General features: G+C 41.3%; 1 protein-coding gene across 3 annotated transcripts; it reads left to right on the top strand.

The window, feature by feature from the left end:
• Positions 1-33,632: 33,632 nt before the first annotated feature.
• On the top strand, positions 33,633-65,069 carry LOC147613871 (heterogeneous nuclear ribonucleoprotein Q-like). Of its 3 annotated transcripts, none has more exons than XM_086781849.1 (9): positions 33,633-33,766; positions 33,892-34,650; positions 35,285-35,401; positions 35,519-35,659; positions 63,165-63,341; positions 63,459-63,666; positions 63,781-63,965; positions 64,111-64,196; positions 64,393-65,069. In XM_086781849.1, exons 2-9 carry the CDS (start codon positions 33,952-33,954, stop codon positions 64,520-64,522), a joined length of 1,743 nt encoding a protein of 580 aa, XP_086637975.1. In that variant the 5' UTR covers positions 33,633-33,766; positions 33,892-33,951; the 3' UTR covers positions 64,523-65,069. The 3 variants fall into 3 exon arrangements, with proteins under 3 accessions (XP_086637975.1, XP_086637976.1, XP_086637977.1); XM_086781850.1 differs by having other exon boundaries at positions 33,642-33,704; positions 33,833-34,650; XM_086781851.1 differs by having other exon boundaries at positions 33,672-33,704.
• Positions 65,070-70,665: the final 5,596 nt, after the last annotated feature.

Below are 70,665 nucleotides of genomic sequence, written 5' to 3'. Positions count from 1 at the left end.
CTTTCACATACACATTCGCATCCATTCTTTCACATACACATTCGCATCCATTCTTCACATATACATTCACATCCATTCTTCACATACATAACCACATCCATTCTTTCACATACACATTCGCATCCATTCTTCACATATACATTCACATCCATTCTTCACATATATAACCACATCCATTCTTTCACATACACATTCGCATCCATTCTTCACATATACATTCACATCCATTCTTCACTTATACATTCACATCCATTTTCATCACATATCATCCACTCATATCCCATATCATTCATTTACATCCTGATTCACATGACATCACATCTCATCCATTCATTCACATCTATCTGATTCACATCACATCTCATCACATCTATTCAATCACATCTCATCACCTCTATTCACATCACATCCATCCATCCATTCATTCACACCTATCTGATTCTCATCACATCTCATTACATCTATTCACCTCACATCTCATCACCTCTATTCACATCACATCCATCCATTCATTCACGCCTATCTGATTCTCATTACATCTCATTACATCTATTCACCTCACATCTCATCACCTCTATTCACATCCATCCATCAATTCATTCACACCTATCTGATTCTCATCACATCTCATTACATCTATTCACCTCACATCTCATCACCTCTATTCATTTCACATCCATCCATCCATTCATTCATGCCTATCTGATTCTTATCACATCTCATTACATCTATTCACCTCACATCCCATCACCTCTATTCACATCACATCCATCCATCCATTCATTCACGCCTATTTGATTCTCATCACATCTCATTACATCTATTCACCTCACATCTCATCACCTCTATTCACATCACATCACATCCATCCATTCATTCACACCTATCTGATTCTCATCACATCTCATTACATCTATTCATAGATGTAAAAATTTAAACATAAAATTTAAGAGAATTCTAATTTTGATATAAAGATTCTTTATGCATCTATTTATGCATAAAAATCAACTTCAGTGGGAATAACACTTTTATAAAAAATCCTTTTATGCATGTATTTATGCATAAAATCAACTTTAATGAGAATAACACTTTTGAAATAAAAATAAATCCTTTATGCATCTTTTTATACATAAAATCAATTTTAATGAGAATAACACTTTTGAAATAAAAATAAATCCTTTATGCATCTTTCTATGCATAAAATCAATTTTAATGAGAATAACACTTTTGAAATAAAAATAAATCCTTTATGCATCTTTCTATGCATAAAATCAATTTTAATGAAAATAACACTTTTATAATAAAAAAATTTTCATTATGTATCTTTCTATGCATAGAAATTAAATTTAATGAAAATAACACTTTTATAACAAAACAATTTCCAGTATGCAACTTTCTATCTATAAAAACCAATTTTAATAATTAATATCAGTGATATCCATGCATATTCATAGGCGAATATATACATGGAGTAATTAGAATATTTCTTTTAGAATGCACAAACGGTGGAAATTACTCTTTTGGAATAACATAAAAACAAACTTTCTTTTCCACAAAATTTTAGAAAATTTTACCATAACCTCCTTTGTATGGCTGACCATTTCTCATTTTTCTCATTCTGATTTCAACTTAAATTAACCCAATCTAGATGTATATGACTCTAATCTACTCAATTTTCAGAAATCAAGAGAGTAAATAATAAGAAAAGTTTAATTAATCATTTAACTAATCTTTCTAGGAATAAAAAAGACTGAATTGTAAAGAAGAGAAGGGGGTGGCCTTTTCATCAAGGCATAGCATTAGAATTTACTTCAATCAACTATAAAACAGAAAATCAAGAAAACCATAGATTTAAAATTAAAAAGTAAGAAAATTTAGCTTACATGGAGTTGTAAGCTTTCGTTTGGCTTGAGGGATTGAGGATTCTACTCTTGTTTGAAGCAAGAGTGGCCACCAATTACTTTGGAGAGGATTAAGCCAAAAATAATTGAATTATCAAGAAATTCAATGTAAATGGCTCAGGACAGGAGCAGAGTAACAGTGCTTGCATAAACACCATTAAGGGTTCTACTCTTGTTTGAAGCAAGAGTGGCCACCAATTACTTGGAGAGGATTAAGCCAAAAACAATTGACTTATCAAGAAATTCAATGTAAATGGCTCAGGACAAAAAGGGGAGAGGCTTCTATTGCATAAACAACATTAAGCTTTCACAAAAAGGGGAGAGGCTTCTATTTATAGAAAAAAGTGAGCCTCTAACCAAGCAAACTGATTCTAGAATTTTCCAGATCAGTTTGGTCAATTTTTGACCATTTTTGGTTCAGTTTATCTTACTTTTTGGATCTAGTTGAAATAGGAGAGAGGAGAGATGAAAATATCTCATTATTTTTTAGTTTAAAACTCTTCCACACATGTGAAATGGGTGCCTCCTTCACAAGGGGAGATCCCCATACTGAGGTGTAAAAAATGCATTATTTCCTCTAAATATCTCTTAATTTTTAACTAATAAACCTTGTACTCAGTCAACTCTTTATCTTATGTGAGCATTTACTCATTTTAGGGGGTTTTTCTTTAATTCTTCAATTTATCTCCTCCCTACATTTGGATTAATCTTATTGGTCCATAGGAACCTTAATTAAACCATAATCCAAAAATTTCTGAAAACCTGGACCCTTAGGCTAAGGTTCTTTTTACCTATTTTCAATTAATTCCAATTGCACATTGGAAAGTTCTTTTTGAATTTCTGTTTTAGGGGAAACCATTTTAGACACTAGGAGGATTTTTATATCCAAAAATATCTCAATTTTGAATTACCTCCCTCTAGACATTTTCTCTCTCCAGGCCAAAATAGGGTAAAACAAGATCTTTCTTTTATTTCAGAGGGGAATAATTATAAGATCAGAAGGGGAGATTCTTAGACCTGCACACCTCAAAAGCTGGAAGGAGGAATCTTACATTAGGTGACATATTGAGTGGTTCGTTGAAGATTTATGAGAATGCATTGTATGATCCATTTTCACGTTCGATTTGGAAGACATATGATTGTCTCTTGTTTGACTGCTTAGATGATGTGGATCAGGTCTTCTAGTCGCCACCATGAATCCACTTGAGGCATTCTTTGTAGGATTCTTATAGGTAGCCCTTGTAAAAGCCTCTTGCATAGTTTGCTTGCCTTCCTTGTGACCACCATGACAAGCCTCTTGCATAGCTTTCTTGCCTTCCTTATGACCACTGCTTGCTCTCATGCATACCACCAATATCATCTTCATGCTGTTGCTCAAGTTGGTCTTCAATAGCCTCAATCTTGGTAGTCATGAATTCAAACCTCGTATTCAAGGTATCGTTGATGAATCCAACCTCTCCATAAGTGGCTTGAAATCAAGTGTTTCCACAAGTAATTGCAAGAGGGCATCATTTGAAATGGCTTGTGCACCTTGAGATGTATGCTTATGAGTGTCTCCCATATTTGCCTCCTCTTCAATTTGCTTTGAAGCTTGCCCCATTGATGGAGAAGTGTTTTTATGTGTGCTTGTCACCATCAATTGCGCTTCTAACTTCTCCATTGCATCAATGTTGCCATGCTCCACTAACTCCTCCCCTTCCATGTCTTCAGTGAGACCAATGAGAGCTTCCGAGAATAACCTTTTGGCTTGTCGGCCATAATGGACTGTTTTGAGAAAATTACCAAAAAGTTGAGCTAGGGTTATCTGATTTGAACAAACTAAGGCTCTATGTAAGGGTAATGAGATGAAGAATAAGCCTATGTGATTGTAAGTTCAGTCTGGGCCCTAATACTCTTTGTTTTGGGTTTTTATGAAATAGGATTTTACAAAAAATGGGCCGTATCTCCTTACTCAAGAATCCAATTTGGGCAATCTTTAGCTTGTTAAGATCCTTTTGAGGATTACTACACATCCACAAGTTCAGTCCATAAGATCACTTTTGGTTTACAAATTGCCAAAACAGGGCTCTGCCCCGTGAAGCCCCAAGATCAAATTTTCTTCCAACACATAACCACCACAAAAAACTTGCAAGTAAGAGGGTTGTTTCAATATACATTGTATGTTCAAAGTACCCCAAACATGGCATGTTCAAGTCTTGTGTAAAGGGAATTCTTTCAGGATGAGCCGTGAATGTTGGTTGGCCTAACAAATCCCATAACTCAAGGGTCATGAGATTGTATTCTCATGTTGGATAAAGCTATGCTTGAGCTGTGGTGATTTTATTAGAAAGTTCCAATCCAACCAGAATCCTAGGATTCTTTTCAGTAAGATATGTTGGAAGTTCCATCTCCTCCAAGGTCTCTTCCTCCCGTTAATAGCAATTGTACATTGCTTGCAAGAGTTTTCAAGGTGACTGTTTGCATGGATTTATCAATTCAATACAACAATTCACGTATCCAAGTTCCACCAAGGATGACATCATACTCAAGGGAATCTAGGGTAACATGGAATGTAAATTCCATATCTCCATCGATTTTTTGAGTAGCATAGCTAAAGTAACCGAGAACTTCAATGTTTTGTCCATTGGCTCCTCTTGCAAGACTATTGTTTGTAGGGATGAGTTTAGGTTGTCCCAATGACACCAAGTGTCTATTGTCATGATGTTATGACTAGCTCGAGGGCTAATCAGCACGCGTTTACGCTTAGCATCATTGCATGTTGAGAAATCCAACCATATCATGATAGAATCCTCAAGAGGAACCATGGATGTTTCAGTTTTTGTTTCAGCTTCAAGTCCCGTTCTCGGTTTCATATTCCCATTCACTTTCGTCCTCTTTTTGGCTCTCAACTTTTTTAAGAGTACCCAATGTGTACAATGGCACACTTGGTCTTCTCACAATTCTAACTGAGTTATGTTTAGAAACTTGTGAATCCTCACAGTCTTGTCCTATGTAGCTCTTTATGTCTTGGTATAACTCATGTTAAGCCCTTAAAGGTGTAAGTGCTGATGCTATGCTGGCTTCACCATAAGAGAAGAGCATTCCTCCAAACGAGGTTTTAAGAGACTAATTTAATTTTGTAAGGGATTCATCAAATCCCTCACATGCTTTCTCAACTGCATAATTCGTGCATTCTGTCTCTAGTGACTCTTCTGTAGAGAGAGTATGTCTTCCTCTTGAAAGGGAAAGCGGTATTCCTCTAGGTTTTGTATTTTGGTTGCTTTTTTTGGATTGGCATTATGAGGTTCAATCATAACCAGTGATCCTATAAGACACTCAACCATGCTAAGCATGCTCTCTTAAGCTTGCTTTTTGCGTTCTGCATATGTCATACGATCATGATTTTCAATTTGGGGTGGTTGGGCAGGTTCTAGTTTCTTGATTGGTCTCTGTGAGGTGCACTGAGTGAAGAATCAGGACTTGGTTCATCCTCACTTAGCAACATACTAGAACTTGTTTCATCTCTTGACTTTCTTTGGATCGTTAGGTTTTCATTATGTTTGCCCATGATGCAACGAGATCGAATTTTCTTTTGGGCTTTTGTATCATGTGTCGCACATATAGATTTTGTGGTTTGTGTTATAGCCCTTAAGGTGGATGCTTCTACATTATGTGTAGCTTTTAGCTCTTTTGGGATTATGTCCCCTTTTGGGTTTATGTCCTCCACAAGCTCCTTTCCACTGTCCTTTAATTCAAACTTGGTTTTGATAGTTTGTTGTCCCTTGTTTTTCTTGGGTTTAGAAGGTTTTGTTTCCTTTGTTAGTTTCTGCTTTAAGGCATATTCTTCTATCCATTTTGAAGTGTTATCTTTTGCATTCGTTTTTATTGTTTCTCGTGCCTTGGCTTGTAAGCGTGTAAGCACATTCAAGGGTTACCATGGATAATTGCATGGTTTGTACACTTAAGATGTTAAGAGTTGTATTTTGTGAGACAAGTTGCATTGAAGTAACTCGTTCTTGGGCAATATTGGAAATTGTGATCAATGCCACATTGTTCACACATGGGTTGCAAAGTGTCAGTGACTATGGGTATGGAAGTATTCCAAACTGTGAAGGCAGCCACCTTCTTGTGAGGTCCACCACAATAAAAACACTGAAGTGCTCAATTAACTGCTTCTTGCGTTGTTTCTACCTTGTGGTCTGTTTCTGCTTGGTGCATGGGAGATGGGGGTTTTGAGTCAATTGTTGATGAATTGGGACACTTTATATTATCATGACCAAAGAATTTACAATATATGCAGTACATAAACATAGGTGCCTTATATGCACAATGGGGATTGGGATGGTCGTAGTGATTACAATTAACACAAGGCATTTCACTCCTCACTTGTAGAGGCATTAAGGATGGTTGGTTTTAAAGGATTTGTTAGATATCCGTAACGCCGACGCCCATGACTCTGCATGGGCGTCCTCTCCCACTGAACCCCAGATATGGCCATCCGGTCTGCCGGTCGGTCACAGGCATTACAGCCTACGTGACATTACCCCCCCCTTAAGAAGAGTTTTTGTCCTAGAAAACAAACTGGGGAAACCTTTTGGAAATTGCACTACGGCGTTCCCAGGCCCGCTACCTCCTCATCCCTATCTGTCCATTTAACAAGTACCTCCTGGTACACTTTATGTCGGGTTTGTTTGTCACGATACTATAGAATCTTTTCACGAAATAAAGTGTACCTCCTGGTACACTTTATGTCGGGTTTGTTTGTCACGATACTATAGAATCTTTTCAGGTTCATGTGGTACCTTTGGTGGCTCTATCAAGTCCACCAAAATCTCTAGAGAAACTGCGTTCTCTAACCCGTGAACTGATTTCTTCAGTTTACTGACATGGAAGACAGGATGGACTTGAGAACTCTCCGGTAACTCAAGTTTATATGCTACGTCCCCAATCTTCTTAAGGATTTTAAAAGGACCACAGTATCTCGGAGAAAGTTTATTACACTTTCCCGTTTTCATGGTTTCTGACTACGCAGGAACCTTGAGGAATACAAAGTCACCTTCTTCAAAGGTCACCTTTCTTCGTTCTTTTTCGCATAAGTTTTAGCGCAATCTTGAGCGCTACGAATGCTCTCACATGCGGCTCTGAGCATATCATTCATATCTTCAAGGAAATCCTTGACAGATTGAATCTTCTCCTTTTCTAGGCCTACAACCATCGGAGATCTCGGCTGGAATCCATACATTAACATGAATGGTGTAAATCCAATCGCTGAGTGTTTGGAGCTGTTATATGCAAACTCCAATAAGGGCAAGTACTCTTCCCAATTAGATTGCTTCTTACTAACATAAGAACGCAACATATCCTCTAGAATTTGGTTAACTCTTTCAGTTTGACCATCAGACTCCGGATGATCTGTCGTACTCATACTCAGAGTAGTATCCAGCTTTTTGAAGACTTCCCTCCAAAAATGACTGTTGAACTTTGTATCTCTATCCGACACTATATCTGTGGGCAAGCCATATAGCTTGTAGAGATGTTCAATAAAGAGTTTTGCCAACTCTAGCGTTTTTATAGTTTTCTTCGTGGTAATAAACTTTGCCATTTTTGTTAACCTGTCCACTACCACCCACATCGAGTCATTCCCTCGACTCGTCTTGGGTAAACCGGTAATGAAATCCATGGAAATGCTTTCCCATTTCCCTTGAGGAATCTCCAGCGGATGGAGTAGTCATCCAACCTTAAGACGTTCATGTTTATTCACCTGGCACTTACTTCATTTCAGCACATAAGTCTGGACGTCCTTAAACAAACTAGGCCAATAAAACTGTCTTTTTACTAGTGCATAGGTCTTCTGAATCCCAAGATGACCCGCACTTGGATTATCATGACTTTCTTTAAGAATTTGGGCCCGAAAGTTACCAATAGTTGGTACACATATTCTACCCTTGTAGAGTAAGTACCCATCGTCAATGGAGTAATTAGCATATTTCTCCCCCCGACGAAGTTTATCACTCCCCTTTGAAGCCATGGCAGTCAAAGGTGATGAAGGGCCTACGTCAGAACTCTCCGGCTCCAAACTATACCCAGAAGACACAGCTAGTCTCTCCAGACTAACTCTCGCTTCCCTTCTCGTTGCACCTTCGGCCAGTCTCTCTGGACTAGCAATACGTGCCAACGAGGGAGGTGGTCGCGTCTATGAAGAAGTGCGTACGTGTACAGCGCGCCAAACCTCTGTAAAAGATAGATCGTGCTCACATAAACCATGTAAGGACTCCAAGAAATCATTCTTGAAGACTGTGAAACTAAGTTCATTAATCTGTGGCATGCGACTAAGTGCATCTGCCACCACGTTATACTTACCTTTCTAGTAACGTATCTGAAGGTCAAACTCCTATAGAATCTCCGCCCATCGAGCTTTTCTACCCTTCAGTTCATTTTGACTTGAAAGCCATTTCAGACTTTCATGGTCCATTCGGACCTCAAAAGTAGCACCATATAAATAGTGTCTCCACTTTTTCAGTGCATGAACTATCGCTAGTAACTCTCGCTCATAAGCCGAGTAGTTACGCTGCGCACGATCTAACTTTTTACTCTCAAATGCAATTGGGCGTCCCCTTTGCATAAGTACGGCCCCAATGGCCTCATTACTAGCGTCTGTTTCCAAAACAAACGGCTCATTTGGATCGACAATAGTCAAAACAGGTGCAGCTGCTACGGTCACCTTAAGCTTATCAAAGCTTTTCTGTTGGGGCTTCCCCCCAACTAATGTTTTTTGTTTTTGATCGTAACTGGTCAGTCAACGAGACTACGATCTTCGCGTAGTCCTTCACATACTGTCGGTAGAACCCCGACATGCCAAGAAAAATCTGCAGTTCCTCGAAATTCTTTGGCGCTGGCCATTTAAGAATAGCCTCTACTTTTTTTGGCTCCATCCGCGTACCATCGGCGGATATAATATGGCCAACGTAGTGAATTTCTGTTTCAAAAAATTCACATTTGCTTTTCTTTGCAAATAATTTGTGCTCTCGCAACAACTCGAACACTAGATGCAAATGCTCTATGTGTTCTTTCTGTGTCTTACTGTACACAAGAATATCATCTAGGAAAACTACTACGAATTTTCCCAGATATGGACGTAAAATACTGTCCATCAGCATCATAAATGTCGCTGGAGCATTGGTTAGCCCAAATGGCATAACCAAAAACTCAAAATGCCCGGAACGGGTCCTAAATGCTGTCTTCACAACATCTTCTGCTCTTATTCTAACTTGATGATACCCAGATCTCAGGTCTATTTTTGTAAAGTATCTCGATCCATAGAGTTGATCAAACAACTCATCCATGCATGGCATTGGATACTTGTTCTTAATCGTTATCTGATTAACAGCCCTATAGTCTATGCACATCCGCATAGATCCGTCTTTCTTCTTTACCAGAAGAATAGGCGATGCCCATGGACTTGAACTAGGCCGAATAAAGCCTTTGTTCAAATATTCTGTCAATTGTTTTTCCACCTCGTGTGCCTCGGAGTGGCTTAATCTATAAGTAGGTTTGCTTATAGGTTTTGATCCTGGCATAACTTCGATGCCATGGTCTACTTCTCTAGATGGTGGTAAACCATCTGGTAAATCATCAAGAAAAACATCATGAAATTCCTCTAATAAATTCATTAAAGTATCTATGTACTTTTTCTTTAATGTCTCATTCACCTTGGATTTTTTCTTGTTTGAATCACATGCATGCCAAACAAGGTTTTCAAACAGTGGGTCTCGTCCAAGGTTATTTTGTTTTCCTTGTTTGTCTATGCAAACATCATTTATCGTTTTATCTACGGAAACAGAATTCAAAAGAGGGTAACAAGCATATACCTCTGCTATCTGGTCTCTGCGGACCGCTGTACACAACTCCATGGAGGAAATAAGTGGTGTGGTAGGGACAGTACGGTCGCTCTGGAGGGTGATGACTCTACCTCCGTGCTTAAAACATAGCGTATTATGTAAGTAATTCCGAGCTAGACTAGGGCCCAAGCCATACAGCCACACCCTGCCTAGATATACGTCTGCTCTGGCTAAGTGCATAACCTGAAAGTCAAGTGGAGCCTCGTAGTCCTACATAGATAATGGGACCCCCAATACTACGGTATTCCATACCGTTTTGTTATATCCGTTGGCTAGGCCAACAGTATACTCATGATCACTCCGGGTCTCAGTTAATCCCAACTTCTTGACTAACGAGTAGTTCAAGAAGATGTGGCTAGCTCCATCATCAATAAAAACTGTGACTCTACGGCCACCTATGGTGCCATACATGCGCACCATGTCATGCGGACCTATAGTAGGCTGCCACATTGCTGGTGTCACTGAACAAGCGTGATTCTCATCACAATGACAGACTGTCACCTCTCTGAACTCTTCGGAACTGAGAGGGAGTCTCTGCACTGTATGCAACTGCCTAGAAGATTTACCATCTTTTTTGGGCTCGTTGCCACTCGTGCTAGCTTTAGGCTTTGGACACTCAGCCTTCGTGTGCCCTACTTCATTGCAATTAAAGCAGCGATTTTCCTTTCACGCTTTAATATACTGCTCTTTCTTTTGGATTTCGGTGTCTCTTTTTTTTCTGGATGGTCGCGGTTTTTTAGACCAATGACCACCCTGTCCTTCCTGGTCCGTCCTATCCCCATGTTTCTCACTGTGGAACCCTTTTCTTTTGAGGCCTGACCTCCTCCTTTCACTACCCTCGGCCCTGCTAGAACCACCACGCGTACTACGGCGCTTGATGTCATCAAATATCTGTGCATATTGAATTGCCTCTGCTAAGTCTTTAGGCTGTAAGGGCTCTATGTACTCAAGGTAATCATCTTTGAGGCCTCTCTTAAAGCCTCGCAATGTCTGGAATGCATCGATTCCCTTTAGCTTGAGTACCATCTCCTTGTAGTTTAAGCTAAAGGGAATGCATCGATTCCCTTTAGCTTGAGTACCATCTCCTTGAGTAAGGGATTTGTTCTCCATCGAGCACTTGTCCCATAGCTCCCAGCTTCTCTCTGCCTCATTAACAGGCAAAAATTCTTTTCGAAACATCGTTTCAAATTTCGTCCAAGTGGCAGGGCGAGTTGCAGCGCGTGCAAATCTGACCACTTCGCTAGAAACATATTGACTAAGTCCTTGTTTCTCTCCTTTTCCTCACCACCAAAACTAGGCAGCTTTAAGTCTTTTAATAACAATGAAGCTGTCGCTACAGACGGCCCCGCAGAGCCGCATCGGCCTGTACTCCTGCAACCACTGGCGAGGCTACGCTCACCCGTGCTGTAGGAGCTCGGCTACCACGAGGAGTCGGAGTACTAGCCGAGGCGGCTCTGTCAGTGCATATAACCGTGTGGAGATGCTCTATAGCATCATGACTAAATCAGCCTGGACTTTACCCATAGTGTTCAGTTTAGCATTAAGATATTTAAACAGTCCGGACATCAGCAGGGTCCAATAGGTCATAATCATCGTCGTCGTACTCCAAGAGGTCCTCCTCGGTCCCCTCGGCGACGTCAGTGTTCATGTTCTCTGGCTCATCGGCCAGAAAGGGGTCATCAGCCAATGCGACCACTGTAGGCTCGCTGGGTCCTAGGGCGGGGTCAATAGACGAGGAGGGCACTGGTGGATCACGCGTGATCGACGAGCGCACTCCGGACCGAACAACGGTCGGGCGTGTACGGCCTTACAATTCGGTCGGGGTCAAACCCGCGAGACTGAGGACAAGAGACTGGAAAACCCTAGAGAAGTAGAAGGCGGTGGGGACACACTATGCCTAGCAGACATCTTTAATTCTTGCAAAAAAAATAATGCGAGAACTCGAAAATTACTAAAAAAAGACGCTAATAAAATGAGCAGTGGTGGAGAGAAAATAGTCACCCCCCTTTACGGTCGCCTGTCGATTTGTGTTGCGCTGCGAGCCTTTACAAGGACGCTACTCCGGGATTCTCCGATCCGAGAGAAAAAAATAATGCCTGCAACTCATAACAAAAATTAAAATGATCGCGAGGCTGTGCCTTGCCGAGATTATTTCTTGCGGGGATTATCCCTCCTCCCCAACCAAGAGAGAGGGTTTGTTTGAATTGAGTTTCATTTTTAATTTCATTAAAAATGAATAATGAAATATATATTTAAAAAAAATTTCTTTTTTTTTCTTTTTTTTCTCCTTTCGCTGGTGGCCGCTGATGGCTGGCCGGCCCCCTGGCTTGGCTAACGTTGTGGCTACTTTGGCCGCCGCCGCCCCTGGCTAGCCGCCGCTAGCCAGCCTGGCTGGCCTGACCGCTTGGCTGGCCGCCTAGGCCTGGCTCCTGGCCTGGCCGACCACGCAGGCCGACTTCAACGCAAACCAATGCTCACGCAAGGCTTAGATGGCGACCCTTCAATTACTCACTGGTTTTCGAGTTGTTGCCAACGTATTCTTCCAGCATCTCAAGCTAGGCATCAACGCCATAGACCCTTCGCGTTGACTCTTCGCTTTTCCAAGGCAAACGAGTCTGTGTCTTCATTTTTCCAAGGCAAGCCCCCCCCTTCGCACAACAACGCTACACCGTAGACAGTGAGGTCGTGGGCTGCTGTTCGCCCCCCACACATCGTAGACAACCGTTGCCTAACCAGGTGACTTGTCTACCAAACGAAAAATATACTCGCAGATAAGCTTCAATATAGGAAAAAAAAAAACGAGAAGCTTACCTCCAATTTGCTTGCTATGTGTGACGGGGAGAGAGAGAGAGAGAGAGAGTTCTTCCCTTCCAAAAAAAAAATGATTTGGTCGCCTCCCTCCACACACTCCATTGTGGAGATAAGGGTGAGAAGATGAATGGTTGAAAACCATCGAGTGGGCTCCGGTCCCCCGTTCACACGCAGACTCTCACGATCCCCTCGAACCACGCTCTGATACCAGTGTTAGATATCCGTAATGCCGCTACGGGCATTACCACGAGAGGGGACGGCCTCTGGCTCACCACCCAGCCATAGAGGAAGAATGAGGATTGTCCCTCATCCCCCAGGCTATATAGTGTGTGGCCTGCCGTCCACACTAGCCTGGCCGTCCATGAGGTGTGGCCTGCCGTCCACACTAGCCTGGCCGCCCATGACTCCGCATGGGCGTCCTCTCCCACTGAACCCCGGACATGGCCATCCGGTCTGCCGTCAGTCACTCAATCTCACAGGCGTTACAGCCTACGTGACAGGATTTTATCCCCTCTTAGAGATGTTGATTGAAAGCTTTTAAGCCGGGCTGCATAGAATTCAGGGAATGACAATTCCGAGATCGATCATTCTTTTATTATTACTTCACTTGGTTTAGATGAGGATTATCTCGTAGCATGATCATCTTCCATTATGTTATCATATAAATGTATTGCTTCTTTACAATATTGATCAAATGTTTCGAGATTGAATACAATGATCAAGTTGTGTAAGTTGTTATTCTTTAAGCCCAGCATGAAACATCTCTTGAATTGAGAATTGTTTAATTTCTCCCATAACTCACATCGTGAGTCCAAGAGTTTTATCCAAAGGATAAAGTCTCTAATGGTTTCATTTGGTTCACGCTCAATTGAATAGAGTGCTTTCGCTACGCTCCACTGATCACCTTGTCTTGAAAAGCCATATATAAAGGCTGACTTCAAGGTTATGAAGTTTGTCTTGATTGCCGGCATCAATGTGATGAACCATCGACTAGCTTTTCCCTCTAAGCATAGGTTCAAGGCATTGGTGGGGTAGTTTAGATTTCCAAAGGTTTCACATCTCTGGTCAAACATTTGAATGAATTAAACATGATCAGTTGTTCTGTCATAGTTGCCCATAATTTTGGAGATCTGTACGGCCATATTTTTGTACGAGAGTCACTGAGGCCATATTTTTGTACAAGAGTCACTGAGGCCATATTGTGAGTGCTCTTGATGGTAGGGACTCTCTGAGTCCCCGAGCTACCCCCTTTCTAGACTAGTTAGAATGTCCAAGGTGTGGGCATCCAGGGGTTGGAAAGGGTTGGTACCTATAGGATTTGTGGAAATGTTAGGTAAAGGACCAAAGCCTGGTGGGATTGAAGTGACAGGGAGTGCAAAACCCGATGACACTCTTGTTGTTGGCATGGCAAACGGTATTGGGAGGTGCATTTGGGGCATAGATCTCAATGGCTTGAAGATGTCAACCATTGGGGGTTTAGTGAGGGTGTCGGCCCATGTAGTCCCTTTATCGTTGCCATGTTTGATTACCTAATTGCTCCTTAAGGAGCAAGCACATGTGTGTTTTTTTTTCTTTTTATATTTTCTCACAGCCCCGTTTACAGCCTCAAGAGGCTTGTAGTACTCTTCGTTGGGTCAAACAAGTATCTGTGTCACCTAATTAGTTTATATGCTACACGCATGTGTACCTCTTAGGGATATTTTTTTTGAAAAAAGTGCATGCTAATAACTTCCTAGATGGAAGAGGAGGTCCTTAAATCTATTTTCTATCACTGTCTCAAGACGAAATTCTTTTCCAGTGATTTTTTCCCATGTTTTGTAGCCCATTTCTGAAGGTGTTCCAAAAAGAATTTGGAAAAACTCAGTATGAGAGAGTTGTAGTATTTTTGGAGTACTACAACTTTGTCTCTCTAAGTCGTTCGTGATTTTGTTGTTTAGACCCTCAAAAAGTAGTCCTAATATGGTTCAGAGTTGTTTTTGCATTGTTTTTTGCGATTTTTGGTTCTTTTCAAGCAGACTTCATGGATTTTATCAAATTTGATATATTTATTTGGACTGTTTCATGCCGTGAGATACTTAGTGTTTCATTGCCGTGAAATGCTTAGGGTTTCACGTCGTGAAACGAACTTTTTGGAGAAATTAAATTTGGTTTTTTTTGCTTGCGCGAGAACTGTTTCATGCCGTGAAACACTTAAGGGTTCAAGTCATAAACCGATTTTTGATTGATTGATTTTTTTTTGTGCACACCCTAGGGCGTGAGAGTGTAGAAAATGGTTCACGCATGAACTATTGTTTTGATTTATTTATTTTTGGGTGCAGACCCCTAGGCCGTGAACCCTTAGGGTGTGAGAGTGCAGAAAATGGTTCACGCGTGAACCATTGCTTCGAATTTTTTTTTTTGCACGGACCCCTAGGGCGTGAGTGTAGAAAATGGTTCACGCGTGAATTATTTTTCTGATTTTTTTTTTAGTCTAGTGGGAAATTCGAATTTCCTTGTTTGGGAGGGATATTTTTTGAATTTTAAATTAAGGAGATATGGGCATTTTCCTAAAAAGGTAAGTGGGAATATAGAAAAAGTCAACCTTTTTATGACACCACCTTACACCCTTCATTAAATGATCCCCAAAATGGACAATTTGACAACTCATGGGCATCTACTCATTGAATGCCCATTAGCTTTAATGAGTTATGTAAAAAATGATTAAGAATTAATCAAAGATTAATCTTTTCACTAATCTTTCCTTCTTTTATACTAATCAAGGCTCTAATTAATCCCTAATCCTTAATTAAGCTACTATCAAAACACTCAAAAACACTAATTTCAACTACTTACATCAATTTGGACCCGATTAACACATTTTCTAAATTTTTTGCCTCTCGAACAAGATTAATCACCCTTAATGATAAAAACCAGTCAGTTAAGAGAAATTAGTCGAATTCATGAATTTTTTTATGGTTTGAGAAATTTTTTAATGGCTTAAGCTACTCTTAATGCTTGTTAATACTCTAATGCAAACAATGTCAACAAAAAATTCACAAATTAAGCTAAAAGTAATGATTTTAGTTTTATGTTTAACTCTAAAGAGAGTTAACATTCACTAAAAATTGCATTCTATTGCATTGGTTAATGCAATGGATGCAAACTAAGCCTAATACAAACTATGTACAAGCCCTAAGAACATTAAAAACCACATTAACAACAACAAAAACAACAAATTAAGCTAAAAATTAAGCAAAAAGCATTCTTTACAAAAACCAAAAAGAGAGCTATTCTACATCAAATCACACACAAATCACCATCAAATCCACGTATTTTTCATGGGAAACCATAATAAAGACAATGGGTAATGGGTAGATTAGAGAAAAAACAATAGAAAAAGCTAAGGGATGGCTCCGCGGTAGTAGTGCCAAAAATATTATCGCTCACCCTAACCCCCCTTGAAACACATCCGATAAGAGATTACTTGGTAAACCGCAACTGTCGTGTTCCAATGGCCGAGCTTGTAACCCTTGAGGTCTCCAAGCTCTACAACTCCTTGAGAAGTAATTCCACCGCACCTCCTAACGAGCGTTGTCACACCGCTGCATTGTACTATGGGTACTCGTCCCTCCTCTCACCTCATTTCACTCACACACTCACTAGCATGCATTAGGGAGAGAGATTAGCAAGAGCAAGGCTCAATTGCACAATGGGAGAGTCTATTGTATTATGAGATAAATTCACTTATATACATGGCCATAAGTGTTCACACTCACTGAAACTGTGGTCGACCAGGCACTTTAGGCTTATAAGAGGCCTAATGCTATTACAATGACTACTCTCGTAATATATCCATGGAGTACATCGCTTGGGACACCATCCTAACTTACTACCACACGCTCTTGAAGCGAAAATTGCCTTAAGTATTTTATCACACCATACGAGTACCCATCCAAGTTATAGATTTGGACACCATTGCTTCATATCTTGAATATATGGCCCTTTGGTGTATCTACCATGACTCTTTGATGTAAGATAATGATGGTAATTTTTGCTAACCCTAGGAATGAGTTAACAAAGAGGGAGGAAATACGAGTAAGGAAGGTGCTTGCATCCTTTCATACACCAACAACAGGTCACATGCATGCCTTCACAAGAAATAATAAGCAAAGTGGCTTGAAGTCTCATGATTGGCATAAGTTCTTATAATTAATTATGGCAAATTTCAAGCATTAAGTTCTTATAATTAATTATGGCAAATTTCAAGCATTAATTGAGTCAAAGTTGTTAATGATGGTTTATGGATGGTATTACTATGTAGTTTGTGCTTCTTATTGCAATTAAAGATTACGTAACACGAGACATTTGGAGTGCAATTTATGTGATCAATGGATTAGTTCGATGTATTTCTTTGAAGGAAGTAGACTTGGAATCCATTAAGTAGGCAAGAATTAACTTATTAGAAGGAGTGTTCTTAATTTAGAAGCACTTTCCAAAAAGTATTTTTACTGTCCAAATGCACCTTTTAGTACACGTAGTACATGAGGTTGTAAATAGTAGGTATAGTGCATAGTCAATGTAGTCATTGGATGTTCTTTCTAGAGAGATTTATGAAGACTTTGAAGAAATTTACGAGGCAAAGAGCAAGTCTTGAAGGGAGCATGGCTGAAGGTTGGTTAGTGCAAGAATCAGTGGTGCCTCTATACCAGCTGTACATCGCCTACATTGAAGATTATACTAGTTATACCTACCCATATGGTTCTATTATGGTAAGAGACAGAGAGGTATTTATGGTGTTGAATATTTGCAATTTTTCTATAAGAGTTGGAAGGCCTCGTCATTGGGGAAGATTAGTACCCCTTTATAGGTATATTGGCTTCTACATATATACTTTATATGTTCATGGATTCTCGAGCATGAGATGGACAAGTCTATTATACATTTGTTTATGGTTATATACATGGATAATACGAAAAGAAACCCTATTATGGGTGAGCCCTCAAAGCTTATACACATCTCAAATACTTCTTTTGGTAATAAAATTATCCAAGGGGGGTTTGGCCCATTCCGACCCCAGTGTAGCATCATATATGCAAGCATCTATTTTCAACTTTCAATGCATGTTTCTAGTTTATAACAAAACTGACTGAACTAGAGCTAACAAAGGAAAGTAGCATTAGTGAGAGACAAGGGAAAGTATAAAGCTGAGGAAGAATCTATGCCATCCTCTATCATTAATCAAGTAACCAGTTTTATCTAGTGGGTTGGAAGAGGAAATGCATAGCTTAAGAAGAGACTTAGAAGATCTCCAACAATAATATCCTTCCACAAGCAGATAACGAGTGGCTCTCATAATTGGAGGACGAGATACTCAAATATTAGAGACATTCCAAATTGGATGTGGAACAAACTCATGTTAAGGGTCAAGGAAAACCAATCAAAAAGCTAGTGATATGAAACACAAATATTTTTTGACATGAAAAACCAAAAGATAGTCACAACATGAATTTCTTGAGTTTTTCATGCCCAAGCAAATGGTTCACATAGGCCAGAAACACATACCTAACAAGTCACTAGGACTTTAGGACATAGAAAAATCACCTTTAAGGTTAGAAAATCAAAAGATGCTTTGACGTGAAAAACTAGGAGATATTCATAATCATGAGATTCTTTAGTTTTTCACACCCAAAGAAATTAATTCAAGGACAATAGAGATCATACAACATGATTCATAATGACATGAGGATATTCATAACCATGAGATTCTTTAGTTTTTCACATCGGAAGAAATTAATTCAAGGATAACAGAAATCATACAACATGATTCATGATGGCATTTAGAATATGAGCTCAAATCGGATAAAAACAAAAGATTTTTGAAGTGAAAAACTAGGAGATACTCACGCGGCTGTTAGTTTCTTAGCGTTTTCATGCCAACAAAAATCATGCAAAAAGTGTCAAATTAACATGAGTAGTCACAACCTTAACTCAAATTCCCAAAAATCAAAAGATTTTTTGACATGAAAAACCAAGAGATATTCATGGCTATGAGTTTCTTGAGTTTTTAATGCCCAAAAAGTAAATCAAAATGGTGACAAAGGAACTCCAGATGATATGAAAAAACTTTGCATCAACTTAAAAGTGAAATAAAATTTAACGTGAAAATCTAAAATTTTCATGACTATTTTTTCGTGAAACCTAGTTTGACCCCACTGATAGTTTGACACATGTTGCAAGGCCTATTAATAGCTTAGTTGCCCCATACTTGGCACTCAAACCTTTTATTTAAGCCCTTGTGTCCTTTTTAACCCCTTATTTTTCAAATCATTTTTTGCATGTTGCTCTTCGTCAATCGGACACCCGTACGTGCATTTATTAAGGTTTAAATTTTACCATATTTTAACTGAAATTTGCCCCCTCAGGTGTTACCCAACTTGTGCCTCTATTTCCCTATGTGTCTATGGTTGCCGCTAGGTGTACCCAATCCACGTTATCCGACTCAGTCATACCCTGTAGGACATCCATATAAGGAGAATCTTTCCCATCATCAGCCTCTTTTTTGCATGTATAGCAATACCTTAATGGGGCGGAGTGAATAGTGGTATCCGATCGATTATCAATGATAAGCTTGCTTCCTAAAGGATGTGCACGACCATTCTCGAGATCAACTCGAATGACAGAATCCTGGAATTGTAGGTAGACATGGTTTTTCAACCAGTCATGCACCATTTGTGCTTCCCTCATGAAAGGACGTCCTAAGATCATTTGATATGACATAGGATGCTTAGAGAAATCCATTACAATGAAGGTATGTCGTACCTTGTATCCCAGAACCTTGATCTTAAGGTCCCTTAACATTCCAATAGGTTTAGCAATAGTTCCGTTTGCCATCTTAACCACTATGTTTGTAACTTTCAGGTGAGGTCTCCCCATAGATTCCCAACAGTTTTTAGTCACAATGCTCACTCCAGCACCACCATCAAGGATTCCCTTTAGAGTTAATCCCTTGGTAGTAATGGGAAGGGTTGCATTAGATTCGTCACCTTCAAAGTACTGTCCCAACTTGTTAACAGGTATTTCAACGACCAAATCTTCATCTAAGTTGGGTTGTAGATCCCAATGCTCCCCTTCATCTTGAAGCGTGTTGGGTCTATCCATATTTACAAATTGTGGTAGCCCTGCCTTTAGTTCTCCATTGAGAAATGCCCGAAGAGCTAAGAATAGCTCAGGATCTCCGTATAATTTGGATATGATCGTGGTTTTGATTTCAGAGGACATGAAATCCATTAGCTTAGACATATTCAACGGTACTTTTCGAGACATCGCCCCTTGACTAGGGATTGGTGAAGATGGAATCACTTCCTCTTCGATGGGGTCAAGCATTCCCTCACTAAACATTCTTTCAAGCAAAAAGGGTGTTTGCCCACTTCCTGATGTCCTATCCTCACTTTCTTCCCGAATGATACTAGGTATAGCTAACGGTTTATGGTTCCTGTGAGGCTGAACTTGCATAGGAAACACTATGTCTGGAATTTTGATTTTTCTCAGGTTTGGCTCCAGTTCTCTTTTTGTTTCTTCCACCAAACCCCTTAAGTGTTGCACTTGTTCAATCTCCTCAACTAGGTTTGGGTAAGTTCCAATCTTTTTCTTGAGGGTTTTTGGCCCACGTGGCTTGTCTTGGGGAGTCTCAGTCAGTTTGGGTGGTCGAGAGGGCATTAACTGACTTGGTTGTGGGGCCGAGAAAGTTTCCTTCTGTTTCCCCTTATTTATGTACTCGCTTGATTCTCCTTCATTGAGCTCCCGAGTGGGTTCCTCCCTTAAGGTAGTGGCTTTGGTCCCCATGGTTTCTATTGAATCAGAATCATCTTCAGGATCATTCATATACACGGGGTTGTGTCCTGTCCCTATGTTAGTCTTTGAACTAGGCTTGGAGCTCGTGGCATTAAGCGATCTCTTCCGTCGTGTTTTCTTTTTCTTTGCCTGAGCGATTGATGCAGTATCCCTCTCTTCAAGAATGTAGTTTTGATTTTGAAGCATTGACTGTGTAACTACATTCACGGGTACAACGGGTGTGGTTCCTCGTGCTTGGTTGGTGACCTCAACCAAATTCAATGGCGTAATCTTGGGTGCATTAGGATTATGTGGACATTGAGCGATCAAATGATCTATGCCACAACGATTACATGTAAGTACCGGCATTCCCGATGTGCTCCCTTGATTTGGTTGCATTTGAGTAGCGATCTTCTGTAGCCTATTAGGACACTCCGCTACACGATGCGGTCCACCACAATCGTAGCATTGAAGAGGTGGTCTCCTTGCCAAGGTATTAAGGTTTTGCCCTCTTGTGGCGAGAGCAGCCGCTTGATATACAGGCTTGACTTGCCCGAAATGATCCTCCATGTAGTACTGGGGAGTCATTTCAAACGTATCAATCCCGTATGGAGCAGTGGGGTCTATCTCCTCTTCATAATCCCCACATGCACTATGTGACTCACAACCCATCTGGTTTATAGGAGTAATCCTTGGATGTGGAGGTTGTGGTCCTAGCACTAGCGGTGGTAACGGCACAGATTGGACTACATTCGGATTCCTTGGAACTATGTGTTGGGACAGTTGCTCGACAGGAATTTATGTCAATTACTTTTCATCACCTCCATTGTTGCTTCCTACTTGCTTCTATACACCTTGCCTAGTAGCAAGGTAGGGGTTCTCACCCCATGATGTGTTCATCCTATTTTACATTATGTTGGTCGCCTTGTGATGAATGTTGTGTGCCCCATCTCCAGTCGACCCTAAGCTTCACTGCTATTAGGTTCATATCATCTATCATCCATCCTCATGTATATGTTGTGTGTCTTTCTCTTCTCTGCATCATGATACTTATCACTCACAAAGCTTGCATCATGTCCTTCTCAAAGAGAACTAAAGGGAAACCCTAAAAATAGTCACTTTGCTGAAAACCCTCCCCAATATATTCTTATCAAATTTTAGCCCACGAAACATGCATGAAACCATTAAACTACCTACAAAGGTCTCTTATCAAATATTAGATGGCCATGAAAAACCAATCTAGTTATTCATTCCCATGAAATGCCATACTAGTTTTTTATGCCAACATGACTACTTTCAAACAGGGGGCATATGCCCCAAATCAACTATCGAGGTTAGGAATTATCTATATAGGGACACTTTCTTGACTTGACCCCGTTGAACTTGTTTCTATGGTCCCTTCATCCAAACCATCCTGGATCAGGACCATTGAGTCATCCTTTCTACCCTTTTTGGTCGTCTCCTCCCCTTTTTTGAGGTAAGAATCAACGATTGGAGAACATCCACCTTGTCTTTGCTCATTTGGTGGGTTTGGGCACATGTTAACACATTTAATGGTGTTGTAATATGTATAAATCATACACTAATCAAGCTAAGAGTTGTTGAAGGAGTGGGGGAAGTTGACGCTTCCTCGCTTCTTTGTACATGTAGACACTGGAGCTTTGATATTCTGGTGCTTACTCTGCTCTACTGAGTAGAATTCCTCATAGTTATTATGTTCACATCTCTTCTCTTCCATTATATAGAGGTTTAAAACATGAGCATTAGTATTGCTCCTTGCATAATAGAGAAGTTAGACACAATATTCTATGGCTCCTTATAAAATCATGATTAAACTCAGACACACAGATATTCACTTTCTTCCGATAGTTCTTCGATCAAAACTTGCTTGATTGGAGTAATCTTTGGTGGAGGTGGTTGTACAGGTGGTGGTAAAGGTACGTTGAGTACCCCCTATAAATTTATTGTGTATGTACCCTTATCCTAGCTACGGTGTAGGTCCCGTATTTCCATGTTGGGGGGTTGGTGGTGCTGGTACAGGGTAGAGTTAGTCTAGTTTTACTCACTTTTGTGCTAGCGGTTGAGCACCATATCTGCACATTAATGTTTCATGATATCCCAATCTTCTACAATGTGCGTAACATAGCGATGAACTAGGTCGCAGATATGGGCATTCACTGCTCGTATATGATTTTTTTTCCATATTGAACAACAGACTAACTCCCTTCTTAGATAAAGGTGATAATTTCTAGGAGGTTCCCTTACCTTTTTTAGTTTGAACTTTTCTAGAATTGCCAATGTGAGTTCATCGATAGTCATGTTTTTAACCTACCCGTCCTAGAGTGGCTTGGTACTTAAGAAGGCGTAGTTGAAGATGGAGCCTTGTTTTCTTGAGGCTGTGGTAAACTAACATGTTGTTTTCAAATTCTATGGCCAATTTGCAACATACATCTAGATAAGAGCAAACAGTCATGCATCCTAGGGGCTCATACTCCATTATGGAAGCACAACAATAGCTGATCATCTTTGTTGAGCCTCTCTTGAAGCTTACATTGAGAGTTTAGGTGCTTAAGCTGAGAGACATAATCCCTCGTTGACTCAATCTCTTGTTGCTTGATGTTGTAGAGTTATGTCACTAGGCTCCATTTATCATTCGCTTGCTACTACTTGATGTTGTAGAGCTCTGCCACCACTAGGCTCCACTTATCATTGCTTTTAGCAAAGCTTGGCACGAAAACATTCTTAAGCCAAGTAAAATTAAATTTATCTTTAGACTTAAACATCCTATACCATTGGTGTGCCTTCCCACCTAATACAAGGGAAAAAGAATGGATCTTTGTAAGCTCGTTTTAATATGTCCACAATTTTCACAAATTGACTCAAGGATTTCCACGTACTGAATGGGATCCCCATCTTTGTTAAAGGTTTGTATTAGTTTAGCTATATGATATGGATTCATGGGATTATGCCTTAGGGTATGTTAAAACCCTAAGATCTCTCTAGATAATTGTTATGCATAAACATGCATAAATCAGGCATAAACTCATCTACCCGACCACCCTCGAGCCCAAGGGATGCACACATGAATTATAATGAAATACATCATACCTTTACCTTGATGTCCCATACCATCAAGAGGTATAACTCCAATCCAGTAGCATGTAGCTATAGTGTGAAATGGAAGGTGAGTAGTTATGATCCTCTACACAAGAGAACATAACATAACCTAGCCTCAAGATAACACCAAGAGACCACAGCCTAAGCCCCCCCCTTGAGTGTACCCCATGCGCTTATTATATAGGAGGGCCCTGAAGTGACTCTTGACTCTCCATCTCCCATGTGTGACCCTTGGATGCCTGACCCTAACCTTAACCCTTAAGGTTAGTCCTAACCCATGCTCCACTAAAGCTTGTTCCCATGCTCCCATGGTCACAAGCCTGGGTTAGCCTCCTAGTATATGCACACATAATGTGCATATAACATACTTCCCCTTTCTCAAAAACATTGCACTCTTGCAATGAAAAGAAGGAGAACTGCACTGAACAATATCAACCGACTCCCAAGTCGAATCCTCTATTTCCCTATCTTTTCACCTAATTTTAACCTCAAGGATTAATCAACTACAAAGTTTTCTTTCCCTGAATTCAAGTACCTTATCAGGTTCATGTGAAACATAGGATAATTCTTTGACTTCAACGAGTTCTTGAGGAGTAATTAGGTTATCCTCACCTCCCAGTTTCCCTTTCAATCTATTGATACGAAAGACTAGATAAACTCTAACATGTGGAGGTAGTTTAAGTTCATACGCAACTGTGCCAATCTGATGTATAAATCGAAATGGACCACAATATCTAGGAGGCAAATTTGAGCATTTTCCTTCTGACAAAGTATGAAAATCTTTAGGAACTTTTAAATAAACCAACACTCTTGGTTCAAAAGACCAAGTTGAGCGTCCTCTATCAGCATAGAACCGTGCCCTATCCTAAGCACTCCTGATAGAATCCCGAGCTTCGATCAGCATTTCCTGAATATCACGCGCAAGAAATCCCTCGATGCATCAAGCTCGATGTCCTTTAAGACTGACATCAATAGGTGCCCTGGGTTGATACCCATACATAAGCATGAACGGACTAAAACCAATAACCGTATGTTTAAAACTGTTATAGGTAAATTCCATCATTGAAAAATATTTTTCCCAAATTGATTCTTTTCCAGAGACTATGCACGAAGCATATCCTTTACAATTTGATTCATACGCTCTGTTTGCCCATCAGACTGCGGGGATGATCAAAGGAACTCATACTCAAAGTAGTTTCCTCGTTGTAAACCATTCGAAATAAAGTAGGAAAACATGACATTATAACAGCAGGAACTAGGTATCCATCGGTGACCTGACATACCCACATCTGCACATGGTATTATCGGCATCCCGAGTTACCCATATCAACATAGAGAGTCATCTTGATGATCAGATATGTACATGTAAACCATCAGGTGGACTATATAAATCACCTAAAGTACGGAACTAGAGAAATAAATGCCAACAAAGGAAGAATCCAAATTTCCTTAATCCAATCACAACAAGATAAACTACGTTGAACTCTAAAGAAAGAGATTTCAACAAGTGAATATGCCGACGAGATTACCCTCATCAAAACATGCAAGCTATATATAAAAGAAGTTTATCTAAAGAATTCCCACACAACAACTAAATGAATTCATAAAATGAAATTATCTTTGAATGTTGAGGTCAACATGCTAAGTGATGTTAGCAAAGCAACAATCTTAAGCCTAAATTATCCCATAAGATAATATATGTGACGGTGGCTAGCGTCCCATACCACCCAGATACCACCCATACATACCTTACCAATTTGAAACTCCCTAGTATGTCGTCTAGGAAATATGAATAAAATCCTGTATAAAAGGAATAAGATGGACTTATTCTAGACTTTCACATACTAAAACCTGTCTCTATACACCTGATGCTACATCAAGGAATAACTCTTTCTGAGTACATCATTAGAAAAGAATTTTGAATTATTGGTGCCTTTCTAATGAAAACTACCCAATAAACTCAATAAAGTTGGGGTAGAAAAATAACAGTTCACCTAGATATATAAGCAACTAGGTATCTAAGTTGGAATATGTACAAAAGTACAAGAAACATAGTCAAAAATTATGTGCAAAAAACGAAGGCAAATACTACCTTCAAAGCACATGATATTATCCAAAAGATCAAAAGATCCTTATAAAACCATGGATAAAAGCATAGAAGCTCCTCAAATCCATGAAAACCATAGTTGATCATAAAATCAATGCATACCATCTAATGAACATTAACCATGCCAAAAGAAGCATTAAAATTGGTGGCCAACTCATCAATCTGGAGTATATGAACATGGTGTTGTTCAAGAAAAACTCCAAAGTAAGCAAGTGAAACATGTGTGTAACACTCATTAAAAAAAACCCTAGATACAAGTGATTTAGGCATAACCTGATGAGTCCAAATAAAACTTGAAAAACATCCAATAAAATCCACCAAAACAAACCGATCAACTGACCCATGGTAGAATTTATCTTAGGCTTAGAAAATTAAGCATAGACCACACTTAAACAAGTGCAAAATAAATTATCATGAAAAAGTGTCAAAGGTGAGACACACTTTGAACGCAGATTCTAGCCATCAAAAGTATGGAACATGTCCAAAAAGAATGGCTAAACAATGGAAAAAAATCATGAAAACATCGTTTAGAATAAATCCAAACAGAAATATCTACTAATACGAGGTATAATTATATTAATAATATACGAATAACCCGCATCTATTTAATGTCAGCACGTGAAAACGTACTTCAACATTAAATAACCCTCAAAAATATTAAATTCTTGAGAAAAAGAATTATCATGATTTTTTTCCTAATTTTATAGGGCCTCAAAATACGATAATTTTGAATTCCACCAAACCTATCTTATGGCATTCCAAACCTATATTTTTCCAGAAAATTTTCAGCAAATAGATTTGCTAAAATACCATTGATATTTTTAAAAATACCAATTTTTAAGATTTTTAAAAATAATTTCTAGAATATTCCTAAATTTTCCTGAGAATCCCATCGTTCATGAAATTTCCAATTCCACTCAACAATTCTCAAATCCAATGAAAATTTATAATTTAAATGGATTTTTTAATTTTATGGGTTAAAAAATATATTTTTAAAGGAATTTGAATGGTCACGGGTGCCTGAAAGGACACACCACATGTCAAACACCAACCCCACATTTTCCAAAAAATTAAAATAACCTTTGTCTAATTTTCAACTAATTTCTTGGAATTTTTTGAAATTTTTAATTTACCCCGAACGCATTTAGAATATGAACGGTCAAAAAATTTTGGAATCCCAATGGTTTTTGCGGAATACGGAAAGCCAACAGTTTCGGGAAAATGAAAAGACAAAAAAATCGGAATGTGAAAGGTCAAAAGTTTTTGGAATCCGAAAGGTCAAAAGATTTTTCGAAATTCGAAAAGCCAAAAGGTTTCATGGGAATGCAAAAAGCCAAGAGGTTTCAAGAAAATAAATTCAAAAAATTTTAGAGAATTTTTATCTCAAATTTCATTATTTTTTTTCTGGCTTTTTTCGAAGCTTTTTTGAAAGGCTTTCAAAAGCTTTTTTTTAAAGAAAAACCCTTTTTTAAAAAATCAAAATCTTGAAATAAAGCTTTAATCCTTAAGCTTTTTTAAAAAAATAAGGGAGAGGGGAGCGATTTTCGCCCGCAGGGTGCGTTGTAGCCTCCCCCCCGCATGCGTATTTTGAAACTAAGAGAGAGGGAGTCCTCTCCCCTCTCTCCTCTCCTTCTCCATTCAATTCTCTCTCCACTCCCTCCTTCTCTGTTAACAGAGAGGAGGATTAAAGATCAATTAATCTTTTGATTAAAGATCAATTAATTTTTAATTACAATTTAATTAAACCAAGCTTAATCATAATTAAAATTTAATTATGATTAGTGTTTAATAAAATTGTGCCTATATAAGAGGTGTTCACAACATGGGCGAGAGGAAATTCGAAGAGAAATTCAGATTTGAGAGACGAAGAGGATCCCACGCAGACCAGGGAGAGCATTCCATGCATCAACATGCTGTCCCTACTGCATTTCAGCAGAAAATCCGTGACGAAAAACCCGTAAAAATGCATTTAAAAATACATTTTTAACCATAAAAATGCTCTAAAAATTTCTTAAAAATTAGAAAAAATTTCCTAAAAATTATAGAAATTCAGGAAATCCATTCTACCAAAAATATCCACGATAAAATATGTGGTATTTTGGTAAAAATTTCCATTAATGCTACAGAAAATAGAAAAAAATAGCATTAAACTCACGGAATTCCCCTGCAACGTCGATTTGTCCATTGAATAGAAGAAACACGCATTCCAACCGCCATATCGATGATCCACGTGCAAAATCACCAACACATATCAACAAAATAACTTTTTTATTTAGTGAATATTAAAATTTACTTCAAAAAATGCTAAAAATTAATAAGAAAGAAAAAATAATAATAATTAACTAGAGATTGCTCTGATACCGCTATTAAAACCCTAAGATCTCTCTAGATAATTGTTATGCATAAACATGTATAAATCAGGCATAAACTCATCCACCCGGCCACTTCCGAGTCCAAGGGATGCACACATGAATTATAATGAAATACATCATACCTTTACGTTGATGTCCCATACCATCAAGAGGTATAACTCCAATCCAATAGCATGTACCTATAGTGTGAAATGGTAGGTGAGTAGTTATGATCCTCTACACAAGAGAGCATAACATAACCTAGCCTCAAGCTAACATCAAGAGAGCATAGCCTAAGCCTCAAGATAGCATAGCCTTGATCTCCAAGCCCCCAAGCCTCCCTTGAGTACGCCCCATGTCCCTATTATATAGGAGGGCCCTCAAGTGACTCTTGACTCTCCATTTCCCATGTGTATGTGTGACCCTTGGATGCCTGACCCTAACCTTAACCCTTAAGGTTAGTCCTAACCCATGCTCCACTAGAGCTTGTTCCTATGCTCACAAGCCTACTGTGGGTTAGTCTCCTAGTATATGCACACATAATGTGCATATAACAGGGCATGATTGTAAGAACTTCCCAACTCCCTGGCCACCACCTACCTATTTCAATTGTAAGCCTTAATATATTAGCTTGGTTAGCTATAGCTAAGCCCAAGATTGGCTCATAAGCTGTTTTAATATACTGTACATTTTCTCTCCCTCTTCCCCTCCCCCTTCGTGGGTGAATCTCTTTTGCGATAATCCTCTCTATCCAAGTTTGTGGGGAAGGATGAAAATTTTGCATCTAGTGCTTGTCCCCTCTGGGGAAATCTCTCTTGCTCTTGCAAAAGCACTATTGCACGTGTGAGCAAGAAATTCAAGATTGGTTATCAACTCGTTAATATCTTCTTTACCATACATCTGTTCTTTGGGTTTCTCACTTCTTCTTTTTTTTGGTTAGGTTATCAACTCGTTAATTCAAGATAGATTATCAACTCGTTAATATCTTCCTTACTATACATTTGTTCTTTGGGTTTCTCACTTTTTTTTTGAGTTGGGTTCTCCTAGCCCATAAGAGGTAGCCCTTCGCCCATGCAACCTTTGACTCTTCTTAGATTGGCCTTATAGATGGGGCATTCCCTCTGTCAATATTTGTGCTAGGGCTTGGGCATGTGCTCCAGCCTCTACTCTCTCCTTCTCTGAAACATTCGGTTCTAGGATTGACCCTCCTTCTCTATATCTTTGTTTAACTAAGGTTGTCCTAGCGTCCAATTCTTGTTTCTATTGGTATAAATCTATAACTATTTTTAAGGCCTCTTGAAAGTTTATCTCTACCTCCATATCTTTTAATCCTTAGAGTGAAAGAGATGGGATCTTGAGATTGGTTTAAGGTATCCCCAATTCTAGTGCAATACCCTTTACATCCCTCTTAATCCTTGGAGTGAAAGAGATGGGATCTTGAGATTCGTTTAAGGTATCCCCAATTCTAGTGCAATACCCTTTACATCCCTCTTAATCCTTGGAGTGAAAGAGATGGGATCTTGAGACTCGTTTAAGGTTTCCCTCTCAATAAAAGTTTGAAGAGGGGAGGTGCTATATGCACCATCCCTATTTCTACTGGTAATGATCTTGCTTAATTCAATGCATTATCGTGTGGCATCTCCCAAAATATTTCATGATCTCAAGTGTATGAAAAGGGGGTTTTTAGCAAGCATGCCAAATATCAATCTTTGTACCCAAATTTTGTTTATGGACCTTTGGTTACCCAAAGGTTGAGTTATTCACAAACGTGAATAACTCTCGTTTTTCATGCCCGCCTTTTTCAGTTATCCTTAAAACCCAAGGCCACCCTTTTGATCGGTACTATTTTCTTAGTTGTTTAGGCTAGGTATTGTCAATAAATAATACATCTCAAAGGATAATCATAGCATGAAAATCAACAGATAGTCATACATGAAAAAACCCAAGATAGTCACGACGATGAAAAACTCTAGATTTTTACACCAGACTTTTTTTCAATGTTGAATGACAATTTACCACTAATGGACTTTCACCACACTGGTTGGTTACCTTAGAAGTCGAGAAACATGAAAATATTTTTGGCGTGAATTTCTTAAGGGCGTGAAAAACTCCTAATTTTTCATGCAAAAAAAATTTCTCTTTTTGCAGTAAGTTTGAATGGTCAATGGCTCAGTTCATGTGGACAAGTCAATATCCTCAATTTATGAAAATATTTTGGTGTGAAATTCTCAAGAAATTCACAACGTGATTTTCTCGAGGTTTTTTAGACGTGAAAGACTCATATTTCCACAGTTGTGAAAAACTAGGTTTTTTATATCGGAATATTTTAGGATAAGAAGATAAGATTTTTTGATTTTTGGACAAGAAATCCCATGATTTACAATGTGGTTTTGAGGACTTCGTATTGATGTGAAAATCTATGGTTTTTTATGGTCGTGAGTGAAAAACTCGCCGATGTGTGTGTGAGTATCCATCTAGACAATCTATTTGCAAGTCTATCTCATTTGTAAAACGTTTCCAAAACTATGAAGGTTATCATGGGAAAGGGCTAAAAGAAATACTAGCTCTGAAAAAGATATTAGGGTTAGTAAAGGGGGCACCCTAAGGTGCACAAGTAAGAAATATGTGTGTGTGTGGGGGGGGGTGTGTGTGTGTGTGTGTGCATACATATGTGTGCACATGTCACGTGTGTGCATGTATACATCAAGTAAGAAATATGTGTGTGTGTGTGTGTGTGTGTGTGTGTGTGTGTGTGAGAGAGAGAGAGAGAGAGAGAGAGAGAGAGATAGAGAGAGAGAGAGAGAGAGAGAGAGAGAGAGAGAGAGAGAGAGAGCACATGCACATGTAGATTGGTCAAAGCTCATACATATTGAATCTAAAGAGTACATTCAATTTTCCATAAGTTTTTATTATTATTTTTTGATATAGTTAGAACACATGTCCATGTAGTGAAATTAAGTCACATTGTGCAATTGAATCACATTGTCGATTTACTGAAATTAAGTCATAATATTGTGTAATTTAAGTTGCTCAAAAAGGTACACTTACTTGAGAAATAATAATCGACATTTAATCTTATTAGGTGTTACAACTTTTTTTAACCTAGTTAGTGCAAGTCAAAGGTCAACATATATCAAAGGGTCACATCAACAATTAATTCTTCAATAAAACACCTACTAACAAAAAATAATAGGTATCAAACTTAGGAAAAGTTTTAGTCAGTCTATAATCATCAAGTAACTAGATACTAAAAATAGTAAATTACTTATTTAATAATGAACTCCATGCAATTAGCCGTGTAAGTAGCTAGCAAGGTGTAGAATTATTACAAGGTACATGTCAATCCTAGTTAAAGATTAGGTAAAGGTCAATAGAAACATTAAAGTTGGCATTAACACTTCCACTTAAGGACTCACCTCTCTCACTCACTCTCACTCTCACACAATGAATAAGAGGCATATGCACCAAGAATCATACACTTCTTTTAACTCTCTCTCTCTCTCTCTCTCTCTCTCTCTCTCTCTCTCTCTCTCTCTCTCCACAAGATAGAGCAAAATTAGACATGCACAACTCAATTGGCAAAAAGGGGGATTGTGTCTATTCATTATGAGAAATTCACTTATATACAACTGGCCCTTATTCACACTTGGGCACCCAAACTTAACCCTAATCTATTAAGATTGGTCATTTGCCAGCTTTTCTCATAATATGTATAACCTTTTTAAGTGTCATTTACATGACACTTATTCAACATGCAAATAGAGAGTAGGGGAGCGAGGTTGGGGGGGCACATAGAGAGGGGTATGACGGGCAAAGATGCAGGTAAAGGGGGGTATGATGGGCAAAGATGCATATAAAGGGGTGAATGGTGGGCAAGAGGGAAATGCATAAAAAAGAGGGGGAATGGTGGGGCACAAGTTGCAGGGTAAGAAAGGCACGCAAGAGGGGAGGGAAATAGGCAAGTGGAGAGAGGCAAGCATGAGGAATAGAAAGCAGGTAGGTGGAGAGGAGAGGAGAGAGGCACGCATGAGGAATAGAAAGCAGGTAGGTGGAGAGGAGAGGAGAGAGGTATACATGTTAGGCCATGTAAGGAGCTCAGTGTCATACTCGCTTCTAGTATTCTATGTCATTATCACAAGTTTTGAGATGCGACCATAGCAAAAATAGTTGAGACAAACAAATAATAAATTTGTTGTTGACTTTCTCCAACTCATAGGCAATCTTATGGTGAATATACCCATAATTAGAGAGGGCAAGTCTAAGTTCACCCATTAAAGGAGTGAAAAGGCCAAAAGAAGTACTAAGAGGGAAAACAGAAACCAAACCGATAAACTAGGAAAGTTATTCTCAAGTATTACATCACACACTCACATGCCAAACTCTTGTATCAATGTATTGCTAACCCTCTCAGCATATTAAGATATGTAGTATGCTGCAAAACTCACATGCCAAACTCTTGTATCAATGTATTGCTAACCCTCTCAGCATATTAAGATATGTAGTATGCTGCAAAATTTCTCTAAATGGAGTACCATAGGCATATAGACATCATAATGGGCTCAACTCAAAGAGCAAACTAGTGAAGCAATATGAAAAGAAAAGTGTGGAAATAGATATGTGGGAGAACAAAGTAGTAGGGCGCACATTCTGAGTAAACATATGCACATAGACATCATAATGGGTCAAATCAAAGAAGTAATATGAAAAGAAAAGTGTGGAAATAGATAAGAAGGACAACAAAGGAACAAGACAAAAATCAACTTCAAGTGCTATCTAGACAACAACACCCACTAAACTCTTATTTTTGGAAAAAAAACAATGAAGGTTTTGCATTTTTATTTTTAATTGAAAGGACACATAAGATGTTTACTTTAAAAGTAGGCCAACAAACTTCACACACTTAGCAACACATTTTGACATCGAAATTACATTATGTGATATGTGATTTTTTTCCTTAACTTGTTTTGTACACACAAATGATTCAAGAAGGTACATTGAATCAAACCTAGCCACTTGCTATCAGCATTGTTTTTTTTTGGGTGTGTGCGCGCATGTGCATGTGTGTGTTTGGTTGAAGGGGATGATTCATAGTGGTTAGTCACTTTGTTGTTACGTGGCTATCTATTCAAACAGGCAATGGGGATGCAATCCTTGCATTTCCCCCCTCCTTGCTTGCTACTTGTCGTTTGAGTTTAGCCATGAGAGATTAGCATCATTGTTCGAACTTCGGATATGCAAGAAGTCTTTCCTTACTTGCTAGGCTATGGGCTAGATTGCCACATGTGACATACCATGGTGTGACCATGGCTAGCCACACACATAGGTAAAATTAGCAGTCTTTCCTCTCATTGGACAGTGTCCTTTTCCGTTGAACGATGAGATGTGAATTGGTGCTCTCAAGCATGAACCATGAGAGTGACATACTTCTAGAGAGCAATTGAGGGAGGATGGCTAAATATTTTTGGGCTCTTAATGTAACTTTTTTCATGATTGAATGTGCATTAAATTAGAATGTTAATTAAAACATATATACTAACTCGAAAGCAATTGGTTGTGGCCTTCATTAAATTAAATAGATATAAACCCTAAAAAGTAGAATGTTAATTAAAACATATATACTAACTCGAAAGCAATTGGTTGTGGCCTTCATTAAATTAAATAGATATAAACCCTAAAAAGGTGAATCCAAGGTTGTCGAAAGTGGATTTCTGAAACAGCCTTTACACTGAAGGTAAAGCCGGAAGCTCCATTTGCCCTTCAATTTTCAACTACCGTTTTGCACTGTCAGCCTTGGTAAGCTTTTGGTTTTCAAGATCCGCTTCTCATTACCATTTTTTGTTTCAATTGAAGCTCTCTCAGCTCTATGTGTGCGCGTGGGCACAGCCCGATTTTGTTCATATAGTTGGGTAAATCTGCAGGGTCGCACTTGCAAAATCCTGCCCGAATTCTTCATTGAAGGTGAGGCTTGCACTGCTCTAATGGCGGACCAAGCAGGATCTCCCGAGCTTTCTCAGGAAGAAGAAGATCAGGTGGAACATGTGGACATTGGTGACGAGGAGCTTGAAGACATCATAGATGAAGAAGAAGAGGATGTTGCAGGTGAAGGAGATGTGGAAGAAGACGATGAAAAGCATGAAGAAATAGAAGTAGTAGAAGAAGAGGAAGAAGACATAGAAGAAGCAGAAGACGAAGAAGGTCAAGAAGGTCTTGACCTTGACATCGCTGAGGAAGAAGATGGCATGGGTTACCATGATGAACATGATGATGATGGTGCTGGATACCATGACGAAGATGGTGGTATCGGTTATCAGGACGAACCTTACGAAAAGCCGGTCGAAGAAGATGAAGAGGAGGATGGAGGAGGCAAAGGTGGCCTTGATGTAGATGTGGATGTGGAAGATGTGCATCAGAAGGCATCTCTTGGGGCTGAAGAGGAGTTGTATCAAGCAGAAAAAATCGACATGGAAGCAGATGGTGACAAAGAGGCCGCACTTGCACATGAGGAAACGGTACATGTTGAAGAAAAGGAGCAAGCTGAAGAGAAGATGGAAGAGAACAAGGATGATCCCCTTTCACGCCCTCCGCATGGCTCCGAGGTGTTCATTGGAGGCATCACGAAGGACACAGTGGAAGATGACTTGAAAGAGTTATGTGCATCTTGTGGGGACATCTATGAGGTAGGCTTATTTTGTCTTTCCTCCTTGTCTTTGCAATTTTGGTGACCTTTCTTTAACGGAGAAAATCATGAATGAAGGTTGGGGCACACACTGGAAGGTGCTTTGTTTATCACCTTTTTATTCTTTTAATCTGTCAAGGAGGCTGTCATTCACCACTTGCACCTCACATGCCTCTAAAGGCGTGGTGGGGTTCTTCCTGCTTTCTTGTAGTGCATAAACGTTTCATATTTCTTTTTTGAAAGGGGATTACATGTCTTGCTTCCACGGCTTGGTGGTGATGGCTTAAATAGAGTAACCAGAGTTGCTTGAGTTAAGGAGTAGCTAGGGCTTTTTGGATAAGAGGTTTTTAGGAAGGTTGTTGTTGTACTTTTTATATACAGATTGCATCTTATCCTTGTCTTTAGCAGTGTTTATTTTACACAGACTTGTTTGTTGGAGAGCGCACGTGCGCACGCACACATGCATATAGACCCCCCCTCTCTCTCTCTCCCTCGCGCGCGCGCGCGCGCGCACGCACGCACACACATCCATATACACATTACAGACCCCAAAAAAACAAGGTGCACCCAATTAACCCATAAATTCACTAGTCAAGGTTGAGTGGTGATTGAATCAGTGTTTTTGATTTGAGCAGGTGCGTGTGATGAGGGACAAGGAGAAGGGGGATAACAAAGGCTTTGCTTTTGTGACTTTTACAAACAAGGAAAGTGCAGAAAAGGCAATTGAAACTTTGAATGAACGAGAATTGAAGGTGAATTATGGCCTTCTAGGTTACACTTCTGCATTAATTAAACTAAGTGTGCTCAACTCTTATTTTAAAGAGGCAAATTTGTATTTCAACTTATAGTACTGCAATGGTGGAAAACAGGGTAGAAAGTTGCGTTTCTCTTCCTCTCAAGCAAAGAACAAGTTGTTCATTGGTAATGTGCCAAAAAATTGGGACAAAGAAGAACTTCAGAGGGTCTTATTAGAGAGAGCTGCTGGGATAATCAATGTGGAATTGCTTATGGTATGTGTTGTTAATACAGTTTATAATGGTCATATTGTGGCAATTATGGTGTAGTATACCGCACAATGCCATAGGAAAGGATTTCATAGCCTGAACACAGAATTCTGCTTTGAGAGTCTCGTTGTTTTATTTCTGGTTTCCAGATTTTTACTCAGAATATCATGCCTGCGAAGTTATTGTATTCAAAATCTCCTCACAAGATTGTCCCAATTATGGTCTATTTTGAATCTTTTCTTCTGTTATGCTCAAAATTACCCCTATTTGTGATTTTCCCAAAGTTTTTACATTATGTTTGTTGGGACCTGCTATTTCCTAGCCGTTTCTGGCTCCTAGTTTTGGGCCTGTTTCTGATTCATATATGACTTTCATTTCTGCTTCCATTCTATGTGACTATGCAAGCTTACATTTATTGACAAAGTTATTCATGCAAAATATGGATGATGTTATGATATTTATTGACATTCAGAATCTATAATAAGGAATACAATCTACTTGCTTTTGCGATGCAGAAGCTGCTTCTTTCTTGAGAGGCTGTTTTGAGCTCCAAGCTTTTTGAATAGAGCTTTTGCTTGGCAAGGACACTTTGCCTTTGTTTTTTGAGTTGGCTTTGCCAGATCTTCATCCTGAGAAGTTCACTCGAACTCTTGCATCAAGTTCTCCTTCATGGGTTGGATCTTTTCCTCATGATTATCTGTAATTATCAGATCATCTACATGCAGAATAATCAAGGCAAAATTTTTTCCTGCTAAGAAGAGAGAAACATTGGCTTCCAAAGGATTCATAGTGAGTCTGATGTTAAATCAATATGATGATATTAGGCTTGCGGAACAGGTTAAAGTGTTCGTGAATCGATAGACTTTGTCCTCCTGTCCTTGCACATGAAAATCTGGTGGCTGTTACACCTAGACCTCCTTTCAGAAAGGCTGATTTGACATCCATATGGAGAAAGGGCCATTTATCATGAGCTGCCAATGCAATCACGGTCTCAATGGAGCTCACAAGGCAGAGTTTTGATACCAGTTTAACACTTGAAAGCTTATGAATCTTCTTGGTAGATTGCAAATAGAACAGTTCTCCCTTTAATGCAAGGTAAAGAAAGAGAATACTCAATACACAGGATACGGTCCCAATAACCCTCTGAAGGGCTCCTACCAGGAATAGTGAGTTGCTTTATTACTGCAATGTGCAATGAGTACAATGTTTGGGGCTGAATCTGCACAATGGACTGCAATGTGCATTGAGTACAATGTCCGGGGTTGAATCTGCACAATGGACTAGACTGACCTGACCTGCTTTTTCAAAAGTTGGAGCAAACTGACTTTACGCACACGGGCTGCCAGGAAAAGGGCTGAACTGGTCACTTCCCTTGAGGCTTGCTACTTGCCTCTTGGACCTGTGGCAGTGCTTGCCTTTTGCTTCAATGGGCTGCAATCGGCTGCTTGAGGGTGACACTTGCATGAATGTTGATGGGGGATCTATGGGCACCAAAGCCCTTTTCATAGGCCCTGGTGGTTGTGGCTCCAAAAGACCAAAAAGGGGGTCGCTTATGGGTGCTTTGCTCTTTTCCATCTGGCCGGCTGTTTTGGGCAGCTGTATGGCTAACCATGGGGCTGTCAACAGCCCTACACACTTCTTTTTTTATAAATGGGTGCTGCTAGTACCTTGGTCACATAGGTTCGCATGTAACTGGACATTGTCCTAGACACTAAACACTAGACATTGACCGGGGTTGTTCAAATGCTTGACACGTTTAATAAGTGTTTGGACACCCTATACTTCACTACATATTGCAAGTGGGTTACAATTTCAGTGCGGGATTGGAACGATTTGACCTGATTACCCTTTGTGGTACACCAATGACTTGTTCGTGTCCACATGGCATCCAAGTGTGGGATGCACATGAGAGAGGAGCTCACTCGAGGGAAGAGGTAGTGGAAGAGAAGGGAGAGGATGAGCCTCGAGGAGAAAGAGGAAGAAAAATAAAAAAGAAGGTAAGAGGAAGAACTAGCAGATGGTAATTGCCTGCAGCAAGGTGGGCAGCGCGAGGAAGTGAATATGGTGAAATAGAGGAGATGGAGTTTGTGGCCCAAATCTTGCGGGATGCATGTGACAGAGAAGCAGAATAGGTACAGGAAGAGAAGGGAGAAGATGAGCATGTAATGTGCGGAAGACCTGCTTGTATTAAGAACTATGCAAAACGCAATGATGAATAGAGAGAAGAGAGAGAGAGAGGGGTTGTTGAAACAATGTTTGTTGTATATATATGTATCAAGATGTACATAGAATCATAGATCCTAACCAATTATGGCCTCCAAAAGGTAACTCTATGCCTATGACCTGTCCCAGCTATGAGGGATCCGATGAATTATAGGCTTATGGAACTGTCCCTACTTGTACTTGAGTGTTGTCGGCCAGGTCCTTGTATAACAAATTACCAAGATCCCATAAAAAGAACTGGTCAATGCCTAAAAAGGCTCTTAATCCTAGCTAAAATAGAGGGTTAAGTATGTCCACGTCTATGTATGTGACATCCCCTTCTACTAAGCTTGATGGAATCCAATTGATCTTAGATGATTGACATCATCCCTGTGCTCCGTGTGGACTCCATCCTTGGTATCTTGCTTCCAAAACTTGAGGCACTCTTGACCACTTAGATCCTATCTTAAAACCTTTTACTGCAACCTTGGATTGCTCCAATCTCTAATGCTTTGTTCTGCGTGCACTTGTTCTTCTTGTCCCCTCTTTGGGCTGAAGCCTTGTACCTTTCTTGGGCCGAGAGTTAGATCCCTTCTTGGAACCTACAACACCTTGTTCCTTCCCTCATCCTTGTACCATGGCTGCTGGGCTGAGCATCTTGGGGCTTCATATCCCATGATATCCACTTAGGGGCTCTATATCCCATGGTTGCCCTCATTTTGGCAACACCGGGATACCTATTGATATTGAAGAACCACTTGGTTGCATTTTCTTGTCTAGACTTGAACAACCACCACCTTTGTATTGTGCGTTTCCAAATCTGCACCAACTCAGCACCACTAGGACTTCCACAAGCCTCTGATACCCATTTATTGGCGAAAGACTTGCTTGTATTAAGAACTATGCAAAGCACAGATAGAAGAGAGAGAGATGTTGATGAAATAATGTTTTTTGTATATATGTATCAAGATGTACATAGATCCTAGCCAATCATGGCCTCCAAATGTCACACAATTCCTTACAGCTTCTATTTTTCTACTGTTCATGTGTGGCATGTGGAGCCTAACATGACATACATGTATGGTTGGCGTAGCCTGACATGGTGTGTTTGTGTGGCATATGGAGCCTGACATGACAGTACATGTATGGCTGGTGTAGCGTGACATGATAGTACATGTATGGCTGGTGTAGCCTGACATGATAGTACATGTGTGGCTTGTGGGGCCTGACATGGTGTACATGTATGGCCATGGAGCCTGACATGATGAAAGTCTCTGGGACTAGCTATCTTGGAGATCTTGTGTATTTATGTTTTGGGAAGGTTTGGAAGGATCATGAGCCTTGGACATTTTATCGGGTACAACTGAGTAGATGGGTGTTTCTTCCAATATAATTGCACTCATGTGTGTGCATGACTTTGATTTTATCTTTGGATGACTTGTCTTGTTTGCCTGGACAATGCCTGAGATTTTTGCCTGTGTTGTCCATGGGGTCGGGGATGCCTGGGCACCTTGTCGACGTGTATGTGCACACCTGTTTGGGACTGACAGGTGGTCTACATGTGTTTTGCAGGTGGTAAGTATTCCCAAAAACTCAATTTACAGCTTTATGAGTTCACATGTTAATAATTATGGATGCAGGTTCACACTCACTTATAAGTTGTCCGGTCACTTATAAGTGACCGGACAACTTATAAGTGAGTACACATTGAGCAGGACTTATTTAATACATGTGGCGGCCAAAGACCGAGCACTGGACATTATTTGGACTCCCTTCATGTAGGCGCTCCTTTCTGGACCAAAAAAGCACACATGTAGGCTATTTTCAGTGGGGAAGCCTCTATTATTGACAAAACTCCAAATTGGAGGGGGGCGCATGCTTTTCAGGAGTGCATGAGGGCTGGTCGGCTGGTTTTTCAGCCTGTTGGCAAGTTTCTACAGCCATCCATCGCGACTGAAGTTCACCGGATGCATGGGAGAAGCTGGCCGACTCTTTTTGCATGTTCTCCACTGTTGGCTTGCTGTTTTACAGCTGGAATAGAGGCTGGACAGAGGTTAAAAATAGGGAGGAAGAGTAGGTCGTGGGCTTCTAGACAGTTTTCCTTCCGATCGGAGGTTTGCAGGCTTGTGCTACCGAGGGTTGGTCGCTTTCTTCTGTGGCTACCGAGGGCTGGTCGACTGTTGAAAACAGCCTTTGAGGACTGATCGACTCGCGTTATGAGCTAGATAGGAGGAAGATGATGATGTTGAGTTGTCTTGGGCTGATGTGGGAGTGCTATGGGCTGTCCATAGTTGTCCTGCATGTGCTTGATGCCGGGAATGCTCACTTGTGCTGAAATTGTCAGCAAATTTAGATATTGTGATGTTTTTCTTGTTTTCATATTGTATTGGAAGAAATAGGTGCAGCCAGTGGTGAACCGTGGGCACCCGCAAAGTTGTATTGGAAGCAGACTCCTTTTTGGTAATCTAACCATAAAGAGGGGGGGGTCAGCCTATCTTCTGGCCCCTAGTGTGGTGTAATGTGCAGCCTTGTCATCTTGTTTTATCTGGCATGCATATGTGTATTTTCAGATTTCATGATTGATTAGATTTTTCGTGTTCAGTTGCCTCTTCCATTTACACTGGTAGATTTACTTGAGAAGGGGTTGATAAGGCCAAGTTCTTCACCTTATTGTTCTCGAGTTTTACTTTTGCAGAAAAAGGATGGGACATACAGGATGCGTGTTGATTAGAGGGCCCTTAACAAGATTACTATCAAGAACAGGTTTTCGATTCCCCGAATCGATGATATTCTTGATAAACTCGAGGGAGCTGCTTGTTTTAGTCGCATTGATCTTAAGAGTGGTTACCATCAAATTCGAGTGGTACCTCAAGATGTGCACAAAACAGCTTTTCGAACGTCATTTGGATTATATGAGTATTTGGTTGTGCCATTCGGACTTACGAATGCTCCCACCACTTTCAATAGAATGATGGACATAATTTTTAGACCTCACTGCAAGTTCACAGGAACTTTCTTTGATGATATTATCATTTTCTCAAAGAGTGAGGTTGAACATAAAGAGCATCTTGCCATTGTTTTTGAAGAGCTAAGGAAACATAAGCTTTTCATCAATGGGAAGAAGAGTGAATTCTTCTTGTCAGAAATTCACTATTCGGGACACATTGTTTCCAAGGATGGAGTACGCAAAATTTGTAGTCAAGACAGATTATCAAAGCTTGAGATACTTTCTATCTCAAACAAAGCTTTCGGAGAAGCAGATGAGAATAGCAAACTTTCTTTCCATGTTTCATTTTCAGATTGTGCATACTCGGGAAAAGAAAAATGTGGTGGCAGATGCATTATCCAAGAGGCCTTATGTAGCTGCAGTCTCAGTGGCCTCTCGTGGGGACTTATCTGCTATGCGAGCTTTGTATCATTTGGATGTTGATTTTTGCTATATATGGACTGATTTGATGGCTGGTCACTCACATGCCTTTTATGTTATCAACGAGGGTTATCTTATGAAGGATAATTGCCTATGTGTCATGAAGGATTTGCGTCCAAAGGTTATGGAGGAATGTCACGCTCCACCTTATGCTGGTCATGGAGGTATCATGCCCACTACACGCATGATTGAGAGATATTTCTTTTGGCCAAGCATGCGTAAAGACATTGAGGCTTATGTACGTGCATGTATTACTTGCCAAAAGGTGAAATTTGACAGGCAAAAACCTCCAAGTTTGCTTCAGCCATTGTCTATTCCCTCGCAACCTTGGGAAAGTATTACTATGGATTTTATTATGGACTTGTCTCGATCCCAACATGGAAATGATGCTATTTGGACCATTGTGGACAGGTTTAGCAAGCAAGCTCATTTCTTGCTCGTCAAGAAAACCATTAAAGTTGATCATATGGTAAAGCTTTTTCTTGCTAATATTTTCAAGCATCATGGTATGCCTAAATCCATTGTTGGGGATAGAGATCCTAGGACTACGAGCCTCTTTTGGAGGGCTTTATTTGATAACGTGGGTACTAAACTTGAGTTTTCATTAGCTTATCATCCCCAAACGGATGGCCAAAGTGAAGCTGCAAATTCAGCCGTGTTGGATTTGTTGAAGTGTTATGTGGCAGATCAAAAGACTGCATGGGAGAAGTATCTTCCACTTGTTGAGTTTGCCTACAACAATATGATCCATGCCTCCACGGGAAAGGCTCCGTTTGAGATTATTTATGGCAGAGTGGTATTGCCACCCATCCTTTGTACAAAGGATGAGATTTTTGCAGCTGATGAATATGTTCGTGATTTGGATGCAGCCTTTGCTCAGGTGCGGACAACCATTGCAAGGTCTCAAGATAAGCATAAAATGGCTGCTGACAAGCATAGAAGGGACATGCAAGTCAAAGAAGGTGATTGGGTTTTGCTGAAATTTGAGAAGGCTAGGCTTCGGAAGAGGCCAGGACGAGAAGGATCATATCCTAAGCTTTCTCCTCGCTATTATGGACCCTTCAAGGTGATTTAAAAGATCAATGAAGTGTCATACAAGCTTGCTTTACCTAGTCATTGGAAGATTCACAATGCATTTCATGTGAGTCCTTTTCGGAAATATGTGGGGCCAGATCTTGACGAGCCTGTCAGAGAAGATCCGCCAGAGATTGATGAGCTTGAGGAGATCCTCCAGCCAGAACAGATTGTTTTTCACAAGGAGAGAAAGCTACCTGCAGGAAAGCTTTCTAGGAGATACCTTGTGAAGTTCAAGAATTATTTGCCTATTGATGCAAAGTGGGTAAATGAGGATTATTTTGTTGACTACCCACAGTTGTTGCAGGCATATCTTGAGGCTTTTCAGTTGAGGACAACTCTTTAGAAGCCCGGGGGGATGTCACCAATTGGCCGACCATTTGGTCCATCTCCAGTTTTGTGTCTCGTTCACTTGAGGCCAGGCCGGTGTCTCATGTGAAGAGGCCAGTATTTTTGCTTAACATGGACGGGAGCCAGGCTGGTGCCACCCGTGTGTTAGCAGGATGGTGTCGTATGGACGGGAGCCAGACTGGTGCCACCCGTGTATGACCTGGACTGTGTTCTATCCATGGGATTGTCACGCCATGGAAGAGCCAGTATTTGTGCCGTGTCTTGCCCATGGGACTGTCACTCCATAGGGAGGCTCGTGCCTGGAACTGTGCTTTACCTATGGGACTCTCACTCCATAGGAAGACCAGGATTTATGTTTTATGTCGTGCCATTTTTGTGCCCGACAGATATTCTGCACTTGTTCCATGAACGGGAGATATGTCCATGATACTATTTGCACATGCACTCATGTTTTGCATGTTTGAAACTGTTTTCGCATGACTTGTATTCTTGTGTTTGCCTGCTTGACGTGTCACTTACTGAGCGGGGACGCCTCCCAGTGAGTCGTGAAGTTTGCTCTGTCTTCTGATGAGTTTTGTTGCATGTTAATAGGTGGTAAGTGTATTGCACTTGTTGGTTTAATAGTTTTATTTCTAACCTTTCATTTTATAAGGTTGTAAGTTCACATTTCATTTAAAAGTGGGCACCCATTAGGGGCACCCACATATGGGCCAAGGTGGGGAGCCACACTTAGCCCCTTAAGTGTGTGGGGGTGGGTGCATAGTCACCTACCCACACCACACCATGAAGGTGGCCGCCTCCGTGGGGAGCCGGCCAGCTGTGGTCGTGTAACTCCTCTCCAATCTCTACAAAGGAGAGCGACCACGCCACTCGTGGAAGGACAGAACCGGCGATCGTTTCCTCCTCTTCAGGCTGCTCTTCCTCGTTGGCTCTCAGGCGGCTGCATCTCTTCAGGCGACTGCGCCTCTCTCTCCCACTCGCAGCCATAGGCGGCTGCGCCTGTCTACTGCAGGCGATTGTGCGCCTCCATCCCCTCAGGCTGCTGCTCCTCGTTGGCTCTCAGGCGGCTGCAGCCAGGCGATTCCACCATCTCCTCAGGCTGCGCCATCTCCACCACCTCAGCAGACGTTTGTGCGCCTCCCTCTGTCCAACAGGCTGCGCTTGTTCACCAGCAGGCTGCAGCCAGCTGTTCCCTTTGCTCTCCAGCAAGCGGCTGCTCCTCCACGCCTCTTTAGGCTGCGCCACCTTCTCCTCTTCAGCTGGCGGCTGTGCTCCTACAGCCAGGCGTTACCTCTCCAAAGGCGGTTGCTCTCCTCATCCTCCCCTTGCAGGCAGCTACGCCGCCTCCTCCTCCACAGCAGGCGGCTATGCTCCTTTGCAGGCGGATTGCGCCTCCCTTCCATAGGCGGCATCTCCCTTCTTCAGGTGGCTACGCCTCCCACAGCAGGCTGCTCTCCTCATTCTCCTCGAGAGGCTGTTGTGCCCTGGTGTCCCTCTCAAGTAGCTGCACACAAACACCTCGGGTATTTGACTTCCATTTGCGAGCTACAAGTAAGTGAATTCAGATTTAAGTAAAGAACTTTGTTGTAAATTTGATAAAGGATTCTCTCTACCGCTAACACCCGTTCGGTGCCGGGTAGTCCAAGCTTTTGGAGAACCACGGTCCAAAGGTGCTGAGATCGGGAGAGCCAGGCGTTAGTACGGGAGCGCCTGTTTGTGCGTGGTCCTGGAACACCAGTGGGGCGCTCTCCGCGGAGTCCAGTGAAGGCAGAGGACCGTAGAGACTGGATCACTCGAGTGGTCGCTCTCCTTCGAACATCTACTTCGAGCCTCTTGTTTGGTACTGTATTCATTTGTACATGGACATCATCTGGTTCATTGAACCCATGGAGCATTGTATTTGTTAAATACTCCCAATAATATATCGTATATTGAGGGGGGGGGGGGTCGGCCCGTTCCGGCCTCAGTGCTGGTGTCCATCTATTTCATTTCAATTTGCAGTTGTTATTAAGTTGTACATTTCAAATTGTGATATTAAGTTGTGCTATTACGCGCGTGGGTGTCCAACGGAGTCTATTCCCACTTGACGGGATCGGTTTCATCGGTGGTGTTCCACAAGACCCAAGGGGAATGGCAATCCGGTGAGTTGGGTGCCAGTTGTGGCACACTAGGAAAGGCTTACAGGCAACAGTTCCAAGGGAGGATGATCCTCCAAGGGGTGGAGTGAGAGTGCCATACTCAATACTCAGGAAAAGAAGACCATAGAAAGTGTTTAGGGAACATGACAGGTTTGGGATTCTGTGAATAAACAATGGGATGATGACAGTCATCCAAGGAGAGAAGTTGGAATCTCGTCATCGAGTTTAGCAGAGGGGGATGTCATGTGACATCCCATTGTGTGTGAATAGACAATGGGATGATGATAGTCATCCAAGGAGAGAAGTTGGAATCTCGTCATCGAGTTTTGCAGAGGGGGGATTGTTGGAGAATGCACAGACGGAAGCATAAACAAGACGAGAGAGTAGAGAGAGCTTGTGGACAAGATCACCTTTTATATCAGCTTGAAGCTTTACAATGGCAATTGGCCAGCAAGAGAATGTTGAACTTGTGCAAGGGATTGGATGATTAAAGTGAGGAATGGGGGAACTCCTTATATAGTGACTTGGGAACTAGTCGGTCAGCTCTAGTGACTTGGGAACTAGTCGGCCAACTCCTAGAGTTGGCCAATTGCTTCACGACCACATAAATCAAGGAAAAATATATAAAATACCGAATAAATGGTACAACCCCAAAACACTGAGATGCATAAATTCTAACACTCCCTTTGCAGCTCATAGTGTCCAAGAGTCGGAAGAAGATAAGCCGATGAAGATGCAACCATGGACCCTCTAGCATTGAGAATACTAGAATCACCTCGGAGAGAGCATCCACCAACCTGTTTCCTCGAAACAAAATGCCACCACGAACAATAAGGAACTTTTCTTGGCCACGACTTCCCACACAAGTGTGTAGTGAACTCCAAGAATAGACGATGAGCTGTTGGACACACTGTGCCCATAATCCCCAACAGTCGACGGAACACATCGTGTCCCAAAAGCCTCGAACAATGGACTTGGAACAGATCCAGTTTATAATCTCTGCTATACAAAAGATAACCATGTCTTGCCAGACGTCTAATGCTTGGAACTCGGAATCACGGTCGCCATGCACCAGTAAGTTGAGCTGTAATCAGCCCCTTCTCGCCCACAAGCCTCCTTTAGCTGGAAGCACATAGGGGGGAACTGCATGTGTACTAGAGAAGTACACCATTTGGCTTCTCTTGAGCCGAAAGCGCCTTGGGAGCCCTAGAAGTGGTACTCGAATCTATATCACTATCCTGTCTCGTGTAATTGCCTTTTCTCTGAGATGAAGTCTTGCCCGTGGTCTTGTCCTTCTTCTTGGACAAACAATCCTTGGACAGATGTTCTCTTTTCTTGCAAGAGAAGTAACGACTCCGACCTTTCTTCTGAACTGAGGAAAGTGCCTGGGTAGAACTGTTGACTGACACCTTCAACTTACCGTGTGAGACGAGAACGGACTCCTTCTCCAAAAGTAGGGAGCTAAGATCATCAAAATCCAACTGAGTGGAGGTGATGTGGCATTGCAAAGATCGAGAAATCACATCATAGTCTAGAGGAAGCTTGGTGAGGATAAGTGCAGCCAGCTGAGTAGAGGACAAAGCAGCACCCATAGCCAGTAACTGGTCATGGATAACCTTGGCCTTCATGAGGAACGACTGCATGGAACTGCCTTCAGGAAATAACAAACCGTAGAGCTGCCCTTGCAAGGTAACTGCCCTTATCAATGCATCTCGAGCAAAGAGATCCTCCAGTTTAGACCAAACCTGATGAGCACTGGTGAGAGTTTGCACGGCCGGTGAGACCTCCTCTGTGATGGCCCGCACAAGCATTGAATGCGCCTTCGAATCCGGATTCTCCCAATCTTGTAATTCTGCAATGAATTCATCGTCTTTATCCTGAGTCCACCTCCTAGAGTCTTGAGGACGCTCGGGCTTCCTCTCAGTGCTCTGAACAATATCCCACAAACCCTTGTGGATGAACCAGATCCGCATTTGAAGCTTCCAATGGGCATAGTTGGGTCCTTTCAACTTGTCATCCTTGTTCGTACAAGGGGGGAGCCATATCCACAGCAACAAAGAACACAAATGTCAGCTCTCCAAGACTCCTCTCAAGTGCTTTCCAACGAAGTGAGGCTCCAAAACCAGTCAGCCCCCTCTCAAACCTGAGAGAGACAGAGGTTGGACAGCAGCAAAACAGTCCAAGAAACCACCGGCAACCTCCTACCGGAAGGGTAGGGACTCGTGGAGGAAGAAGGAAATGTCTGGCAACTACACATGCAAGAAAACTCACCAACAACTGATGCCAGAGCAGAATTTGTAGCCAAAACTCCAACGCTTGCCTCTGTAGAAGAAAACACAGCCAAGAGCCTGGCTGGCTTGCCTCTGTAGGAGAAAACGCAGCCAACAAACTGGTCGGCAGCAAGGGAAGGGCTGGCTGGACCAGAAAATGCAGCAGATTATGGAAACGCAGCCACTGTTTGGGACTGATCTGCAGCCGGGAGGAGCTAGGGCAGAAAACGCAAGGCACAGATGAGATGGTGGGCAGATTTGCAGAAGATAGAGCAGCATGAACCTAAGCGAGTGATACCATGTTGGAGAATGCACAGGCGGAAGCATAAACAAGACGAGAGAGAGTAGAGAGAGCTTGCGGACAAGATCACCTTTTATATTAGCTTGAAGCTTTACAATGGCAATTGGCCAGCAAGAGAATGTTCAACTTGTGCAAGGGATTGGATAATTAAAGTGAGGAATGGGGGAACTCCTTATATAGTGACTTGGGAACTAGTCGGCTGCTCCTAGAGCTGGCCGACTGCTCCACAACCACATAAATCAAGGAAAAATATATAAAATACCAAATAAATGGTACAACCCCAGAACACTGAGATGCATAAATTCTAACAGGGATGTCATGTGCAAGACATGACATCCCATTGTCTGTGAATAGACAATGGGATGATGAGAGTCATCCAAGGAGAGAAGTTGGAATCTCGTCATCGAGTTTAGCAAGAGGGGGATGTCATGTGCCATGCTCACTCCAGAAGCTGATCTCTGATAGGTAGTAGGAAAAGACACGGGTTATGGGCATGAGCTAGGCGCTTTGGTTTGCAAGAGAACCGTGGAGTGGAATAGGAGCTTGTCGGCTGCAGCTACAGAGCTGGCCGACATTGTTTTTAGGTTGGTGGGAATATTCTGCTGGTGGACAGTAGGTCGGCCAGGTCTCTTGTACCAGAAACGCCTATAAAAGGCTATGCCAAGATAGTTGTTGAATTCACTCACCCCTCTAAGGAGTAGGGTCATAGATTGGGTGTTGATTAGGTGTTTTAGCACCTTTTGATGGTAGCAAGACTTGTACACCTTTTGTACATAATGAATATATTGAATACTCAGCTATCTCTCTCTCTTCTCTCCATCTATCTTGCTTGCCTTTTGCATCAAGTTGTTCCAGGATGGTGTGTAGGGCTGAAAGAAGACTCCCAGAGCTTCCGCATGTGACAAATGGGTGAGCTGTACATAGGCATAAGAAGAATTTGAAGCAAACAAAAAACTACCAAGAAAAAAAAAATGTGCCCAAGAAGACTCCCAGAGCTTCCGCATGTGACAAATGGGTGAGCTGTACATAGGCATAAGAAGAGTTTGAAGCAAACAAAAAACTACCAAGAAAAAAAAAATGTGCCCAAAACCTGCTCAAATAAAAATTTCACCTAGTGATTTTGGAAATGTTTTGAGCTGAAAACATTTCAAAGGTTTTGCAAGGTTAGAGTGTGTTGTTTTGCTACTATAGATTGGAGAGGCTTGGTAAAGGCCACCTTGCTTTGTGCCATGAAGTGAGCTTGTGATGGCTAGCATTGGCAAATTTCTATTAACATGTCATACGCTTGCACCTATTCTACCTGTGTGACTCCCTAATCCTGACAAAATCTGAGGGACTTTTCGTCGCGAATTAGGTTTCACAATGGCTAACATCAGAAAATTTTTCATAGTTCCTTAGTAGTGTGATATATGGAGATGGATTATGCTTGCGACATGCGTTATAGGGCTGTAACTCTTCCTTGGTTGGCTCCTTCAAAAGATGTGGACCATTTCTTTAATAGGGGGTATTTTGTTCACATTGTGTTGTCTTATAAGTGCATGTACACTGTCTCATATTGTGGACGGCCTATTGCTGCCTATCTTGGGGACCTAGCCCATCCATGCAGGCCTACTTTAGGGTGGCCTGTTTGCATTTGCACACTATTGCCTGTTTGGAACAATTGAAATTCGGACTGATTTGGGATGCCATTTCTACTGGTCTTCCTCAGGTGTTCGGCTGCATGCTTCTTCACTTTGGCTGGTCTATGCGAGCTTCTTTTGTTCTTTCTGCTTCCTGCTCCACATTGCCATAGACAAATTCATTTTACACCACCTTTGTGCACATTCCACTCACTCTCTTGTAACCTCTTCTTGTCTTGTTATTAGATAAAGCTTACGGGCATGTTTAGTGCTTGATGTGGGCACAAAAGCCGTTGATGAACATTATTTACAGACAGTTCTACGAGGGCTTGGGTAGTCCTAGGAAAGATTGTACTAGGGCTTTTGGATTTGTGGGGTGCTGCAGATGGTTTTTGTGACTCAGAAAATACTAGTACACAAGCAGATATTGTGATGCACCACCTTTTTTATGCTTCTTGACCTTGTCATTTCCAAATGCAAAGAAGGGGACCATGTTGGACCTTAAGAATTGGTTGAAGCTCTTTATACGCAGGGGCTTAATAAAGAGGATGTGCAAACAAGATGCCTCCAAGGATAGCTGTATTGATTATTCTACCCAAGCAAATCTCATTGGCCACAAGGGCTCTTCTATTGCCTATGCAATCCAATAGGGGTCTAGTTTTGGGATTGCTTAGCCAACAGAGGGGTTTTAAAGTCAAGCTCTTTGTGTGCTATCAGACTGCATGGCTGAATGATTATCATCCTTGTCGTGATGTTGAGTGAAGCCATGCCAGAGTTCATGCAAATGACAACCTATAGGCCAGAATGTAGGTCTGGACTCAGGATATGTGTTGTAAGATTTGATAGAATAGGTGCTATGAACTGTCCTGTAAAATGTCCGAGTTGTAACAAGTGTCGTACAAGACTTCATGGCTTCATGACCAAAAAGAGGGGTAGGGAGTACTGGGAATATCATCTGCATGCTTTATAATGACTGGTTTGTGAATGTAGTTTGCGTAACATGATGTTTTTCTTTGATTCCGATAGTCCATTTTGCTTTGTATGTATAACTTCTATGTTACTTGATCTTTTCTCCAGCATCTTACAGGAGGCACACACATCTTTTGGCAGTGGACCCGACATGTTTTGTTGCCTCAAAGCTTGGTGTTCTGCTCAAGGGCTTGAATAGGGACCTGCTTGTGTTTTTCAGCATGTTTAGCTTCGCGTAATCTCAGCTCAGCATCTTAATCAATTTCTGTCAGCTCTGCCGCATATAAGTAGCCTATATCTTCCATGGATTTCTTCAGTCTTTATCCCCAGTTGATTAAAACTTTAAAACTTCAAACATCACGTTGAATATCATATCATTCACGAGATCACCTCTGGTTTATGCCCTTAATGTTTCCCAATCCCTCTTGTTGGTCTAAGCAACCATATTTGGGTCTGCCGTCTCAAAACATTGTTGACTGCTTAGATGTAGTAGTAGAGGCTGTCCAACTCTGCAAATGTCATCCCTTGGAAAACGGATAGCTGAAGCTGAGCATTGCATCGTCGTGTCAAGTTGATTGAAAGCAAAGGAGAGCGAGAAGGTTGAGCTCAGCGGCGGGCTTTTCTTGCCAGGTTCAGATCTTATCTACCCTTATCTTTTGTGGTAGGTTCCGAATTTCGGCTTCTTCCCAAGACATGAGAATTAGTTTCGTCAAGTGCTTAAATTTTGAACTGGCCATGATATTGTGAAATAAATCAATGCTTGCTCTTTTTTTTTTGAGAAATAGAATATACTATATTAGATGTTGGGGTTCAAACTCGTGCCCCCAGCTTGAGAATGTGGTGCAATAGCCACGGGAGCAAGGGCCTGCCAACCAAATCGATGCATACTTAATGCATTGTTTCCTCTTTGCCCCCTTGAAGTTGTCTCAGAAAAAATCAGGATTCAGAAGCCCCGTTATTCTGTATGAGGATCGCCTTTCTCCGCTGCTTTTCACAGCATGCTATACACTACTCAACCTTTCTCGAGACTGGTCCAAACATGCACAACATCTGAACCATTCTGCATTCAAGGCTCAATAGGGCTACTGATAAACTTCATATACTCAAGTTTTTGTCGCAAGCTGGGCCTAAAAAGCCCAGAGATATTGATTTTTAGACTAGTTATGACTTCATATGCATGGTAAATTGTCTTCATTCCTGCACTCCAGTGCTACTAAGGCAATGTAGGCTCACAGCAAGAGTCGGGATGTGTGCAAACATACACTGGCACAGGGGCACTCATGTAAAAGTGCTTGCAGGCCTCAATAGCAAGAGAAGGGGACTTGTTTTGAGACTGCCTCTTGTAGCAGAGGATTGAAAATCGGTTAAGAATCTATTTACCTACAGTGGACCCTAACAAAAGATATCCATGAAGCAAGAAAGACAGTGCCACTTTGCTACAAAGAGTTAAGATTTTAACAGGTGCCCTATGAGCTCCTCTTATTTAGAAAAGATACCTACTCCATGTGTTTACGATGTTGACTTAGCACGGGAATGAGGCTTCCTAACAAGGATCAGCTGACTGAGTTGATGGCCAGCATATAGCATCAGCTTGCACACCATGAGCCACAACGAAATTCAGAAAAACAAGAGCCTCGAATTGACCATGAGCATATTTCTGACCACATTTGTTCGAAGGCTCTTGTGACCATGGTCACTTTTCCTAAAGGAGACCATGCTTATCAGATCCTCCTTATGGACTGTTCCCCTTGTCCTTACCTCTAAAAGGCATCGCTCTCCAAGCTTGGCCCTGAGTTTGTGGAGTTCTTCAAGTTCATACGTTCTCACTCCCAATTCTTGATTGAGATCAAGATTTAAAAATAGTTGCTGCAAGGCAAGTACCTTATCCAAAGAGTAGGCTCACATGTTGAAGATCACAGGTTGAAGATATTAAAGCCCTTAAAAGTTTGACGGGAAAATGGACTTTGAGGAGGTGATCAATTGGGCTTGCATGAGGAATGGGAATGCAATGGATTTAACAGGTAAGCATGTAAGATGCAGTTAGTCAGTAGCTTGTTTGGCAATGATGCTTGAGGGTTGAGAAGCCTGCAAGCAAGGGATAATCATCAATAATCTTCAAACAAGGAAAAACTGCTAGAACCAAAAAGGCAAGGACACTTCCCAGGAGGAGCAGCCAAGGCCTAGGATGGCAAGGGCAACTCTAATAGCGGAAGAGCCTTTCTTCCTCGTCTCACTAAGGAAAGGTGGTAGTTATATAGTCGGCATGGCAACTTTTCAACGCAATAGCAACCAAGGCCAATGATGGCAAGGGCAACTCTGGTGGGGGGGAGTCTTTTTTCCTGGCTACCAAGGAAGAAGTTAATGTGGCAATGTCTCTATTGTGACTATTGTGACTCCGCAGAGCACATTTGGAAGGTTTATTGTCATGGGGCTGTGACGTAGCTCCCATGTTGGGGGTTAAAGGCATGTTCCTAAGTTGGAGCAAGAGAGGCATGCTTGTAAGTTGGAGCAGGAGAGGCTTGTTTTTGAGTTGAGATGAGAATTCCCAAGTTGGAATTCAACATTCGTGAGATGATATGTGAGGATTTCCTTTGTGGCTACAAAGCTCTGTTAGATGGTGTTGGGTAGGAGGGAAGCTAGCCTGCACACACAGACACATGCACACAACCTCAAGCACAGAGAAACCTGAGAGTGCTGGAAAAGATGTACTCTATAATATAATGAAAGTACAATGTGAGTACATAAAGTAGCCTAGGGCAAGGTTCACACGGGGAAAAAACTTGTGTCTAGTCACAGGGAAAAAGTGCCTGTGAGTAAGCTGTGTTCACACCTGAACTAGTCGGGAGTGGTCATGGCCAACAAACCCCCCTCAAGTGAATGGTGTGAACGGGGACAGGGTGTAGCAGACTACCCTGGAAGAGGCTGTAAGCTTAAAGCTTCGCGGAAAGCTTCAAAGCCTTTCCCTGACATAGTGATAGTGAACCTCAATATGCTTTGTGTGCCCATGTCTGTGACATCAAATGCATGCTGCAAATCAGCTTTAAAAGCTGAAATATCACCCTCTTCAGGGCCAGTAACGAGCATGTCATCCACATAAAGAATAAGGATGAGAACATTGTTCCCAATGTGGCGTGCATAAAGTGTACTCTCAGCTGAACTATTATGAAACCCTTTGGCAGTCAAGTATGTATGAATTTTGTGGTACCAAGCACGAGGGGTCTGTTTAAGACTATACAGTGCTTTATGTAAACGGCATACTTTATTTTCTGCACCTTTTTGAACAAAGCCAGGAGGCTGAGACACATAAACTTCCTCCTGCAAATCGCCATTCAAAAAAGCAGTTTTAACATCCAACTGATGTACATGCCACTGCTTGTGGGCAGCCAATGCAATAACAGTACGTATGGTAGTCATATGTGAAGTGGGAGCAAAGGTCTTTTCATAGTCAATGCCCTCACGTTGGGCATACCCTTTGGCGACCAAGCGAGCCTTATGGCGATCAACTGAACCATCAGGCTTACGCTTAAGTTTGAAAACCCATTTTGTGCCAATAGCATGCTTGCCCGGGGGCAAGTCACATAACTGCCAAGTACCGTTTTTGTCAATGGAGTTAACTCCGAACGCATGGCTGCCACCCAATGGTCATCCTCCAATGCATCAACATGAGAAATGGGTTCCTCATTACAAGCGGTGGCAACAAGAGCTGTATCCACATAATGTGAAGATGCATGGCGAGAAGCAGCACGTGTACGACCTGGCACAAATGTAGACTGTTTGCTATCACGCAAAGTGTCAACTAACCATCTAGGAACAATTTTTGACTTCCTAGTATCTGCATCTTCCTCTGCCAATGCATCACCCAAGGTATCTTGATGAATTTGAGGCATTTCAGGATCAATTTGGGGCAAGTTCAGCTGCTGATTTTGCTGGTTTTCAGCAGGCATAGGTGGCTGTAAATGAGCTGAAACAGGCTCTACATCGTCCACATTTGAATTGAATAAAGGCATCACTCTGGCCCCACCGATGTCAGAGACGATGTCTTCTCCTTCCCACTGAGTGCCCCGATATGGGGTGAGACAGTATTAGTGGTTGCAGCTTGCCACTACTGAGATCGAGCCATCGTTTTTTACTGGTTTGTAATCGTCCTCCTTATGGACGCCATTAGGCTGGCCTGGCTAGCAACAAGGATGGAGCTTGATTGCTCCAGTTACAGAGAGCCAGATGGCTCTGCTGATGTGGAGGCCAGGGCGGCCCACCTTTTTTCTTCTTCCACATCAGCTTTGCAGTAGAGTAGGGGATTTAGAGGTACTTGTACTGTGAGTACGATCACCATGTACTTGCCCGGAGTCGGGCAGCGTTGAGTAGTGAGATGGGGAGGGACTCCACTCCCACCTTTAGTGTCTGTCCTGGTAGACTGTCACTACTCCATGTCTAAATCAGCTCCGAAAGCCTCGCAAGCCAAGGGGGACTCGAGCGAAGTCCACAATTTCTCCCCCCCTAGTCATGTGGATTCACCCACGTACTTTTTGTTGCCAAGAGATGCTTGCAACTGTCCAGTTGCCTCAATTAATTGAACTATGAAGATCTCTTGGGCGACCCCTATTGCATTTATCAGTGGAATAGTGATTGAATAAGGGCAAAGAGGTGGTCACTATTAGCACTGCCACTTGGGTGCCCCTTCAGACACGACCCTCTTAGCACCCACCTCTTCTGGCACACAATTTTTTCTTTGGAGTGCTATTTCTAGTGGGATTGAGTGACTTTAGAGCTGTATTGCACACTAATGTACAGGGTGCCTTTGCATAGGCATCTATTCTCCATCTTGTTTGATGGAGGTGCATCAGAAAACATTTCTCAAGATAGGTTGATGCTAAGGTTAAAGCAACCTACAATGTTACATGCATGGAAGCTTTGTGTCTTCTCTCAGCCCTAAACACTAAGATAGGAACATCCTGATGCAAAACGCAAATAGAGAGAGAGAGAGAGAGAGAGAGAGAGAGAGAGAGAGAGAGAGAGAGAGATGTGTTTTCAGTATATTATATAGTACACAAAGATGGTACCAAACATGTGGCCTTTGGCCTTCCAAAAGAGGCAACATAAAGCCTATCCATGACCTGCCCCATCTGGGGGGTAGATGAATCACAATGAATCGCGGTCATGCCTTTTATAGGCACTTGGAAGCATTTCCCAATTGGCCGATTGTTGGCCGGCCGGTTCCATGCGACAAATTTTTTTTTAAAAATGTTATAAACTGATGTTGACATCTCATAGGCTTGGCTGACAAGGTTTTGTGTCCCAAAGAACAACTTCTGGTGCCTATCAAGGCTTGGTTATTGCCCTAAACCTTTGTTTATCCACTGCTTGATTAGGATTTGGCCTAGAAAACCAGCTGTGTCCATGTGTGCACATGACGTCCCTCTCCTGCTTAACTTGATGACAAGATTCCAACCTTTGACCTTGGATGATTGTCATCATCCCTGTAGCAAACACCAAGCTAGGACCGTGTGAAACAACGAGGCCTTCTTAAAACTTGAGTTTAGTGAGTCTTTAGCAATCCTTTAAACAGCATACATGAATCTAAAAGATGTAGTTGAGACGACACCAGATGAGGTCCCAAATCACCCACTGAAAGCCCCCTTGCAAAAGCAAGAGTATTTGCTTTATTTCTTTTGGAGAACTGAATACAAGCTGAACTGTGTCCACAAGATTGAGCGGACAAACTGACTGACTGACCACCAAACACAAGGGCAAAGTGACCAAAGGCCGGGCAGAACTGTGCATAAGCTGTAGGCGGTTGTGAAGCTATCTTCGAAGACGATACACTGGCCCGAGACTGGGGGTTGGTGTGCTGAGAACTCTTGAAGAGACTGAGCTTCATTTGCCTTGGCCTGAAAACATAAGAATGCTGTAAGTATTCAAATTCTGAGGGCCTAAGCACACATGCTTGCTTGATAACTTGATTTGTCTTTTGATGATTTATGGACTGAGGCTGAGGCGCCTTTTTAGCTTGGTGCTTGCTGCTGCTATGAAGGGTTAAAATAAAAAGTCTCCATCCAACAAATACCATACGTCAAGACAACCTACAAGATGCAGCTGTTTTTGAGAAGTATGCTGGAAAGGACACCTTGACAAAGGTTCATTAGAGTAGGTGGACATCATTTGCAGGCATCCTTGGCTGTACAATGAAAAAGGGGCTTGTCATTCATCATGAGCATAAACCGGTTTGCATGATGACTGAGGTAGGATTTTGTTGTTTGGGACGCATGATGGGGGTGTGGCTTTGATTTTTACAGTGCAGGTCAAGAGATCTCTGTGCAAAAGGAAAATTACAGCATGTTGTATGCTCAGTCTTTGAATTCAGTTGAGTCGGAGGTCTTATGAGAGAAGCGTAGGAAGTTCATGAAGGAGCATGATCATTTTCTTCTTGAAAATGTTTCCTTCCAGCCTTTTTCCAGAGGCCCAGTATTGGAAGAGGAGACCCAACCTGACGAGCTCAGTGCATGTGATGATCCTCCAAATCTGACGAGCAAACTTGGGCTTGCAGAGAACAAGTAGCGGTCTGAGGAGATGTTGGCCAAGGGGATGGTACATGTAGATTTTTTGCCATTAAGAGCATCCTTTTGGGCATGGTTGAGTACAAAGCCCTACAAGTAAACTATCAATATTAAAATCTTTTTTCCGAATTTGTTATCTGTTGGACCAATTAGCAGGTGCAAAGGCGTCCAAGAGTTGGATTGTGATGGTAGGGTACCATTAGGCGAGAATTCATTTTAAGGTTTCATACCTTATGACTTTTGGAAGGTTCGAACTCATGGTGATGCCATTTTGATTGAGCAATGCTCGTCGATCTATAGTTGGATGATGTGTCCGGGTATTTTCATTTTTGTGTTTTCGGATGACATCTTAGTCTATAATATTTTTTTCGCTTGCTGAGCATGATGAACACTTGCAGCTTGTCATGAAGCTTGTGCAAGAGATCAGTTTGTTCTTTCACCATAAGAAGCCATTACACTACGTGCTGAAGGTCACCTTTCGGGAAGGGTCAGATCATCTTTGTTGAAGGTGTGGCAATGGACCCAGCAAAGATGGAGACCATTTTGCATTGGCTGGTTCCAGAGCTGTGTAGCATATTGGGGTTGATAATGCTCTGTCATGGGTTTATGGGACACTGAATGAAAGGCTAAACTTCTCATAGACGCAACCAAGGAGGATATAGTGTTTTACTGAATGTGAGTGCAACAAGCGTGTTTTGAGAACTTATTGAAGTTATTGATGTTGTCAGTACATTGCTGATCTTGTAGACATGGGGGGCTTTTTATAGTGATGTGGCACAACTGGAGGCAGGATTTGTGTTTTCTTGCAGAAGCATGGCCATTGATTGGCTTATGAGAGCAGCAAATTCTGTGGAGTTGAGTTTAGGTATTCCACCTTTGATCACTTTGACCAGTTACTTGTTGTCGTGTATGCCTTACCCAAATGGAGACATTTACTGGAGTGCATGGAGTTTGAAATTTGAATTGATCATCAGTCTCTGATCAGATGTTGTATAGTATGTGCAGTACTGTGGAAGATGTTCCATTGTGAGATTACAGAATTCATATATTGTACGTACAGTACTGTGGAAGATGTTCCATTGTGAGATTACAGAATTCATAATTTCATACTTCTAATCGATAGGTAGTTGACATGTGACATGTATCCCCCAAAATGTTCTGAAAATGGGAAAATTTGAATACATAATTGGATCAAAAGGCCATGTCATCATGCTATGCCCTAGGGTTAGTTGCGCTTTAAAAAAATGCAGACAAGTTCAAGCAAAATCAAACTGTGGAATGTGCAAGGTTGCGAGACGAGGAAGAGTTGGTTGAAGGAGCACCCTAATGGAAACGGCACAAATTCACTCTCTTGGTCTCTTTATTAATGTCAGGGTAGACCATTAATTTCTGAAAGCTAAGCCTAATGTGGCATGACCTTCCTAACTTAACCAGCCAACGCTTTCCAACACTGTTGTCAATACTTTGGAAAGGGTTCCTCATTGTCCATGTTTTTCCTAGTTTTGTAGGACCTGTGGGGTCCGTCTCTTTTCTGTTGTTGGCTATATGAAATTTGTTAGTTCGCGGAGCGAACAAAGGCCAATAGTGCTGGCCGACCAGGAGATGTCCACTGAGTGCTGGCCCACCAGCCGCCGACTCGTGGGCATCTTTTATGGGCTGTCGGCCTGTTCTATACTGGCCGACCTGCTGCCCATGGTAGTATATATTGCACTCAGCCCTCCCACACCATTTTTGTACCGGATCTCTTGTGTATATAGTAGAGTTTATACAGCTTCTCTCTCCTGCAATTCTGCGTTTTCTTTCTCACAGCAGTTTGTCTCATTTCCGCTGCCCATTCCGACATGGTATCAGAGCCCCAAGTGGCTTGAAGCTTCGAGAGTGAGAGCTCGAGGGTTTGCTGTTTTTTGGTGTTGATTGGAGAATTTTTGGGATGTAGAGAAGTAGGTAGAAGGTGGCCATCATTGCTGGACAGCCACCTTGCATAGCAGTTGTAGCCTCTTCTTCATTTTTTTTCCCACCCACTCTCCCTTCACAAGATCTTGTGAACTCCTGAGATGGCAGATTTGCTCGAGATGGCTGAGAAGCATGGGAAGATCCCCACCATCCCGACATCATCGGTGGACCGAGAGTTGGACGAGACCAATTATGGCATCGGGAAGGTAACGATGGAGTCTGTCTTAGAGTCTTATGATTTGGCTGATTTCATTGTGGTTGGAGTTCCACGGCTAGAGTTGGAGGAGGAGAAGCTTTCACTTTCTACTAGGAAAGAGCGGGAGGCTCAGGCACAGTTGTAGGATCGTGTCAATTCCTGTGTGCGTTCTTTCATCTTCCTTAATTGCACACCCCAAGTGATCAATCACATTAAACCTATGACGTTGGCTCGAGGGATGTGGCAGCGCTTGGCTTCTTTGTATAACAGGGTATCACCCATGAAGAGGATTTCCTTGGAAGTGCAGATGCGAGTGATGAAACCTGCGAAGTCTTCGACGATGCGAAAGCATATCAACAAACTCCAAGCTCTTCAGTAGGAGGTTCTTCAGGCTGGGAAGGAGATATCTTCAGAGGGTATGGCCATTACTTTGTTGTCTCATCTTACTCCTCAGTACTTAGCTTTCTATTCTTCTTTGATTACCAGTGGGAGTCTCAGCACCATCACATGGGAGGAGCTTGTGGCGATGGTTTTGGACCAGGAAGAGCGGTTTACGAACTCTCCACAAGGTGGAGGTTTTGAGACTTTGACTGGCCAGCGGTCGAAAGGCCACAACAACAACAACAAGGGCAAAGGAAAGTCTTCACCGACGAAGCCTTCTGAGAAGAAGCCCGACTCAGAGCATGATGCTTTGAAGGCTGAGCGGACCTGTAACCATTGTGGCCAGAAGGGTCACTATTGGAGGAAGTGTCCTCAACAGAGTATCGAGAAAGGTGCTGATTCCTCAGTTGCAACCGTGCAGACTCCAACTTTTGTGCACTTGGAGATTTTGGACACCAGAGCTTCATCTTCTTCGAGCAGGGAGGCGGTTGGTCTCACTGCTAGGGATACTCGAGAGTGGATTCTCGACAGTGGTGCTTCTAGGTACATACTCCTTTCTGAGTGTTATTATAGGATCTTCGATGACGGTAGACATGTCACATCTTTATTGGTGACAAATCCACTATTCCGATTCACACAGTGAGGGCAGGTTGGAGTTCCATTCCCGATGGTAGAGGGGGGAAGCATTTCTCCTAAGTTCTTTATGTCCCATCTCTTGGTTTTCATCTTTTGTCAATGCATGAGGTTTGCAAGACTGGCATACGGGTGGAGTTTGATGAGCATTTTGTTGCTCTTCGGGAAGGCAGAGTGGAGAATGGGATTTACAAACTCTAAGCACTCTTCTCTGACAGGTACTCAGCTAGGTGATTTGTGGCAGTTTTGTCATGGCCACTTGAATGTGTATACGTTGCAGCGGGCTTTCCGGGACTAGATGGTGGATGGCTTGTCAGATGTTGGCAGCAGGCAGGGACATTCCAGTTCTTGCGTTCGTCAGTCAGAGGAGCTTTTACAGGTAAATTATACATTGGTGTCTCGTATCATTCGGGAGAAAGAGTCTACATCTATTAAGGAAGCTCTTTCCTAGCAAACTTGGAGGAAAGCCAAACTTGAAGCCATAGAGAAGAATAACACTTGGGAGTTGGTTTCAAGGCCGTCAAAATGGTCAGTCATTGGTGTCAAGTGGGTCTACAAGACCAAGTATGCGTCTGATCGGTCGGTGGACAAACACAAGGCCATACTTGTGGCTAAGGGCTATGCTCAGCGGCTTGGCATCGACTATGAGGACACTTTTGCACCGACAGCTAAGATAACCACGATTTGGACAGTTCTTGTCCTTGCCTCTTCTCGGAGGGCCTCCAGGCTTTAAGGTTCCGGAATCAAAGGGTATGGTTTACAGGTTAAGGAAGGCCTTGTATGGTCTTAAACAAGCTCTTAGGCTTGGAATTAGAAGATTGATTCCTTCTTTCTGCGAAAGGGTTTCTAGAGATCAATTGGTGATCCAAACTTGTATCTCCTTCAGGAATGCGATATGGTCACCTTGATTATCCTCTATGTGGATGATCTTATTCTCACTGGCGGTCATGTGGAGCACATAGCTGTGATGAAGGATGCCTTGTCAAAGGAGTTTGAGATGACGGAACTCCATTTATGTTTAGGATTGGAAATTTGGCAGACCTAGAGGGGATTCTTTTTTTCTCAGTAGCGGTATGTCATGAGTTGTTGGAGGCCTTTGGGATGGAGAACTAAAAAGCCTATTTCATCTCCGATGGACCCGAATACCAAACTTTTAGTACATGATTCTCGTGAGCAGGCTGATGTCTCCTTGTATCGGAAGCTTGTTGGTTCATTGATTTGGTTACTGAACACTAGATTGTACTCGAGTTTTACAGTGGGGCTATTGAGCTCATTTATGCGGACACCTTTGAAGATTCATTGGGATGCAGGATATGAAGGATCTTGGACTCTTCTATGACATTGGAGGGGGAACGATGGACCGAGTCAGTCTCCGAGGTTAGAGTGACTCTGATTGGGGAGGAGGTCCAGACACGAGGAGATATACATTAGGCTACGGATTTACACTTGTTTAGGAGCTATTTCTTAGAGCAGCAAGAGGCAGCCAACTATTGCCTTGTCTTCTATTGAGGCAGAGTACCGGGCGGCTTGCGAGGTGGTGTGGCTGTGGAGGTTACTTGGCGAGATTGGGTTTCCATAGAAGGAACCCACGGTCATCTAATATCACTTTGTTCGTGAGAAGATTTTGACTGGTGACATCTTGCTAGAGTTTTGGTCGACGGAGGACAATGCGGGGCGGACCTCTTCACGAAGTCTCTACCTCAGGTGATGCTCCATTAGCACTCTAGCTCACTGGGGTTGGTTCCACATCCAGGAGCTGAGAGGGGGTGTTAGCAGTCATCTCTTGTCCCTACCATATTACTTAATAGGGAGTAAGGGCCTTTGTTGTGGGTGTGCCCACCCGGTTAGGAGCTTTCTCCATTTTTTCCTCATCGTCCATGTTTTTCCCAGTTTTGTAGGACCTGTGGGGGGCGCCTCTTTTCTGCTGTCGGCTGTAGTAGTGCTGGCCGACCAGGAGATGTCCACTAAGTGCTGGCCGACCAGGTGTGATGTTGGCTGACTGGATTTTCTCAGTCGTGGGCTGTCGGCCTGTTCTATACTTGCCGACCTGCTGCCCATGGTAGTATATATTGCACTCAGCCCTCCCACACCATTTTGTTCCGGATCTCTCGTGTATATAGTAGAGTTTATACAGCTTCTCTCTCCTGTAGTTCTGCGTTTTCTTTCTCACAGCAGTTTGTCTCATTTCCGCTGCCCATTCCGACATCATATACGGGTCTTCTACGGTTTCCTCTAGTTTTTAAAGCATATTAGCTTTTGTCAGACTTGGGTGCACAATTGCAAGCTGATCATCTTTTTGCTGGTTAGCGGACATGCAGATCTCTTTTGAGTCTTCTTTTAAGTTGTGGCCTGCCAGTTTATGTTAATTCCTTCTATACAAAGCGATGCAATTGCATGAGACACGTATGCACCTATGCATGTGCACGCATTCTTTAATGCTAGCCTTCTTCATTGCTGAGTCTGCCCTTCACCTCCAGAGAAGTGATAGAAACTTGGTATGGTGGTTTATCTATGGAGATTTGTCCACTAAGGTGGACATATCTTATGCATCAACCTCACTTGGCCCTTGGGCCTGATGACATGAGTGGGGATATCATATAACATAGTTTATGCTATGCATGATGGAGTCGATGATTTGAAGCTTGGTGAGTAGAGTCTCATGGAATTAAGATCACATGTTGGTTTTTGTTAGGTTTGGGAAGTAATCTAAACTTTCCTTTGGTATAAAGGGGAGGAGGGGGGCAGAGGGTTTCTCATCTGTGCCCAGTCACCAGTTTGTCAGCTCCCCATACACATGACTGTGCCCTTTCACATGTTTAAGCTGGTGGGTAGCAATAATCAGCAAAAATGTAATAATTCTTTTCCCCTTAAGGAAATTGTGAGGGTTCAATCTCACCTCTTCATAGGTAGGGTGGATCCTAACCTAAGCACTCCGGCAGGAGCCCTCTGGCTTATGACAAGACCACGGTATAGAAATAACACAAGATAACATCAAGACAGAAAAAGGCTGGGTGGATAACAAATTGCCATAGAGCTAAGATTGTTGTCCTTGGTTCACATTGGCTGAACGGGGCAGCCAGTTCCTTTTGGGCCACCCATGTGGCACCATCCAGGTTGACCATGTGGTGCAATTTGGAACATCCATGTGGATCAATGCAGTGATGCCATGTGCCCCATGTTGCCTGCTCATAATCAAAAGACAGCCAATCTTGTGATGACAACTGACATTTTGAGAACAGTTGGAGGGTAATTGGTAGCCAGACTTTATGTAGCACTAATACACAAGAATTGATTATATGCTTTAAGAGCCAAAAGTGTGCTTTCGAATTCTACAGCAATGCTTGCCAAAGTGGAGAGTCCTGCAATGATTTGAGCTAAAGCAAACCTTAGAAACTATGACTCAGTCTGCTCTCTAGTCTAAGCTTATGTATGTTTGATTGCAGGATCCTCAAAACACCGATAGAAATCGTGGATTCGCTTTTGTTGAGTACTACAATCATGCATGTGCTGAAAATGCAAGGCGGCAGTTGTCTATGACAGGATTCAAACTTGGGACAAATTCACCTACTATCAACTGGGCTGATACGCGTGGTTGTACAGACAGTGCCACAATGTCTCAGGTGAGCAATTGCAAATTTGCAGTGTCCGCTCTAATAAGCTGAACCCACCCGTGTTAGTTTGGGTGCTTGCCTTCATGAAAAATCCAAGCTCAAAACGATCGTCTTGCATGGTATCAGGTGAAGGTTGTGTACGTCCGCAATCTACCCGACAGTGCTACACAGGAACAATTATGGAAGCTTTTCGAGCCTCATGGGGAGATCAGCAAAGTTGTTTTACCCCAATCAAAACCAGGGCAACCGAAGCGGGACTTTGGCTTCATACACTACGCCGATAGGAGCAGCGCTCTAAAAGCCATTGAGAAGACAGAAAAGTATCTACTGGAAGGTAATCTATGATGATTTCCGGTGGACATGAAGAGGTGGCTATAGAACACTGATCGAAGTTTTTAAAGCTTTTTCTGGATTGCTGATGGTCAAGGTTGTGTGCATATATTTTCAGGTCGTGAGCTAGAAGCAAGTCTAGCTAAGCCACCTTCTGAGAAAAGGCCCGGTGCCTTGTATGCTTCCTTTGGGGCAGGCCTTTTGCCACAGCTATATCAGTCGAGGGCTGGCTATGGATACCCAGAATCTGATATGTATGGAGTTATGGATTCAGGATTTGGTTTGAACAGGGGGTATGGACAGGTACATATCTTGAAGTGAACTGTAATGCACAAGTTGATAATTTGACTTTAATTGAAGGGATAGTAACAGTGAACTCAGTCCATTTTTGATCCCTAATTACATGTTGATGGGTCTGGTTGGAATCTCAATGGTGGCGGCACTGCAGCCTGTTATATATGGTCGAGGGCCTGCTCCTGCGGGAATGGCAATGGTGCCTATGATGCTACCGGATGGACGCATGGGATATGTTTTGTAAGAAACAAACTCTCAAAGTGATGTATCATATGTACATTAGCATGTTAGTAGAACGTGAGGACTATCACCAACAAATAAAGATGAGGAGTTTCTTTCATTTGACATCTTTTTCTCAAATCTGTTTAAGAGAAGTTTGAGATCCACTTTGTAAAATTTTATAGTGATTGATTACCGTTTTTTGCCTGTCTTGTAGGCAACAGCCGGGTGTGCAAGGGATGGCTGCACCACATAGAGATAATAGAGGTGGTGGGCGGGCGTCACAGTCTCAGCGACAGAGTGGTGGAAGTGGTGGTGGCAGCTCACGCCGTTATCGCCCATATTAGTGCTTGGACATTTTCAAGCTGCACCAGATGTAGACTACCATAATTGGACATTTACATGCAGGTTTCATGAAAATGTGAAGTCTTCAGAAAATTAAGGCTGATGACGTGTTTTACACTCATTTAAAGCAATGGCTTTATATGCTTCACTCAAAGAGCTTAAAGCTTTTGAGTGACAAACATGTTAGCTTAAAGAATGATATGTAAAGGTAGAGATTGCATTTGAAGTAATCGTGTTCATGCTGAGTACGTAACCTTTCCCTACTATTGGTTAAACTACGGTTTGCTTTGTCATGACCATTGGGAAGTACTTCCACCTTTCTTGGTATTGATGTAAGGTGGCAATGTTGTACTTTGATTTTTTGTCAGAAGGGACTGAACCGTCAATATTAACAGCAAACCCCTCTTCCATATGATATCATATGGATGCCATTTACCACCGCTGACATGTTTACACATTATAGTGTCGAGTTTTACTCTATAGTGATGCTATATAGCATGACTAAAAGCATTTCTCGGTTGTAGTTTCTGGATGGATGCCATTAGAAGCCTTTCTACTAGTGTCATGTAGGGAACGGTAAGGAGGCAGTAACCGTCCATACCATTTGTGCTTGGCGCTGCAATGCAATTTATGTTGCTACTATTTATGCTTGCATACCACTCGTGCTTGGAACTGCATGTGTTTTATGGGATTTTACTGGAGTAATGAAGTGTCCTGTTTCAAGATTATGAAGTTTTTTTTTCAAAACATCCGTACTAATGCGGCATTTTACCCACAGAATTACCTTTCAAGGGAATAAAACCACCCTGATGTTCACTCTTTTCTTTTGCTCCTGTATCTTGGATCTTGTGATTATGTATTCGGGGGTTCATGAAGTTGAGATTGCATTTTGGTTTTTGTATTTTCTAGGAAATAATCTGAAACTTCCTTTTTTATACGGATTTAGGGTTCATGATTCAATATATTTGAAGTCTCATCTTCATGCTATATACTGATTTGAAGTTCCATCTTTTTGCTATACGATTCTAACAAATAGAAAACTTAATTTCTGACGAGAGTGGAAAGATTAGTGCGACGTGTACATTAGGATCACACCTCCAGATGCTTCTAGAGCAAATGTCTAGTAGTGGAGTGTTGGCCTGCTTCCTGTCCAAAGCCAATGTAATCAAAGAAAGTGTCACTCTCTTTGAATGTGAAAGTAACGTTTTTTGTAAAATTTTCATATGGCTTTTCTAGAAAAATGTGAGTAATGTTTTTGATGGACACTGTTATGATGGAGCATCAAGGAAATATAGAATCACATTACTTATTTTGTTGTAATTGATCTTGTTCACCAGATTATCTAGTGTTAGTTAAAGCACTTCTCTTGCTGTAAGATTCTTTACAGGACCCACTCTATCTTGTTGCAAGCTCAAGTGCTTATAATTCAAGAGGAGAATTGGATCCTGAACAAGAGAATGGCTTTAACTAGCCATCTTGACACGAGACAGTTCCATCAGAAAAATGAATTGACTACAAAAGTATACATTCCTCTGTTTTCTTGAATGATATATGCATTAAGTTCAATTTATGTCATTATCATCAAAACATTGCTTAGTAAAAGGAAGTGTAAGGGATGTTATAGTTCCTAGGTGAATAAAATTTTGGAGAGGAAGCATGCCAATTCTCTAATGCTTGCATTACAATATGCTTGAACATTGTCCAATAAAAAAAAAGTGTAAGGGACAATCCCTTCTTAGGTAAATGAAAGTTTTGTACAAGCCATGCAAATCTTCTTGGTATCATACCAATTTTATCACACATTGATGACTCTCTTTTTTGACTTAAGAGTGTATGTGCATCCACCCCTAGCAATAATTATGCTGTTCTCTTGCGACGTGTATGTACCTTGTCACATGAGGAGCCCTATTGGAGGAGCAAAACAAGATGGATAACTTTGACAAGGATTTCTCACCTGGGAATATTGTTGCTCTAGTAGTAAAACACATACCACACTTTTGCATTGGAAAGGTGAAGCATTTTTTTCGATTGAAAAGTTTGGTAGGTAATTTATCGAGTGTAAAGTATTGGATATATACAAGAGAACTATAACACGAAATTTATTCACAACAACAAATTCATGCACAGTTGTTATGACTCACTAAAATTAACAACTCTTTGATATGGCTTATGTTGACCCATAAGTACCAATGATTTGGCTTTTTAAGTGTTGGTACAACTTGGGCTTTGCTTTTTTATAGTATGAGGTTTAGACAAAGAAAACCAACATTTTTAAAACAATATTTTCACAAATTATGAAAATTCTAGAACATTTTGAAACCACTAGGATCATGGGGAGACACCATCCAGCCAAATATCATTTGGTTCATCACTTCAATCATATTACCATAATAAAAAATTTAATAAATAATCATAAAAGCATAGCATAGCATGAAAACACAAAAGAGAATCATTGGGTGCAATCTATTCCTCCTCAAGAAGTGTCGGCTTCTTTCCACTTCTTGAATATTTATGCTTTATTAATAAAAATAGCCCATAAGCCAAAAATAGATGCACGCTTATGCATGGGCTTGCTCTTTACAAAAATGGAGGTTGCTTTTAACACAAGCTCAGGTAAAGTGTTCTTATCAAACCACTGAAGGATAATTAAAAAAAGAACCCCAAGGGCTAATTCATGTGCAAATAAATAAGTCCACGTCCAATATAGCAAAAGTAGGCGGCTCAATAGGTCCACGCTCGAATATATCAAAATGGGGCGGCCAATAACAATACAAAATCTCGTAGTAGATACTACGGCAAAATACCAAAGTGAGAACCATCCCGGTAATAGCTCGTACCATATCGTTGCCATCATGTCCCAGCCATTCCGGCTTACGAGCATAAGGCCTGTTAATCTCACCAACCTACAAGGTTGTCCATTCAAACACACTACAAGTTAGCAACACATGCTACAAGTCCACGACAACACATAAGTAATAAATCCAACACTTAGTTCCAGCTATCCCTAATTTCATATGTCCTACACATGGAATATTCGGAATCACCCAAGTGCCATGCTACGAACATAGTGGTAATTAGGCGTCCCCAATTAACCATAGAAGGATGGACGGACAAACCGTGACATCCCTCCTGCTCTGGATAGCAAATGTCCTCAGTTGCATCATATCAATTGACCCATGTTTGAAAGTAAGATTGGATGATGTCGGGATAGGCGCGGAAAAACTGCTCAGGCATCCATTTAGCATTTTTGTGAGGGTGATTTTTGAAGATCAAAAGATATCTATTATTTATAATACCTGTGCGAGTAGTAGTGGTCTCATGGTCAATAATCGCCTCAGGTTAAAGTTCTTCTACTTGGTCAACAAGACTAGGTGCTTCCTTATATAGGATGTGTAGGAATTGGTTCCCTATAAGGTCTCAAAAGATTAATATGAAAAGAATTATGAATTCTCCAATGAGAAGGAAGTGAAAGCCTATGCTAGGTCGTTAATCTTATGAGTAATTTTAAAAGGACCATAAAAACGAGGAGCTAACTTAACAATAGGGTTACTCTCATTACTTTTAAGACATCTCTTTTCAATACGAAGCAAAACATATTGACCTTCTTGAAAAACGATGTGCTTTCTTTTCTTATTAGCTTGGTTAGTGTATTTCTCTTGTGCATTAGAAATAGCTTTACGAACATGATCATGAATGGAAGTGAAATCAATTGTGAATTGATATGCAGCTTCAATAGTGTGTGACAAACGAGTGATAAGAGTAGGTAAAACTTTTCCATACACAATTGCAAAAGGTGCTTTTCCAGTGGATGAATGCGGTGTGTTGTTATATGCAAATTGTAAAATATGGATATACTTAATCCATTGTTTAGGTTGTGATGAAACATATGCACGAAGTAAATCCAATATTGTGCTATTTGTCACTTCTGTTTGACCATTAGATTCAGGATGAAATGCAGTGGAAAAATCCAATTTAGTGTCTACATTATCGAACAATGTAGTCCAAAAATCACTGCAAAACTTAGAATCTCTATAAGAAACAATCACTTGTGGGGGTAAACCATGATGTGTGAAAATGTGTTTAACAAAAAAATGTGGAGCTTGATGTGCAGTAAGAGTCTTTTTACAAGGAAGGAAACATGCTTGTTTGCTAAACCTATCAATAATGGTCCAAATTATATCATTATGGTTCGTAGTCAATGGAAAACCACCAGTGATAAAATCCATAGAAACATGTTCCCAAGGAGCGTTAGGAATAGGAAGTGGCATGAGTAAACCAAGTTTTTTACCCTTTTATAACTTTTCACTTTTTGACAAACATCACATTTAGACACAAATTTAGCTACATCATTTTTCATTTTAGGCCAACAAAAGTCATTAGAGATAGTCTAGAATGTAGATGAAACACCTCGATGCCCCGCGTAAGGTGGCTGATGTAATTCCTCTAAAATAGAATGTCTAAAAGGTCAAGTAATGCATAACCTTTTTTGGAAGAAAAGATATCCATCATTGTAGGAATACTCAGCAAAAGGAGTCCAATGATTTTCTCTCAATCTAGACCAAATATCACTAAAGTCAAGGTCTTGGTCATAAGTCTTCTACTCAAAGCGTCAGCCAACCACATTTTCTTTACCAGGTTGGTATTGAATAATAGGCTGAAAACTTTGAATAAAAGGTGCCCATTTAATATGTCTGTCCGAAATAAGTGGTTGATAAAGTAAGTGTTTGATACTATGCTGATCAGTTTTTATAAGAAATTCTGAGCCCATCAAATAATGTTTCCAAATTTTCAATGCATGGACTACAACAGACAACTCCTTGTCACATAGGTGCTATACTTACTTTTAGCAAGATGAAATTTTCTACTCTCGAAAGCAATAGGATGACCATCTTGCATTAATACGACACTAATGCCCTTACCACTAGAATCGATTACAACCACAAAGAAAGGACGTGAAAAATCAAGTAATTGTAACACAGGTGCATGAGTAAGTGTATATTTTAATGCAAGAAAAGATTTCTCTTGAAGTTCGGTCCATTCATAGGGTTTGGTTTTCTTGAGAAGTTCAGTGAGATAGTGCGTCTTATATGCAAAATTACGTACAAATTTGCGACAATAGCTACATAACCCTAGAAAAGATCGTAATTCATGAAGATTCTTGGGACGTGGCCATGTCGCAATAGTTTTCATTTTCTTTAGATCAACATGGATGCCTTTAGCAAAAACTATATGTCCCAAATACTCAATCTCACTTTAGAAGAAACTACTCTTTTTGGGATTAATGTAAAGTTCATTTTCCTTAAGCAAATTAAATACAATTTTGAAGTATTTTTCATGCTCTTCTTTAGATTTACTAAAAACTAAGATATCATTGAAAAAGACAACCACAAAGTTTTGATGTTCAAGAAAGATCCTATTCATCATACGACTAAAAGTCGCAGGAACATTAGTAAGACCAAATGGCATCACTAAAACTCAAAGTGACCAGTCTGAGTTCTGAAAGCAGTTTTATAGATATCTTGCTTGGTTATTCTTACTTGATGATATCCAGATTTTAGGTCAATTTTGCTAAATACGCTGGCTCCCCTTAATTTATCAAGTAAATCATCAACTCTAGGAATTGGAAATCTATTCTTGATAGTGTTCTTGTTGAGAGCCCTGTAGTCTACACACATATGATAAGTACCATTTTTCTTTTTTACAAGAAGGACTGGTGCTCCATATGGTGAACTACTTGGTTTGATAAGTCCCCGAGAAAGCAATTCCTCGATTTGAGTCTGAATTTCTCTTTACTCAAGAGGGTTAACTCTATAAGGTTCTCTACTACCAGGAATAATGTCTATGTGATGATTTTCAGGATGTGATCTAGGGAGTCCAGGAGGTAAATCATTGAGAAAACAGTCAAGAGAATTTAGAAATGAAAGAGTCATGGAATGTATCCCTAGGAGGTGGTTCTTGAGCACTAAGCTGGTTAACCAAAATTTAAAAAGTTTTCTCCCTCTTTCTCAAAGCCCTTGTGACCTGAGTATGGCTCAAAAGTGGTTGATCCTTACCTTCAAAAATTCCTTGTAAACAAACATTCTTACCATGATGTATAAAAGACATTGTGTGCTTTTCATAATCAATATGTGATGTGTACTCATGT

This window comes from Cibotium barometz, chromosome 43 (assembly GCF_041138505.1).
Source record: "Cibotium barometz isolate CiBa-2024 chromosome 43, ASM4113850v1, whole genome shotgun sequence".
Classification (NCBI taxonomy): Eukaryota; Viridiplantae; Streptophyta; class Polypodiopsida; order Cyatheales; family Cibotiaceae; genus Cibotium; species Cibotium barometz.
This window is presented reverse-complemented; position numbering and strand designations above follow the sequence as displayed.

What these genes read in the sequence shown, in the direction of transcription:
- LOC147613871 (XM_086781849.1), top strand. Translation starts at nt 33,952, where the DNA reads ATGGCGGACCAAGCAGGATCTCCCGAGCTTTCTCAGGAAGAAGAAGAT. An exon ending in CTTGTGGGGACATCTATGAG is followed by an intron (nt 34,651 to 35,284) that starts GTAGGCTTATTT and finishes TGATTTGAGCAG; the next exon opens with GTGCGTGTGATGAGGGACAA. An exon ending in TGAATGAACGAGAATTGAAG is followed by an intron (nt 35,402 to 35,518) that starts GTGAATTATGGC and finishes GGTGGAAAACAG; the next exon opens with GGTAGAAAGTTGCGTTTCTC.